Genomic DNA, 72,089 nt, shown 5'->3' with positions numbered 1-72,089 from the left:
TTTCCTTTCTCCTTGAGCTTTCCACACTCATTAACTTGCAAAAGCATAATCATCCTATGTACATATTATTTATAAACATGTTATACCATTAACCATTCACCACATATGTTTCAACCACATCAACCAACTAACTCAATCAGAATCACTTTCATGATATTATCATTTCATAGACATATACCTCATATATGTCATTCAATCATTTCCATTATACGCTCCAAGCCTTATATACCTATTATACACACATTCAAAACAAGTATTATAAAAATGGACCATTTTACCAACCTTCAAAATCAATACTTAACTATATTGAAACCTATTTACATGCCACAAAATCGAGCTTTAAACGATAGAAAGACTATTGGAAAAAAAATAACAGGATAGTGTGAGCTCCATAATGATCCACCAAACATGTTCTGTAAGTCGATAATATATTGGAAAAGGGAAAAAAATGAACTAAGTATTACAAATGCTTAGTACGTTCACATGTATAAAACCAAGTAACTTACATTAAGTTATAAATATACTCTACATGTTACTTAGATTGGTAAAGTTTGCCTATCATGGCAAATCAAATATAAAAAAGGTGAGTTCAACATTTATCATACCATATAGTAACTCAATCATATACTATTTCAATTCATTTAATTCAACATTTCATTATCATTCACAAAACAAATAACCATTTTATCAATTTAATATCTTAATCATATCCTACAATCAATTTACCCACCATACATACCATGTCAAATTAATGCCAACCATTATTTTCATTTCCTAATTTCAATTCTCAATAAAATTCATATTAAATCATATAAATTCCATTTTCATTTTGTATCATTTTATCTTTATACCAAATACATATCAATTTCTAATTTAATGTCAAATATATACCAATTTCGATTCACATTCATCGATTTATCATGTCAAATATATATAAATTCTCAGTGAGTGTCACTTCCTCGGTGATCTTCGCCTTATCAACCAGTGCAGCAAAATCTCGCTCCCTCTGTGGAGCTATCAGAACTCTCAGATTATCCATGAAGCCGTCCTCGAAGTGAACACATCGCTCGTACTCAGTCGCCACCATACCACGCGCATAACGACTCAATCATAAAAACTCGACCTCATACTAGGCCACTGATCTGTCCTCTTGAGTCAAATTTAAGAACTCTCTCCTACGGGAATTCACATAGTTGGTCCCCACATATTTCCCCTGGAAAGCGGTCCTAAAGAACTCCCAGGTCAATCGATCGGGCTGAGTGCCCTTCTTAACCGTTAGCCACCACTGATAACCCTCATCATGCAGCAGCGATACAGCACCCTTCAACTTCTGCTCAAGGGTGCAATCTAGGTCGTTCATAATCCTCTCTGTGGCCTCAATCCAGTATTCTACCACATTAGGTGCAACTCTACAATACCCCTGAAAAGATCAGCTCCATTAGACCAAAGTCGTTTCGTAACCGACTCGCGGCCACCAGCTCCCGTATTGGGTCCATCGACCCTCTCTATAATCCATAACATGGCTTAAGACAGTGCGTCATCTCCAGCCGCACAATAATAAGACCTAGTCTCGGTTACAGGTGAAGCCGGTGTCTCACTTGTATCCAAATTAGGCAAGTTGCCAGAAAATGATGACCCACCTCGAGCACCTCTACGGACTCTACCACGGCCTCTTGTACCCCGTCCGCGAGTACCTCTTGTGCTCATTGTCTATTCGTGTTAATCTGTATTTACATTTTTACGAATCAGTTTACAGTTCTAATGTTTATTAACAAACATTTTATGAAACAAGTATCAGAAGTGTAACGTTTGTTTTCGTACAACGCAGTGTCTATCAGTTTTACTACAGTATTAGTATACAATAACTTGAGTGTTTTCAGTACAGTCCATCTATAGTAGTCTCAGTATATACTACCTATAGTAGTTTCAGGATATACTATCAAAAATAGTTTCAGAAAACTTACTAGATTAGCGCCGGAGACTCGGTGTACCACAGTTTCAGTAAAAACATTTAAAAATCAGTTATCAAAAATCATGTCGTCAAAACCCATCTCCACAGTCGAGTTTTGCAACCTGGCTCTGATACTACTAAATGTAACACCCCAAACCCGGCCTGGACGTTATGGCCGAATCTGGCGATGTCACATGATAGTGTGTTTGAAAATTGATGCTCGTGTTAAAAAATTGTAACTTTGCTTAAAATATTTTTCGTTTAGATCTCGTCGTTATCTTTTATTAATCCTAAAATAGTGATTTTTATTCATTCGTTAGTTTGAAAAAATATTATACCTTACGAAAGCTTTTTAAAACAGTTTGTGTCATTGTGGGTATTTTGCTAAAACACATGCATTTCTTTTAAAAACCCGTGTTTTATCTACCTCTAGCAAATATAAAACATAAAAGGGGTTTAAAAATTTAAATTTTAAGCAAAAACTCATAGCTGCCATTATTACAAAAAAACTACCCCAAATAAAGCTTTAAACAAAACTTAATTAAATACGAAACAGTAAAAGGAGTCGTGTGGCCATAGCTGAGTCCTCCGCCGCTCCGATCCACCTAAGTCTAGGGATTACCTGAACAGATGAATCAGAAGGGTGAGTTTACGAAAACTCAGTGTATAATCCCTACATAAACAAACAGACAGTATGGAATTATAGTTTGGGCCTAAGCCCATTTCGGTAACAGTTTCAGTTTCAGTTAAGGTCTTAGCCCATTACAATACAGAAGCAGTCATGCATTTGGGTGTCGGCCCATTATAGTATCAATACTCAGTTTAGTAACATATATGCAGTATCAAATCCTACCCAGCCAGCCTCTACACTCCAACTCTGTCCAACCCTACACTCCATGTGAGGATATAATCAACCCACCCATCCCTACACTCCAAATAGTACCAATATAACCCTAACCCAATGCATTGCATCATACAGTCATGTCATGGTATCATGTATAATCAGTAAAGTGTATATAACATGCTCAACATACAGACATACATATCTATCTCATATAGGCATATAACAATCTTTCAATCGTTTTAGTCAATTAGGGGTCTAGGTAACCTTACCAACCCTACAGTAGGTTCACAGTCGACTTGGATGACCCGCGCAACCTTAGCATTCAAACAGTGAAAATGGGCCCACAGGCCCATGTTACATACCCATGTAGGCCCACACGCTTGTGTGGCTCATACGGCCCAAAATGGTCTTGGCCATGTAGATCACACGACATAACCCCAATATTTTTACACGCTTATGTGGTTCTCCCGTGTGGGGCCCACACACCTGTGTGGCCCACACGGCCCAATTCGGCTCGGCCCATGAATCGCATATGGCCAGCCTTGTCGATCACACACTCATGTTCAATCACACGGCCTACCACACGACTCATGTGGCATTGTCAGTCCTATTTTTTGGCTTTTTCGCCAACTAGCGTTTTCAGTGATGTGATTACACACCTGGTACGGTTTTTGGTACGCACACGCTACCTAGACAAAAAACACCTAATCAATGACAATTTCATGTCCAAAATCAATCGCGCTTAAAACTAATACCATTAAAACAACAATAATCAAACTTCAATTATGTTGCTTACCCCTACCGTTCCAAAAGATGTAGCCTACAATTCCAAAAGTAGATCAAGTTCGTTGCGATTTGTTGCTGCCAAAACACAATTCAACACCAGAGAGTGTTAGGAACTTAACAATATTAGCAAATAAAACTTCTTCAAAACATCTGAGGCATAACTTCTCCCTCTTACCAAAAGTCTTACCAATCGAATGCAGCCCACGTTGAACCGGAATATCAACTTAAGGGAGAAGTTGACAGAAAAAAGAGAATGAGGGGGAGTCAAGTATTCGGTAAAGGGAAAACAGAGAAGAACCAACACCAATTTTCCCTTCTCAGAGAGAAAGCAAAAATTAAGAGTAAAGAAAGAACAATAATTTGGCAAAGGTTTTAGGGGAAAGAGAGAAACTGAGGCGAGTAAACCAACGAAAGAAACCGAATCAGTAGGGACAGGAAATAGAAAATCGGCAGCATAAGGGTGGTGTTTGGAAAAGCAACTAGCAGCAAAGGGAGGAGTTTGGGGAGCAAATAATTAAGTAGAAAAAAATAAGACTAAGAAAAAATGGAGAGAGTCAATCCGAATCTGAAATTTTGAGAGAAGTGAGGAAAAAAAAGGTATTCAAATTCGACACCAACTCCTATTATATTCTTAAAATTTTTCCTCAAAATCCTCACTACTAACCCACCATAATTCTCTAACACCCGAAACCAACCCTCATTCAAACACTTCAAAATTTCAACTGGATCGAAATACCTACCCGACACAAGCAATAAAATAAAATACTCCCTTGCACACACCAAGACTCAAACTTAAGACCTCCAGTACTTTGCCACTCCACTTAACCACCAGACCAACAAGTTCATTCTGTCATATTTTACCCATTTTTAATCAAAAGCCTACTAAACAAGAGCAAGGCTATATTTAAATAAAAGCACTAAATTCTGCTCAAGTCAAGGCTTGAACCCAAGACTTCTCAAACACACCCAAGGCACTTAACCACTAAAGTAGACAGTCAGTTGTGTCACAAACATACGAAAAATAAGAGATTGTTGGGGCGTTACAACTCTACCCCCTAAGAGAAAATTTTGGCCTCGAAATTTTACCTGATCAGAACAAATGAGGATATTGCAAATGCATTGCATTCTTAGACTCTCACGTGGCCTCCTTAGTGCCATGTTTATGCCAAAGAACCTTAACCAGTGGGATAAATTTTCTTCTTAGAACCTTTATATCTCGCTCCAATATCTAAACTGGCTTCTTCTCAAAGGTCAGATCTGGCCTAACTTCGATTTTCTCAACAAGAACAATATGCGTAGGATCAGAGTAATAGCGCCTCAACATAGAGACATGGAACACGTCATGAATCCGATCTAACTCTAGAGGTAACTCCAAAAAGTAGGCAACCGGTCCCACACGTTTCAGTATGCGGTAAGGCCTAATAAACCTAGGGCTCAACTTGCCCTTACGACCAAACCTCAATACCTTCTTCCATGGCGACACCTTGAGAAAAATAAAGTTTCTCATAGAATACTCAATCTCTCGATGCTTCAGGTCAGCCTAGGACTTCTGCATATCAGATGCCGCTTTCAGTCGGTCTCAAATCAGTCTAACTTTATTCTTGGTATCATAAATTAGTTCAGGGCCCAGAACAGGCCACTCGCCCAACTCAGTCTAACATGAAGGTGCGTGACACCTACGACCATATAATGCCTCGTAGGGTGCCGTCTGAATGCTAGACTGATAACTGTTGTTATAAGTAAATTCTGCTAGCGGCAAGTAATCCTCCCAACTACCTCGGAAGTCAATCACACAACTTCTTAACATATCATCCAGTATCTGAATCACCCTTTCTAACTGATCGTCATTCTAAGGATGGAACGTAGTACTAAAGTCCAATCTTGTACCCAGAGCTTCATATAGCTTGTTCTAGAATCAAGACGTGAAGCGATGATCCCTATTAGATATTATCGAAATCGGTACCCCATGCAGTTTCACTATCTCAGACACATACAGTTTCGCTAGATTCTGTAGAGAGTAGTTGGTACGAACCAGTATGAAGTAGGCAGACTTGATCAATCGATCCACGATGACTCATATAGAATCTTTCTTAGCAGGTGTGAGGGGCAACCTATTAACGAAGTCCATAGTCACTCTCTCCCACTTCCAAAGCGGAATCTTGATTGGCTGCATCAAACCCGAAGGTAACTGATGCTTAGCCTTAACCTGTTGGCAAGTTAGACACTCAGCCATAAATTCGGCAATTTCTCACTTAAGACCTAGCCACCAATATAACTCACGAAGGTCGCGGTACATCTTATTTCCGCCAAGATGCATAGCATAAGGGGCTACTATGCGCCTCTCGCAGTATAGACTGCCTCAATTCAGTATCATTCAGTACGTAGATTCCCCAAAAAAAATAGAGCACCCCTTCGCTATTCAATCCAAAATCCTCGGTATTCCCACTCTCAACCTGTCAGAAACGAAGACCCAACGACTCATCCTCTATCTGTTTACCCTTAATCTGCTCTATCCATGTTGGTTTAACTTGAAGTTCGGCCAACACACTACCATCATCAAATAAACTGAGGCGAGCAAACATCGCCCTCAGGTCAGTCATAGCTCTACGGCTCAGTGCGTCGACCACCACATTAGCCTTACCAGGGTGGTATTTAATAGTACAGTCGTAGTCCTTAAGCAGCTCAATCCATCTATGCTACCTAAAATTCATCCCCTTCTGAGTGAGGAGGTACTTGAGACTTTTGTGATCGGTGTAAATGATACACTTCTCACCATACAGATAATGCCTTCAGATTTTCAGTACGAACACCACTATAGCCAACTCCATGTCATGCGTTGGATAATTTGCCTCATGAGTCTTAAGTTGACGAGACGCATACGCTACCACCTTACCCTTTTACATCAATACACATCCGAAACCGACATGTGATACATCGCTGTATACAGTAAACTCCTTTCTAGAATTTGGCTGTATTAGAACAGAGGCCTCCGTCAGTGCGGTCTTAAGCTTCTCAAAGCTCTCTTACTGACATCAGTCCAGTTAAATGGCACACCCTTACGTAGCAGCTTAGTCAAGGGTACGACAATCAGAGAAAACCCCTCCATAAATCGTCGATAATACCCTACCAATCCTAGAAAACTGTGGATCTCAGATACAGTCTTAGGTTGCTTCCAATCTAAAACAACCTCAATCTTTCGAGGATCGACTCTAATCCCCTCAGCAGAAATCACATGTCCCGAAAACGTTACTTCATGTAACCAAAACTCACATTTACTAAACTTGGCGTACAATTGTTTCTCTCGTAGAATCTGTAGAACCAATCTGAAGTGTTCATCGTGTTCATCCTCAGTTTTCGAATACACTAATATATCATCAATAAATACCACTACGAGTCGATCCAGATAGGGCTCGAACACTCGGTTCATCAGATCCATAAAAGTTACTGGTGCATTCGTCAGCCCAAATGGCATTACTAGGAACTCATAATGACCGTATCGAGTCCTAAATGTTGTCTTGAATACATCAATCTCCTTAACCCTCAAATGATAATATCCTAATCGGAGATCAATCTTGGAGAAATTTGAAACCCCTCGAACTAGTCAAACAAATTATTTATCCTCGGTAGGGGGTACATATTCTTGATGGTCAGCTTGTTCAGTTGACAGCAGTCAATACACATACGCATGGATCCATTATTTTTCTTCACAAACAGTATTGGTGCTCCCCATGGAGACACACTAGGACGGATGAACCCACGATCCAGTAACTCTTTAATCTGTGGCTTAAGCTCCACAAGCTCTTTCGGTGCCATTCTATAAGGGGCGATGAACACCAGAGTTGTACTAGAAATGAGCTCAATTCCAAACTCTACTTTACAATTCAGAGGTAACCCAAGTAGCTCTTTAGAAAATGCATCTGGAAACTCCTTAACCGTCCTGATATCCTTAACCGAAGAATCTCTAGAATCTGAAACACTGATGTAAGCCAAATACGTCTTACATTCCTTACAAACTAACTTTTCGGCCCACAATGCAGAAATCACATTCGATAAGTAGTTTTGGCACTCCCCAATTACGACTACCTTACTGTCTTTCGCAATTCTCAGTACAACCCTTTTCGTGGCACAATCTAAGCTCACTTGGTGTTTAACCAACCAGTCCATTCCGAGTATCAGATCAAATTCCTCAAAAGGTAGTTCCATCAGATTAGCCAAAAAGATAGCTCCTTGAACCTCTAGAGGAACATCTCTAAATAGTTTGTTAACCCTTATTGACTGCCCTAACGGACTCAGTACAGTGACCTCACTCATAGTGCCTTCAACCAGTATACCCAAGTTTTCAAATACGATACAAGCCATATATGAGTGAGTGGATCCTATATCTATCAGTGCAATATATGATACATTATAAATAAAAAAACATACACGTAATGATGTCCAGACTATCTCCATCCTCTCTGCAATGAGCTACATAAACTAGAGTCAGCTGCCTCGCCTCAGTATGTCCAACACCTCTACTCGGTGCTTTCTGACCACGGCCATAACCATTACTACCTTTGGTCTGACCACAGCCTTTCGGTGGCTACTGAACTACTCTCGGTGGTGGTGCAATACCACTGCCCAGAACTTGCATCTGGTCGGACCTCTGTAGACATTCTCTAATACGGTGCTCTAGAGAACCGTACCTCAAACATGCCCCAGTTCTTTTCCAACACTCGCCCTGATGGCGTCTACCACAGTCACTACACAGTGGCTGTCCAGTAGCAGTAGTAGGAGCCCCAACTCCGATCAGCCCACCAACCCTGGCCTTTTTCTTAGGCCTATGAACAGAGCTCGAGGGCTATGAATCCCTCTTATTCCTACTTTTTTCTATGTCACAATTTTGATGCTCAGTGCGCTTCACTTCCTCAACGATCTTCACCTCATCAACCAGTGCAACAAAATCTCACTCCCTCTGTGGAGCTATAAGAACCCTCAAATTATCCATGAGGCTATCATCGAAGCAAACACATCGCTCGTACTCAGTCGCCACCATACCATGCGCATAGCGGCTCAGTCGTAAAAATTCGACCTCATACTCGGCCACTGATCTGCCCCCCTAAGTCAAATTTAAGAACTCTCTCTTACGGGAATCTACATAGCTGGCCCCCACATATTTCCCCTGGAAACGGTCCTAAAAAACTCCCAGGTCAGTCGATCGGGATGAGTGCCCTCATTAACTGTGAGCCACCACTGATAAGCCTCATCACGCAGTAGCGATACAGCACCCTTCAACTTCTACTAAAGGGTGCAATCTAGGTCGTCAATCCTCTTTGAGGCCTCAATTTAGTATTCTGCCATATTAAGGGCAACTCCAGCAATACCCCTTAAAAGCTCAGCTCCGTTAGATCGGAGTCGTTCCGTAATCGACTCGCAGCCTCCAGCTCTCGTATTGGGTCCAGCGACCCTCTCTGAAATCCTTAACATGGCTTAGGACAATACGTTGTCCCTAGCCGCATGATCATGAGACCCAGTCTCGATCATGGGTGAAGCTGATGTCTCATTTGTATCCAAATTAGGCAAGTTGCCAGAATATGAGTACCCAGCTCGAGCACCTCTATGGCATCTACCACGGCCTCTTGTACCCCGTCCGCGAGTACCTCTTGTGCTCATTGTCTATTCGTGTTAATCTGTATTTACATTTTTATGCATTAGTTTACAGTTCCAGTGTTTATTAATTGATATTTTATGAAAATAGTATCAGAAGTGTAACGTTTTTTTTCGCACAACGCAGTGTCTATTAACATCTATCAGTTTTACTACAGTATCAGTATACACTGACTTGAGTGTTTTCAGTATGGTCTATCTATAGCAGTCTCAGTATATACTACCTATAGTAGTTTCAGGATATATTATCAAAAACAGTTTTAGAAAACTTACTGGACCAGAGCTGGAGACTCGGTGTACCATACTTTCTATAAAAATATTTAAAAATCAGTTCTCAAAAGTCACATATTAAAAACCCATATACATAGTCGAGTTTTGTGACCTGGTTCTGATACCACTAAATGCAACACCCGAAACTCAGCCTAGACGTTATGGCCAAATCTGGTGATATCACATGATAGTGTGTTTGAAAATCGATGCTCGTGTTGAAAAACCGTAACTTTGCTTAAAATATTTTTCATTTAGATCTCATCATTATCTTTTATTAATCTTAAAATAGTGATTTTTATTCAGTCGTTAGTTTGTAAAATATTATACATTGTGGAAGCTTTTTTAAAATAGTTTGTGTCATTGTGGGTACTTTGCTAAAAGACATGCATTTCTTTTAAAAACCCGTGTTTTATCTACCTCTAGCAGATATAAAACATAAAGGAGTATAAAAATTTAAATTTTAAGCAAAAACGCATAGCGGCCATTATTACAAAAAATACCCTAATAAAGCTTTAAAAACACTTAATTAAATACGAAACAGTAAAAAGAGTCGTGTGGCAACAATTGAGTCCTCCGCTGTTTGATCTGCCTAAGTTTAGGGATTACCTGAACAAATGAATCAGAAGGGTGAGTTTACAAAAACCCAGTGTGTCATCCCCACGTAAACAAGCAGACAGTATGCAATCATATTCTGGGGCTAAGCCCATTTGGGTAACAGTTTTAATTTCAGTTAGGGCCTTAGCCCATTACAATACAGAAGCAGTCATGCATTTGGGCCTTGGCCGATTACAGTATCAATACTCAATACAGTAACATATATGTAGTATCAAATCCTACCCAGCCAGCCTCTACACTCCAACTCTGTCCAACCCCACACTCCATGTGAGGATATAATCAACCCACCCATCCCTACACTCTAAATAGTACCAAATGCGGTACTAAACAGTAGTTGCAACTGAGCTGCTAGTAAGTTAAGCTTGAAGCCTTTCAGTACACTTCCTTCAATCAATATAACCTCAACCCAATGCAATGCATCATACATTCATGTCATGGTATCATGTATAATCAGTAAAGTGTAGATAGCATGCTTAACATACAAATATACATATTTATCTCATATAAGCATAAAACAATCTTTCAATCGTTTCAGTCAATTAGGGGTCTAGGTAACCTTGCCGACCCTACAGTAGGTTCACAGTCGACTTGGGCGACCTGTGCAACCTTAGCATTCAAACAATGAAAATGGGCCCACAGGCCCATGTTGTATGCCTATGTAGGCCCACACGCTCGTGTGGCCCACACGGCCCAAAATGGCCTTGGCCATTTGGATCATACGGCCTAGCCCCAATATTTCCACACGCTCGTGTGGTTCTCTATGTGGGGCCCATATACCCTTGTGGCCCACACAGTCTAATTCGGTCTGACCCATGAATCACACATGGCCAGCCTCGTCAATCACACACCCATGTTCAATCAAATGGCCTACCACACGAGCAGTCCCACTCTCATCATATCCCAAGCTAAAATTTTGAGAGAAGAAGAAAAAAAACGTATTCAAATTCGGCCCTAACTCTCATCATATCCCTAAAACTTCTCCTCAAAATCCTCACTATTAACCCACCATGATTCCCTCAACAACCGAAACCAACCCTCATTCAAATACTTCAGAATTTTGACTGGACCAAAATACCTACCCGACACAAGCAATAAAATAAAACACTCTCTTACACACACTAGGACTCGAACTCAAGACCTCCAGTACTTTGTCACTCCACTTAACCACCAGACTAACATGCCCATTCTATCATATTTTACCCACTTTTAATTAAAAGCATACTAAACAAAAGCAATGCTATATTTAAATAAAAGCACAAAATTCTGCTCAAGTCAAGGCTTGAACCTAAGACTTCTCAGACACACTCAAGGCACTTAACCACTAAACTAGACAATCAGTTGTGTCACAAACATACGAAAATAAATATAAGGGATTTTTGGGGCGTTACAATCTTGCTCTCTTAGAAGCTGAGAATGTTATGAGAGAAATTCATGGGGAAATATGCGATAATCACCTAGGTGAGAGATTGCTAGCACAAAAAGTCCTTAGGCAGGGGTATTACTGGCTAACTATCTAGACGGACGCATACTATATGGTTCGCACTTGTGATTCTTGCCAAAAATATGCTCAAGTACAATAGTCACCAGAAGAGCCTCTGCAAATAATATTTAGCACTTGGCAGTTTGCAACTTGGGGAATAGATATTTTGGGCTCATTTCCAATAGCTACAACTCATAAGAAATTCATAGTAGTTATTGTAAACTATTTCGCTAAATGGATAGAAGCTGAAGCTTTAGCTACAATCACAAATAGACAAATGGAGTTTTTTATCTGGAAATCCATTTTTTGTAAGTTTGACATCCTATGCCTGATTATAATAGATAATGGAACCTAATTTCAAGGAAAATTCAAAAAAAAAATTTGTAAGGATCTACAGATTGCTCTCGCTCAAAGTTTTGTAAAGATTCCCCAAACAAATGGTCAAGTAGAAACAATGAATACAAAGGTTCTAATAGTTCTGAAGAAAAATATTGATGAGGCCAAAGGTGCTTCGTTAAAATAATTTCTAGGAATTATTTGGGCCTTTTGAACTTCACCTCACACAACAACTAGAAAGATTACATTCTCACTTGTATGTGGAGTAGAGGCAGTAATCCTTGCTGAAATAGGTATGTGATCTCATAGAACAATTCATTTTGATGAGGGTGCTAATTAAAAGGCTATTCGACTCAACTTAGGTCTTATCGATGAATTTAGAGAGAGAACGGAGATTACGAATATTTCACAAGCCCAACAAGTTACTCGATACTATAATTCCAAAGTCAAGAACAAGTAGTTCAAGTAGGTGATCATGTTTTAAGAAATACCGAGGTCAGTTTTCCAGCATTATAATAAGGAAAAATGGCCCCAAATTGGATGGTAGAAAATATAGGTTATGGAGCTTACAGAATAACAAAAATGGAAGGTCTTGTACTACCACATACGTAATGTGTGCTACCACGTACGTGGAATGCACGCCATTTAAAGAAATATTATGTATGAACGATCTATCCTTTTTTCAATAAAGATACATTATTTGTAAATGTTGTCTATTTTATCTATCATGAACAATTTTATTTAAGATAACTGATTTAAGATCACAACTCCGAATAGCTCGCTGATTTAATATCGTAGTTGATACTATTAATGTTAGCTTATTTAAGATCGCAACCTAAGTTCATTTGATTTAATATCATCAACAATTTTATTTGAGTTAGCTGATTTAATATCGTAACTTCGAACAACTCACTGATTTAAGATCGCATATGATGTTATTAACATTAGCTAATTTAATATCACAACCTAAATTCATTTGATTTAAGATCATGGAGAATTTTATTTAAGTTAGTTGATTTAAGATTACAACTCCGAACAACTCATTGATTTAATATTGCAGCTGATATTATTAACATTAGCTTATTAAGATCACAACCTAAGTTCATTTGATTTAGATCATGAACAATTTTATTTGAGTTAGCTGATTTAAGATCGCAACTCTGAACAGCTCGCTGATTTAAGATCGTAGCTGGTATTATTAAGGTTAGCTGATTTAATATTGTAACCTATGTTCATTTGATTTAATATCATGATTAATTTTATTTTAGCTAGTTGATTTAAGATTGTAACTTCTAATAGCTTGTTGATTTAATATCATAGCTGATATTATTAAGGTTCATTGGTTTAAGATCGCAACCTATGTTCATTTGATTTAAGATCATGAACAATTTCTCTCGTGTTATTTTATTTTGCAATCTTTATTCCTTAGCTCATTTATGCTAACAACTTGATTATGCAGTTTACTTAAATAAGTTTGTAGTCAAACACAACACCATTTTAATACAAAACAAAAAATTTTCATTCATATTCAAAAGAAACAAGTACAATAAAAATAAGGAAATTAAGAATTAGTGCTGGTATATTGGGGATTGGTGTGCTTTAACATCCCAGTTCTGGCGAATCTAAAGTTTGGGTGTATATCAGTAAATTGCCTATTTGGCGTGGTGTTATCCACCCAAATAACTATTTTGACGTATACATGTGGGCATATAGTAACTGCCACTTGAGTTGGTAAGAATTTAATTTCATGATATTCTATTATATTAAGGAGACATTCGTGTTAAGGGATAAAAGTGAAATATGGGATGAGTATTCACCAAATGCATAGTACACTTGGTTTGTATAGAATACCATACTAGTTAGACTTTAAGTAATCTGGTTAGGAACCAACTATACAGTTCAGCCTGATAAGTTTGATGAAGGGAGCTTAATAATAATTTTTTTCAAAAATTGTAGGCCAATAAGAAAGCAAGTTCCAATATGTATGACACTTGTTAAATTCTATTAAGAAAGATGAGTCATATTTATGTGTCAGAATGTGTTCTGAAAAGGATTATTCTTTCTCTTACCTAAGTGGTATTTATTGAAACCTTCCTTCAATCTGAATGTATCCTACCTCGATGATCTAGAGGCTAAGGTTATTTTATAATCAGTAGTTACTTCGCATCAGGGTAAGTATTTTAGCTCTATATGTTAAGTTCTGAATGAGTAAATCTGTATTTGGTAACTGAAAAGTGAGACTATAAGTATAAGGTTTCTGTATGGGATTTACATCGCTTGAAATGATAAGCAACTTGTACGTATATGGTAGTACTAATGTTCCTATGTTTTGTAAGCAGTGGTTGTTGCAGTTTCATGATAGAAGTTTGAATATAGAGTTCAAGCTGCTGTACGTGGGTGTTAGATGAGTTTTTACTCTAACTCTTACATGTATACTGTTCATACTGAAGTAGGTTGGTGAGAAAGTGATCAAACTATGTATCTGAAACCATGGAATGTATGGTATGAATATGATATGTGTGTGACTATATGAATGGTTGTTGATGTTATTATGTATACTTGGAATAGATTCTGATAAGTTCAAGTATGTGTTGAGTGGGGCATGAGTACTATGGTGTGAAATATGTATTTTTCTAAAATATAAGCTATGAGATACGTGTGTTCTAATTGGGTGTAAGTAAAGTAAAAGTTCGAATGTAGATTGTGTCATTGCATGAAGAGTCTATGTCTATTCACCACGGTAGTGTTTAATGGAGCACGTCGAGACTGAAAACATAGATTCTGATATGAACTCTAAAAGAAATTCCATGGCTATGGCACCCTCTAAGAAAGAACTAAGGAATGGTAATTACTCAATGGGGTTCTCTACGTGTCCCAAGACGATGATGGGCAAACCTCAATTAATGTGAGTTTAGCCAAATCAATATCATAAACATGACATAAATGAAAAGAATAGCCTTTATGGCGAACTCTGAAAAGAATAGCCTTTATGGCGAACTTTGAAAGGGATGCCTTTATGGAAAAATCTGAATGGATCACCTTAGTGGTGTGTTCTATTTGATTGATTGTATAGTGTATTGTGCTAAGTCTACTTGGTGTGAACTGTCAATAATATTTGGTAAGCTATGAATCTGAATATCTATCTCTATGGTAAGATATGAGTAAGTTCTAGTAGTTCTGAAATAAGTATGACCAAGATAAGGTATTGATATGCTTTGGAATAAGAGTTGAATAAAGTCCTAAGGGTTTTTGATGAAAAAAATATGTGTATCAGTTTGTCAAGAAGGGTATATATTGTGATGATCTGTAAGTGTGAAAAGTAAGGGGGTATTACATCTTCTTTTAAATTATTTTGAATATGTGTTAATGCTGTTTTGAATTATGAGATTTTGATATAATATGATATGGAGTTCATTTGGATGTTACACACTATGAATATTTAGTATGGATACGTGTACATAACTAGATTAATGTATGTCTGAGTGTGAACTAGTGGTATGAAACATTGTGCAAGTATTTGCCATATTTATGTATCTGCCCAAGATAATGTCAGTGAGCAATTGTTTGAAATAAGAGCATGGATTATGGTGGGGAGTGTTGGAAGTAGTTTCTAAAGGTATGTTTTGTTAGATAAGTACTATGGAATAAGAGATTCATGAATTGACTGGAAGGATTCCTCAGTTAACAAGATATGGAGGAATAAGTATGATTAGGGCATGATAACTAACATATAAAAGAATGATAAAACAGTGATGGTACCAGCCGAAGTAAAGGGTGTGAAATATGGTTGGCTCATAGAAATTCATACAAGATTGTAGAGTATTCATAAAGGTATGTTTATATTGGGGTTCACTAAGTACTCTTGTACTTACAAGATTTTTTATTAATTTTCGAGGTTGTTGTTGAAGAGGCTTCACTTGGAGAGACCACGCTAGTAGTACGCCAAAATGGTGGTAGAGTGGGCTATTATGCATACAGAGGGTTTGTGGTGCAGTCTTGGATACACCATTCTACGTTGTCTTAGAAAAAATTTATAACTTGTAAATATCTGTATCAATCTGATGTAATAAATTATTTATCATATATTTTATTTTAAATTCCAAATGTTAATTTTTTTCCTTTTGAAATTCAAATAACAAGATTAAAATAAGTGAGAAAATTTAAACTAATTTTGTTAAATGTTCTGTATTGTTTAGTAACACCCAAGATCTGGACCCGGTGAATCGAGTCAAGTTGAGGGCGTTACACAAGCACTTTATCTTCTTCTTTGTTTTCTCCTTCATTTCCATCACCTTTACATCCAGTTGTGGGAGCCACACTAGTCTCAGTAGGATCTTCAGCAAAGTAAATCCTGTTGGAATTCTTCTATTTTTCTATGAATTCTTCCCAAGCTGCTCTAGAAGGGAAGTAAACATCGAAATCCAATTGAGCACCAGTGAGATCACTAATAGTATCAAAATTTACCCTACGAGCATCGAAGGGATCCCCAACTACTTGAGCGTGCAATAAGAAGTTAGATTTTAAATCAAGTAAGTAGTCTTGGAAGTTTTGCATAGTTTCACTTTTGTACTTCTCTAAAGCTTCTTCTTGGCTCTTCACCAAATTACTCATATCAACTCTATGTTGTTCATCCATACTTTTTATGATTGCTTCTAATACATATTTATTAGCTCGCTCACCTGCAATCTCCCCATGTAACTTTTCAACTTCTTTTTCAACAAGGGTGAGACTCTCCTATAGTCTGTTATTCTGCTCCAACAATTTCTTGTTCTTTTCATCCAAGTTCGTATGTAATTCGCGAGCCCTTTTTAGTGCCTCATAGTAGACTAATAAATAATTTTAGTTTCTTTCTTTTTCAATTCTGCTTTACCAATACCCTCAGCAAGCCCAACATTGACCATGCCAACTTTAGCTAAAACTACTTGGAGAGAAAGGTCAAGATTTTGCAATGAAGGTTTTCTTGTATAGCTGGACAATCCAAAAGGACAGATATACTCTTTCGCCTCTTTAAACATGGAATTTTTCCATTTTTTGCTCACCTCATTAGGATTGTAAGGAAAATTCTACATGCTAAGATGTTCACGCCATTGAAATAATGTTTACGTCTCACCACCAGAAGTAGTGAATTTCAGGGAGCCATTAGAAGGGACATAATCAACAATTACTCTAAATGCATCATCAGCTGTTGGTTTTGGTGGTGGTTGAGGATCAACAGAAGAGTTGGGAGGAGATGGAATTGTAGCAAGAACTGTAGTAATAAGGGCTATGTTGTCAGATTTTCCAACATGATCTTTCCTTTTCTTTCGACGAAGCTCCCTTACTGGACTACCCTCATCTTCACTACTTAGTATGATGTTAGCAGTTCTTGCAGTAGTCTTTTGCTTTTTTTTCCCAACAGTAGTACTAGTGGGACCACCTCGCACATTCTGCATTAAAGATCGTACATCCATGTATTCATCGATCTCTCTGGATAAGCTAGTGGATTCTTCTGAACTTTCTTCAACACTGCGAACTATGTCTGCATTACAAGCAAGTGTAATATCAACACCAATAGTTAGCATAAAAGGGGTTCACACCACTTTCTACATTCCTTGAAGATTTCGAAGGACGAGACATTAATTTACAAAAGCTATAAAAATAAATTCTAGGTTCCTCTTTTCTCTCCAACAGTATAAGCCTCAACTCATCAGTAGCTCCATGTGGCCAGGCAAACTATGTGGGTAGTAATACAAGTGTGTCCACGCCATTATCAACATCAACTTGCCTTCAGCCATTGGGATTTAAATTTAAGAGGCAGAGTTGAAACACATTCCTAACAATTAGCACTTCCTTCAAATCTAGTACACAACTTTTGCTAAGTCTATAGTATTGTCCCCAACCTACTTCTGTCATAATTTCTAACTTCCTTAGACACATACCTTTACCAAGTATTGACCACTCAATTAGAAAGTCAAAGCCACTATTAAGCTTGTACTTAACCCGTATGTACCTGCAGCGATTTAGGTGAAGGTTCGAAGACCAGTTCATAATGATGGATTCCACATCTTCGCGAGGTGAAAAATGAAATAAACCCACCAAACCCCCTCGATTGCAGGCTTTTCAGTTGGTACAAATTCTAGAAAATGCCGATCAATGGCACTTCCTCTTGTCGACTACACTTAATGAAGTATGCTATTACGAGCCACCATGAAAAACTAGATAACTGCCCCAAAGCTATCCTGTATTCATCGAGAAGATGGTAGAAGAAAGGGTGGAGTGGTTAAATGGAAACCTGCCTCTATCATGTGCAGTGGAAGTAAAAAATGACCATCACTGATGTCGCTCAATTGATTTAATCGTTCGGGAATTGATAAGTCGTAAGTGAAGTTTGATATTTGAATGCCCCGAGAAGCCAAAATGTGATTCATTTTTTTCTATTTTTGTAGTGCAAACATAAGCCTTAGCCTCCACTGAAGTAGTCACTTCACAACGTCGCGAAGGGATGTTCTAAATAATGCGGCCGCTTCCTTTAGTCCTAGCCATGGTTTTCTAATAAAACTAGAAAAAAATAAAAAAATGATGGAAATTTTAGGGAAATTACCTCTGAAATTATTCTTCTCAACAATGGCTTCTTCTCCAAAATCTCGGATTCAAACAATGTAATTTTTAGGGCTTAGGTAACTTCCTTTTAAAAGGGTTTTTTTTTGCACTTTAATGATTCATATTTTCGAGAATAATGCCATAATAAACTGCGTATAGTTGTACTCCTTTTTTACACATGGCGAAATGTATGTTGAAAGTTAAGGTATAAAGTGTATTTAATAAGCTTCTCCTTATGTTACCTTGCATCTCATAGAATCAAGTTCCAACAAGAGTCATTTTATAACTTTTCTTCGAACTAGGTAGGGAACAAATTGTTATGATACTCACTATTACCGACCCGTAACCCGATTGGGTCTAGGTCGTGTTCTACACTGTTCATACTTCAAGTTTGCATGACATTATGAGTTCATGTGTAAGGCACTCGCACCCTTTTATGAGACCGCATGATATGGGTTTGCACGCCCACACGATGTGGGTTCGCACGCCATCACATAGGCAAATCCACATTGTATAAACATGTGTTAAACCTAGAGTAGGGTACGTGTCGACATACATGGAACCTACCTACGATATCACATCTATGAACAATAACCATATCAAATAAATACACAGCTACACCTATCTAAAAGACACATAAAAACACATAACAATACTACCATATGACAAATCATCTTTAATATGTTAGAACCAAAAATAACATTAAATGGAGAAGTACATGATACATAAAATAAGCTTTAATTCTTGAATTTATATTTCATTATTTCAAATTATCTAATAATTAAAAACAAAATAACTATTCTATCTATTTTTATTAAAATTACAAATTATTTTAAAAAGATGTCAAATATATTTTTTATCATCATTTTATTATAATATAGAGACAATGATAGGAGTGAGCGTTTGATTGAATCGAGCAAAAAAAATTCAAGTTAATCAAGTTCACGAGTCCTATTTTATCATCCTAACTCAATTTGAATTTTTTTCAAATCGAGTCGAGTCAAATCGAGTAAAATTATTCGAGTCAAATTTAAAAGAATTAAACATGTCAAATAAAAATATTGTTATAGTATTCCATGTTAGAGCACATAAAATTTGAGACCATATATATTTGAATTTTTTAAAGAAAATAATAATAATAAGATACTTGAGTATGATAAAATTGAATCATTAATTATGTCTCTAAAATTATTATTTTAGAAAATTTTAAAATTTTAACTTTTTATATATATTTTAGATTTTTTAGATTTTTTAAGAATTTATTTTAAAATTTAAAATTTGAAATTTTATAAATATTTTAAATTTTAAAATTATTTTAAAAATTTTAAAATTATTGTGAAATTTTGTAATATTTGTTAAGAGAGACCAATTTGTTTATTTTCAAAGTTGACAAGAACTAAAGTGTATTTACACCAATTTTTTATTTGAATTATTTGAGTTATTAGAATTGTGAAATTCAACTCGACTCGAACTCGAAACTCGAATCGAGTTATTTGAGTTTACTCGAATACTTTAAATAACTAGATTTGGTTAACTTTTATTTAATTTTTTTCAAGTTTTTCGTATCGAAACAAATTCTGCTCACCCCTGAACAACAACAATATTTTAGATCTAGCTATGAAATTTCTTTACTCTACTAACAACAATCTCGATAAAAATAATATTATATTTAGCTTTAAATATTTTTAATAAAGTAATATATATATTTAAAACAATTTATATGCATTCAACCCAATATTTGGTCCATTGATAATTGGTGTTTTAGTGAGATTTATTGGTTTGCTTCAGTTGAGTTATCATAATTTGGTTTAATTTGGTTCTTGATTTTTTATATTAATTTATGAATTTGAAATTTTAAACTTACTTTCACAAAATGAAATTTATGAAATTTGTTTTATGATTTTAAATTTTATTTAATAAAGTTTTAAAGTTTTTATATACATTACTAAAATATAGTAATTTTCAAATAAATAAAAATAATCAATAATTTTATATGATATTTAAAAAATAATTTTAATATAAAAATTTTAAGTTATCTTCATTATTTTAATATAAAATATTTATTTTATATTATAAAAAATATAATTAATTATAAATTAAATAAAAGGTAAAAGGCCTCTCTAATTCTTCTCAATTTTGAAATTGAGCAAATTAGTCCTCTAAAAAATTGAAACAATTTAATCATTGTCAATTTTGAAAATGAGGAACTAAAGATAATTAATCACGATGTTAATGGCTTCCATCAATTGTACATAAATTTGATCAGTATAATACAAATTTAGCTTTCAATGTTTATAAACTTTGTCATTTTGGCCTTAATTCTAAAAAATCAACAAATTTAGCCTCAACATTTACATATTTACACAATGTTGAGGATAAATTTGTTAAATGAGACCAAGTTGATAGAATGTGTAAACTTTGAGGGCTAGATTTGTTATTATACCAATCAAAATAATGTATAATTGAAGGAAAACACTAACATCGTGATTAATTATTCTTAATTACTCACTTTTAAAATTAACATAGATTAAATTGCTCTGATTTATTCAATTTCAAAATTGAAATGGACTAAAGAAATTTTTACCAATAAAATATAAAATTTAATTCAATTTTGGATAATCACAATTTTTTTAAGTTAGATTTCATAAATCATATTCATCTTCATGGGATTGAATGCATAAATTATTAATGGTGTATGTGGCAGTGATTTTCCCTCCTTTCTTTTCTTAAAAAATTAGTTAATTTACAGAAAATACATATTTTTATTTTTATTTTACTAAAATGAAGAAAATTTCTGGAAACTAGTTAACTACAACACCTCACAAAGTAAAATTACCCAATTCCCTTTCTTCATAAATCAAAATAAGCAATAATTTTGGCCTGCACTTTGCTGACAAAATCCATCTCCGCTTCTGTAATAAAACCCTTGCCTATGAACTAACCGTAATTTTAATTTTTCTTTTTTTAATGTTTTAAGGGGTGGGTATTTCAATGCATTCCTTTTCCTCTCATCCATTACCAACAAGATTTTATATTCTTTAAAAAGATTACCCTTGTTTATCTTAAAATACAGGGTAGGGTTTGTTTTCTCTTTTTTGATTTTTTCCTCTTCCATATTTGCTTACTCCAAATGGATGTTTCGCTTCGATAGCCAATAGTAGCAAATATGCTCTATTTAAGGTCAGTTTTTTCCCCTATTGTTTGTTTATTTCGATGTTATCTCTGGGTTTTCTGCTACGTAGCTTGTTTTGTGCTTCAATTACATTTTTTTTTGGCTAAGTTGCATTCGTTAATATTATGCTTCGTATGCGTTGATTGCTAATTTTCTGTTGTTGTCATTTAATTGCTACTTTATACTTTGCTCTGCTTCTGTTTTAATATTGGGTTTTCGAGATTTTCTTTTAGTGTTTTTTCAATAGTTTGTTGATAAATTAGTCCTTTTTTTTCCTTTTTTGTTTTCCTTGTTGCATATAGGGATCTTTGGAGAAGGCATAGGAGGAAGGTTTTGGTTACAGCAGGTGTTTTAGGAAGTGGGTATTTGTTGTATAAACTATATGATGCTCACAAACGTAGGCTTATTGATTTGGAAAGGCAACTGGCAAACGAACGGGAAAACGATGAATTCATTAAAGCTCAGTAAGACTGATCAAAACTGTTACGATCTTTTATGGAAAAATTCTCTGTTTTTGTTCTTATAGTTTCTGGTTTTCATTACGTTGATAGAATTCAACTCCATTTTGAGAACATTCAAAGAATTGCTGATACAACAACATTACCTCATGCAATGCCCTATTTAAGTTGCCGGATAGCTGAAGATTTGAACCTTTCACATCTTATGGAGAGACTAGTGAAAGGGAAGGATCAGCCCAACAGTTTGTCTTCTTCAGAGAAACTTGAGTTATGGGACAGGCTCAAAATTTTGAGTATGAAAGTTGTTGCCTTTTGTTTTCTCTGGATTTATAAATTGCAAGTTCTTATGGCATGCTGCTGAATCTAATCTTTCATAATTGATACTGTTTGTTTTTTCAGGTTTTACAAGATTGGTGGTGTCAATATGGGCAGTAACCATTCTTAGCTTATATATTAGAGTTCAAGTCAACATTCTAGGAAGACATTTATATATTGATACTGCACGTGGTCTTGGAAGCTCTTATTTACTTGTAAGCGCTCTACATTTTTATCTGTAATGCCTGATAAATATGTCCAATTCATCTGTTGTTAATTAGAATTGATTGTGGAACCATGTCAACTTAGCTTACCTCTCCATATGGTGAAATTTCTGAAGAGTATTATTTTAGTCTAAATTTCTCTCTTCTAGTGACAGTTGGCGGCATATCCACCAGATTCCATTTTAGTTGCCTCTATTGTCAATAACAGAGGACCTTTATAATGATTTTTCTTTTTCATTCAGCTGGTTTATTGAGGTAGAATAATACATGAATTTGGCTTATAGTATGAAGGTTTTAGTTGATGCAAAATAATTGTGGGATATGCAATCATGTAGTCAAATGTTGCCTGTATTTAGAAAGAAAAAGGGGGGGTGGGTTCAGGGCTTTGGAAGAACAAAAGTAAATTTAGGTGCCTTTTTAACCTAACTGATACCCATCAGGTGTTAAAAGTGGTTTGCATGCATTGTACGCATCACTTAAACTATTCACTATTTGGGACTTGACTTTAAAGATGTGTTTCCATGCCTGTATTTTCAGGTGGCTTGCCTTCACTTCCCTTCCCTTCTATGCTTTGAACTTCAAATTTTGGTCTAAGAAAAGAGTCCCTTTGAGTGATATATAGAAAACTAGCTGCTTACTGGCACAAAATCAGTGATAACAGTTTTGATGCCATATATATTACTACCTGGATGCTTGAACCCTTCATATCACTCCTATAAAGTTTGATATTGGTACACTTTTGCTATAGAAGGCCATACACCATGTTGCTTGGACTCTTCAATTTTCTTGAAGTTTCAGAGCTTTCAAAGAACATAAGTAAATTTGGGTGCTTTTTGAACCTAATTTGTACCTTTCAGATGTAGAAAGTGGTTTGCTTGCGTCTACATGTCACTTGAACTATCCATTATTTGGTACATGGCTTTAAAGATGTGTTTTTGTGTCCGTACATGAATTTTCAGGTGGCTTTACTTCCCTTCTACACTTTGAACAGTGACATAGAGAAAATCAGCTGTTCACAGATACAAAATCTGTGATAATAGTTTTGATTGCATATATATTACTACCTGGATGCTTTGAACCCTTAATATAACTCTTGTGAAGTTTATATCAGGGAACTTTTGCTATAGAAGGCTATTTTACACTATGTTGCTCAGACTCTTCCTTTTTTTTCAAGTATCTTTGTCCGACACTTATGTTCGACACTCACAGTCAAATTGAAGCAACATATATATTACATGACCTTAACTATTATTGTTTTTCACCTTGTATATTTGCTTCTTAAGCCTAAAACACTAAAACTGATCCATAAAGGTTGAATGATACAACCATCACCTAAGAAAATGATACATCAAAAGGGATCAAGATGGTGCACTTCAATATATCTAATTATTCGATAACACCTCAGAAAGAAAGTTTTTAGTAAGAATTTAGTACTTGTAATATTCTTTACTCAATTGAGTTTGATGGTTATTTGGGTGCTAAATGAGAACTTAATTTTTGTATAATCCTGGATCTAAGCCAGTTGGAAGTGTTTGTTGAAATATTAAGATAGTTAGGAGACTTCAATTGATACTTAAGCACTGAGTTTTCTAGCTATAGTGTCAACCATATAAATAACTAGTAATTGATTTGTAATGTGATAACTGAGAGATGCAGAGATTGTTGTAGATTAAACTGCTCATTGTTGCAGTTGACTTGTCCCTCTTGGCTTCATTACAATTTTTTCCCTTTTGCTATGTGATTTTGGGTGCTCATTATTTTTCTATTGTTTAAGCCATCATCTTATTGGTAGGTAATATCACTGAATAGTGTCATTGTCGATAACTCTCATTAGAGCAGTTATCTTTTGGCCCCATGATTCTTATTTATCCTCTTTCAGCCATCTTTATTTGTATTATTCTCTAAACACGCTATTCATTCCTTTCATGCAGGAGGAAGCTGATCTCATTGACAGGGATGACCAGCAAAAATTCCTGGCAAGTGCTGACTTTCTTGCCAATCATGGCTTGCCAAAATTGATTTCTAGTATGCAGACAGCTGCAACAGAAGTTTTGAAGGCGTAAGTGGGTTCTATTCATTATCTTTTCATTTTGGTTTATTATTCTTGGAATCAGCATTTTTATAGTTAGCAAAAATACAAGTTAAAATAATAAGCTGGAGTAGGATTAGATTTGTAAATAATTTACTAAAGAATATAGCCATAGATGAGTAAAATAAAGGAAAATAATTTATATAGCCAACTCAAATTGGTTTTCATGTTAGGGCTTGATTGAGGTGAGCATTTTCAATCATCCATCTTCAAATTAGGTATGATCTGTTGATTTGATCTTTCAGTTTCTGGAGTAATCCTTTGACATTTCTTCTATTAATCAAGAAAGAATACTCTACCGTAAAATAATCTGTAACATATAAAAGTACAAATGTGGAAAATCTTTTGAATTGAGAAAAATGGACGTGAGTGATCATTATATTTCTAAATTGACATGAACACCTAATGTCCTTGAAAGACTGATTTCTGATATTGTTAAACACTCTTCGGATTGTGTAGTCTTGCCTGAGTTTTGACCTTATTCCCCTTTTCCCCAAGGGGCAATTAGACATGTCTTCTAAATATTTAGATCTTTTGGAGAAAACATTTCACAATAGTTGGGGGGAAAGACTTTAAAGTGAAATATGCATCAGTATAGTCCTTTGTCCAAACCTCCTTAATTTTACGGTATTCTTTGCTAACATACAAGCTGCCTATGCTTTTACTTCAAGATTCAGAACTACGAAATTTCATTGTTTTCTATCCTGAAATCAACATACTAAAATACTTAATGATTATTATCTTAGATTATCAAGAACTTTGAGTGAATATTAAGGTCTCCTTGTGTGGCTTGGAATTTTGTACTTTCTTGCAGAAAGCAGTTGAGAGACTTCTTCAATACTGCAATACTTCATGAAACTATCATGCAGATACTTGACATGTTCCTTAGCATGGGAAGTCCTCATCACTGGGTGGACTGCTTGATGCCTGAGGACCCAAGGTTGTACAAGCTTGCCAAAACATCCAGCGATGAAACAAATCCTCCTGAATTTACAAAATTTGATCAACTTATGGTTGAGACACGAGAAGTACTTTCAAGGTATCATTAGTGCATTGGCCCCAGAAAATATTGTTTTATTCTGCTTTCTGTTTAGCAATTTACAAGTCTAGAAGAAGTGAACAAGGGGTGGTTGGTCCATTCCAAAGCTCCATTCTGTCTCAGCAAAACCTTTAACACCAACCTTTTCTTATCTAATAATTACATTGTAAAGCATTTCTTGGGGAAAGAAAGAACATAAAAAAATGGTGATGCTCGAGTCTTAGATTCTAGCTTGGGGATGTATAGTGATTTAGGGGTTCCCTTGGAGTAATGATTGATTATGTGAGTGAAGGGCCACCTACATTGTGGAACTTTGAAGAGAGTAGAGGGCCTTGTGGGGTTAGCTCTACAAATGGTAGAACTTTGTTCCTTCTTGCTTGTAGCATGTTGAATAGTTGTGATTTAGACTTGAAAAAGCAAATTTTAACCATGGATGTAATCTTAATCTTGTGTGTGGCTTTTGCATTGCAGTGCTGAATTCAGTAATGTTGTTGAATTATCATTAAAAGCAGTGGCGAAAGCACTGGTGGAGGAGAAGGGTTTTCAATCTGGAGGAGGCAATCTAACAAATGGGATGCCTCTAGCTAGACTTTTGCCTCGAATTGCACAGATATGTCCGACTTTGGTTGAGGAACCAAGCAAAAACCAGTTTATCCAAATCATACAAAGTGTTCCAGAAGTTGGTCTCTTCTTCACTCTCCTCTATTCCAATATGTCAGCCTCATAGTGAACAATGTTTGTACCTTTATTATTATTATTATTCACATTTAATTTACAAAAGGCACCAGCACCAATGGGGCTGGATACCTTGGAAGTTGCTCTAGGAATAATAGAACCGAAGGCTAGAGATTATTCCTTTAGTTTGTAATTTTTTGTATGATGTTAAATCTCCCTTTGATTGAAAATGGTGCTAAAATAAAGCCTGAGCTGAGGTTGAGAGCCTCGGGGCTTTAGATTTTCATTTATTTTCTACTTTGAAACTATAGAATTTTCAAATCATATCAGCAAAGGTTGACTTGGTACCATACCATGTTCACGTTTGAGACAAGAGGTTGTCCAAGGTTTCAACACTTCACTAATGATTTATTCTTCCATGTTTCTTCTATGAACCCCAGAATCAAGTTCCTTCAGACAAAACCTGTAATCTTTTCACTTTTTTAAGTTAAACCATTGGTAAAGCAGTGGATATAATGATTTATTTTGGGCTAATTCTAATATTCTATTCCACTCATTCTTTAAAGTTAGCTCACTTGCCCGATTGTACTGACGATATAATCCAAGCTTCCTTTCTTAGTCGATTTGAAACGATCGAAGTTGATGATTGGGTTTATTTTTCACACTTGAATTCAACTCAAATGGAACGGGGTAAACGTTGTTTAAGCAGTTTGATAATATTCAATATAATACAATATATTTAATTTTATTTTAAAATAATAAGTTGATTTTGTTATACCTACAACTTGTAGGCGAGCTTGCGATCCTACAATCAACTCCTATGATTAAGGAGACACCTTGTGAGCTAGGACACTCACAAGCTTAATTCAATGGCATTACACGCTTGATATTGACAAGTATATCTATCATTCACATGCCCCACACATCCATTTCCTAAATATGACATCTCATACCTACGATGACAAGACATCATTTTAGGCAGTCCAGAATCAATATATGGATGACATATGGCACCTTGGAAACTATCAGAAATAACCCTTTAAATGACTTACGTCAGGAAAAGGACTAATGCATTCTTTCCTCTAGCACTCTGAACTATCCCTTCTCCTTTCTAATCCTTTCCTGACCTCTACAGTTCGATCACTTCAATCCTCCTATAGCTTTCCACCCACCAGGTGAATCGTAAAAAACTTCCACAACTTCCTCATTGTATCTATCCACTGATAGAAATGGCTTATCCTAACAACCAAAACTCCCTCAACAATCAGAACTTCTTGAACTTCCCTAGTAATAAAGATTTCCCCAACTACCAAAACCAAGTTGGTCAGAGCAGCCAAGTCCCATTTGGGAAATGGAAACTTTGGCCAATAATACCATGATCCTTACAATCCATTTAGTTAGCAACAATATCATTGATCGCTCCTCGATGTGTGTGCACTGAGGTAGATAAATAATGCAACTAAATATGGAGAAATGTGGTGTATTGCAAGTAAAGTCAAATTGTAATATAATTTAAATTACAACAAAATACCAAATTCTTCTGAAAATCATACCTAAGAGATTGCCATAATTGGTAAATGTTGTTACTAAATTAATTATTCAAAAACAAGTATTAATCTAATCGAGTTACGGATTAGTAGTGTGAATCCAGAATCCAATTGAAATAAAACTAATCCTAATTTACTAACTACTAAAGAAATTCCTATTTCTCAATTAAACAACGCAAAAATAATCAATAAATTAATTACTAGTTAAGTTAAAATCCTAACTTGATTGAATTGTTAACTACGCTTACCTAGGAATACCCTCTCGATCTTTTTCTACTTAAGGATCACCACCTAAGATACCCTCTTGGTCTTACTTAGTTGTATATCTACCAAATCGATACCTGAAAAAATCTCCTTTCAGTTTCATTTCTATAGATATTCTACTAGAGGTGTCAATTATAGTATTCTAGCAATTTAACAAAAACACATAAAAACTCAATCAAATTGGAAATAATACTCAACTAATAATCAATTAAATAATTAATTTATACACAAATATTCATGAAAGCCCAAATATCGAGGTGCCAATTATAGTATTCTAGAAATTTAACAAAAACACATAAAAACTCAATCAAATCGAAATAATACTCAACTAATAATCAATTAAATAATAAATTTATACACAAATATTCATGAAAGCCCAAATATCAATCTCATTAGCATACAAATATTTGATCAATTAAATGAAAAAGCACAATTGTAAAAGAGACTGAGTGGATAAAGTTCTCATTGATAAGATCCAGTTGATTGTGAAGTCTTGAATCGTCTCCGAATACAGAGTTTAATTGAGAACAAAAAAATTCAATGTAAAAACAAAAACAAATCAAAATATAAAAAGAAAAAGAAAATAATACAAAATGACAATAATAATATTTTTCTAAGAGAAAACCTAACCTAAAATTAATCTACTGACTAACTACTAACCTGCCTCATTATTTTAAATAAAAATGTTGGTTGTATAGTGACTTAATCTAGGGCTTTATATTTATCGCCTCATCACGATGTCAAGGCCTTACTCAGCACAACAACGTATTTAAATTCCAAGTTCCAAAGCAGGCATGTCGCAACTTCATTAGCGATGTCACGACTTCAAGGTATCTTGTCGTGACGCCAAGACTTACCTCATCGTGACATAACTTACTGCTTGGTTTTCTTGGTGTTGCACATCACGACATCGAGTCGCATAGTCGTGACTTCAAGCTTTCATGTCTCAACCACAATGCTTCCCATGTCGTGACGCCACTCACTAACTTGGTCTCCCCTAGGCGTTACATTTTCCACGTTGCGACTTCAAGGTTCCCATGCTGCGATGTCAAGCCCAATTTTTGAAAATTTTAACTCTTTCATTTCTTCACTCCACAATATCAACACCTGTCGTGGAAAATAAATAAAAACAATTAAATTAACATTTTAAAATATATAAAATTAAACGAAGAAATAAGAAAAATTGAAAACGCAAATTAAAAAAAATTAAAAAAAATCATAGAAGTTTAAAAATTAGGAAGATCCGTATTGCCACCGTAGAAATACGTCTAGCTGGTTCTTGATACTTTGATGCTCCGCTTGATCTCTAGTCAAGAAATATAAACCAACATCCTCGGTCGAATCCACTAATAATGTCTTATCTTCAATTGACGTGACATCCACATCACAATCCATTTAATCCCAAAGTCGAGCCAACCCCACATTTCATTTCAGGATATTATTACCTTGTGCATCATCACCTCAATGTCGTGTGAGGCTGTGATTGTTTGACTTTGACTTTCCTCAATGAATGAGAATGAATTGAACTCATTGATTCCTTTGGTTGACGTTTCTCCAACTATAGCTAGAAAGTATGTAGACTTTTCCACACCTTCATCTAATTTCTGTTTAAGCTCACTGCCAGCATCTAGTTTTAAATCTACTACTACTCCTACTACTACATCAATTGGATTGGAGACAATTCCTTCCTTTCTCACATCTTCATTACAACCTCCAATTCGAACCTTTTGTTGAACATTTCCGTTCAACTCAATATGATTAACAATGGTATAGTGGGCCTCATTGTTAGAGTTAGGAGCATCATGCACAACTTATTAGATTCGATTGGGCACTTAAGATTAGCTTTGGAGGAATTTCAATGCTTGTCCTAGCTGGTTGGACATGGAAGACATGATGGCTTTGAATGAAGACAACCTATCCTCCACAACACTGAGACGAGCATCAAATGATGGGACCTCTACATATCCGCTATGATCTTCACCCCAATCTGAACAGTAATACCGGGATTGTGGATCATAAGTCAGATAGCTGGTGGACCATTCTCGGTTATAACTATCTCTCTCAGTCGTATATCCATATGAATCATAAGAAGGTTTGTATGAATACCCGTGCCTTCCATATTCTCTATCATAACTCCACTGGTTCGTCAAGGCTTTTTTCGACCAACTCGATCTCTTATTGTATCCGTATTGTTCATCTTGCCACCTATATGCATCGTTATACATAATTGAGTTAAATTTTAAACAAGGCAAATAAAAATAATAATAAAAGCGATTAAAGAACTATTAACTTGTTTATATTTCAAATAATATTGCTTTTCTAAAAAACAACCAATTTAATAACAAATTTACACCGTTACAATCCCCAAAAATAATGCCAACAACTTGACTGCTCCTTGATGTGCGTGCATTGAGGTAGATGAATAATGCAACTAAATATCGAGAAATGAGGTGTATTGCAAGTATACAGGTGAAATTGTAATATAGTTTAAATTACAACGAAATACTGGTAAATGTTGTTACTAAATTAATTATTCAAAAATAAGTATTAATCTAATTGAGTTAAGAATTAGTAGTGCAAATCCATAATCAAATTCAAATAAAACTAATCCTAATTTCCTAAATACTAAAAAATTCCTATCTCTCAATTAAACAACACAAAAATCAATCAATAAATTAATTACTAGTTAATCCAAAATCCTAATCCGATTGAATTATTAACTACCCTTACATAGGAATATTGGAAAAATCCCGGTTTGAAAATAATTTTCTTGCACAACGGAAAATTAAAATTTTGAAAACCGACCTGATTTGTGATATTTATAGCAATAAACCTTAACCGAATTCATACATGTGTTTTCAACTTAGCAGATGTTCGTTGTTCTTGAATTTCAACCAAATGGTCTTCTTCGCTATTCTTGTACCACAAACTACTTTGAGTGTGGGCTCGAACCAATTGAATCGAAATACAGAACTAGAAAAAGTTTTCTCTCTTTTTGGGGTGAAAACAAAAACTCTCTTTTTTTAATAGAAATTGGTAGAATTGTCATTCTGGAAAAATCTATGTAATAGTTGAGAATAAATTCTCTTTATTTTTCAGAAGAATAACAATCTCTCAAAGTTGTGTTAATAGCTCTACCGATGCCATCTATTTATAGGAAGAGAATATAGAACTCTTGTTGAGTTGTAGTGGTTTATTTCAAATAGAAAAACATCTTACTTAGAATAGGACTAGGGTGGATGAAACACCCTAGTATTCCTACAAGGTTTGTCACCCCCTTCATGTCCATGAGGGGTTTTTGAGCCTCTTTCACATCGAGTCCAATTACGAGTACTTTCTGGGTCTTTTTGAGCAATACTCTGTAATGTGGTCCAACCCAATTTAGCCTTTTTTTTATTTCCAAAAATAAACTTCAATATTTATATATAAAACAATTTTCTCATCCCTATTTTACATTAGCAAAATTTTGACGATTTTACCCATGATAAAATTTTAACGATTTTGCCTCTGATAAGATTTCAAGAAAATATGTTCAATATTTCGCAAATAAACATGTTCACTATGACTGAATGATTTATTTTCATTTTTTGATTTCAAAATAGTCCAAAAACATAAACTCATTCTTCCGGTCATTTTTAAGTAATCCATATAGAGGATTGCAAATGGATCATTTCCATTTCCATTAGGATTATTCCCATCGTATCATCTTTATTAGGGTAATTAGGCCACATACTACTGTACGTGAACCCAATATCTTTATCCTTAAGCTTCATCTTCAAGTCCTCGTCTTTATAACCATTGGGCATTTTTCCTTCCAAGCAATGCACATAAACACTTCTTAAGGAAATCATCTTCTCCACCTCTAAAGGGCTACCTTAGAGCAAATTTCGAAACTACCTTGTCACAAACTCATCAATAAGAGGCGACCTAAGCTCCAAGTATTGTTGTCAAGAAGTTGCAACCTCACGGGAAAAAATGGAGCTCTTTAGTGAAATGATGGCGAATCAAAACATACTTCCCCTTGTCTAGGCTAATATTGGTTACATGGCTATTTAAGATATTTGGTCACTTGTTCGTTTGTACCCTACCGCTTCATGAAATACAACATCCTTTGCATACCTCGATTCTTCCCTTGATCTGTAAGTGTAAGTTTGAAAAGGTTTTGGAAAGAAGACAAGAACCAGGGGCTTCCTATGAGCACAACAATCTATGAAGATAGCCATCAAATTCCATCAAGACAGGCCTATGAATTGTTTAAAAGCTATGCGATATGATTGAAGCACCTTGCAAAAAGGAATGTACAGAGGCAGGTGAAATCCGCCTTAAATTCATGAAACAATTTAAAGATGTTTGGACTCCTATTAGGATTGGAAGGTAGGTCTCCAAATGACATATACCTCAAGGACGAATAAACTCAAACTTGTAGTTATTGAAATGTATACTTCAACATCGGAATAACCTCTCTAACTCTATTTGCTCGGTACTACACCACACTATTAGATTAGTTACTACAACATGTTTTTATCTTTTCTACTTAGAACCTCAAAAATTCATAGTTGATAAGCTTGCACTTCTCTTTCCACTAGTACTGTTTCCTTTACTAGTCATTGTTGTTGATAAACGTCACACCACAATAAAGGAAAAGAAAAGATAAAGAAATGTGAAACTTACCAAAAATTTGAAAACATCGTCATCCAAACTTTTCCTTAACCAACTCTTCACCCTCGATAAATTTATAACTCAAAACATTGAATGCGAGAAGAAAGTGTAAGGAAAATAGAAAGATATAGATGAAAGCAAAAAAACTATTGAAGTATGGAAATCCAACTCCAACAACCTTTTTTTTATAAGGTTTAGGGAGTAAAATGTGCTCTAGAAGATTTGAAATTGTGTTGTAATACCTTAATATATGGTAAAACACTCCAAAAAAAGCCAACTCTCAAACTAGTAAAATAGTAACACATAACCACCACTCAATAATAGTCCCTTCTCCCACTAGCTATGCTAACTATAGGGCATATATCACCTTAAACCACGTTCTCATCAAATCAATATTTATTTTAAAATTTTCAAAATTTAGAGCTTTTGAAATGTTCTCAAAATTTTTCTAAGTCTAGATACCTACACTCCTCTCTGAAGATACACCTTGCACTAGCAAGTACCTCACAGAAATACAAGTTACTTCGTTAGACTCAAAGAAATCCTCATCGCCCTAGTTGACAAGTTGCAAAAGTCTTAACATATCAAGGAATGTCACTTAATAACCTCCCCTTCAATTGGGGAGGGGTAATTATTACACCTAGACCTTGCGAGCCCATGACTCTTCAAATCAACACCTTTGGCTAAGGACACAACTTTCGAGCTAAGATGCCTATGAGCTCAAGATCTTGTAAGCACAAGACCTAGCGAGCCCAAATCGATAGGACCACACACCTAACACAAACATGATATTTGCCTTTCACACATCACACATGTTCTTTCCTCATACATGACGACCTATTCTTATGGTGACAAGACATCAATAGGTTAGTTAAATTGACGTTAGTTAAATTCTAGGGAGTCTAAAACCAATATATGAATGATACGTGAGACCTTGGGTACTATAAAAGAAATCTTTAAAAGGGCTTACTAGACTAGAAAACGGATCGAGACACTCTTTTCTCTAGCACTCTCAACTCTCTTCTCTCAAATCCTTTCCCAACTCTCAAATGTTGATCACCTCAATCCTCCCATAGCTCTCTGGCCTCCGAGTAAACTGTCACAAACCTCCACAACCTACTTCATGTATCAACAAAATTCATCAATTTCTTCCATCAAATATTAGAATATATAAACTTGACTTTGAATAATGATTTTATGATTGTTACTTTACCATCAGCAACCCAAGTTCAATTTGCTTAAGAACATAATGAATTAGGGTTTTTCTTCATATTCCCAATTATGTATTCTGACCGTAAAACACCTTTCGACTCATCTCATCAGTGATTTTCTGTCCATTGACAAATTAAGAATCTATTGTTTGTGCATCAACAATTTCGAATTCTAAAATTTAGAACGTAAATTTTATTTTCTCAATTTCATTTTTGTTTCTAGTTTTGAATTGCAGCAATTTTGGTCTTCAATGTTGTTTTCTTCTTTCATTTTAACTTAGAAAGATGGATTTTTTATTATTAAACACCCAATTACTTTTAGACATGTTTATTTTCAATTTTTTCCACGAGCATTTATATAAGAAAAACATTAAAACTATTCAAAAGTTACTTGTTTGCTTCAAAACGAATTATATAAGGACTCAGTTGCTCATTTTTAGATTAGAGGACCCAATTTGCTCTTGAATTTCTAATAGTTTAACCAACAAAAATCTTACAAAACCAAACAAAAAACCTCTCCAACTAAATTGCACACATAACTTGTTTAGCAAGGTTCATTTTGTCTAAAGATTGAACAGACTTGGATTAACAATTTATATAGATAAAATGTACTCATATTGTAATCGACTTGGAAAAATATGAATGGTGGTCATGCCATACATAAACTTGACCCAACCCTTACTCAACTCATGACCTCCGCATCAAGCACCCAAGAAACAGAGTAAAAATAGAATATTATGGCAGAATTAAGAAACAAAATGCATCTTATTGTGATACAAGAAAAGGTCAAGTAAAATCAAAATACATGTACTTCGAAAAGAAAAGCAAAAAACTGGTAATTATGATAGAGATAGGTTATTTCAAATTTATTGAAAACAACCTAAGCAAGGGATAAAAGCTGCAAATCTAGACCTTAGCAAAAGTACAGCTTACATTTAACTCTTGGTTGATGCACGGCTTTGCTTCTCCTCTATACCCGATTGAGAGAATCTACGCCGAAGAACTTCTAGAACATTTTCTATCTTTACATCTTTGTGCCTTAGCAAAACCATAGCATGGTAGATCACATCTGCCATTTCTGAGGCAGTACATGAACTGTCCTCTTTCTCCTCCAGCGGTCGGCACAATTCATCTGCTTCTGCCCTGCAATAGTAAACTGATCACTTAATTTGTTTATATAAAATTCAACATGCAAATACTATACACATACTCTTAGACATGCTAAAGAGTAAAGACTTCAAAACATGGGGCATATACCATATACACACTTCTAGACATGTTCATTAGTGGTTTAACACTACTTTCTTTGTTTTTGAATTTTTTGCAGTTCTTTATGGGACACATACTACTATTGTAGCTTAAGGTAATATAACTTTACCGGATTTTTGCGCACAACAAATTTTCATCAAGTAAGAGCCGTTTAGTCCACGAAGGCTTTCCATGTTTCCCTGCTAACTCTAATTCTCTTTTGGAAATTGTAGACTCTAATGAGTATAAAGTTGTCAATGCCAAGTTAGTTTCTTCAACCTACAAATACAGACCAAGTTAAATAAGAACTTGCAAATAATACCGTATAAGGTAGTGTAGCAGTAGAACTAAAAGATTGTGACAGCACTTTTGTTAAAGATGAGAGCTGCTTACTTCTTGCTCCTTCACCAAATCACCTATTGATGTGAAATAGCATGTCTCTAACCCTGTGTGACAGGTAGGGACATCAGGCTTCCCAAGGTAAATTATCTAAAGGAGAAGTTTCAGTTATGTCAAACTTCATAAATTAAGCAATCAATAAGATGTCAACAAATATGTCATAAATGTTGATGAAATTGTTGGAAGTTTCTCCTTTTGTCCACAATGTTGCCCCTGATCGACTGAAGAACGTTGCCTTCCTAGAAGTGATAGTTGTAGCTAGTGCATCCCTATTGACAAAGCCTTGCATTAATATGGCTCCTGTGTCAACATTTTGAGCTATAGCCACTGCCAAACCTTTGTCATCCCATTTGATACTGTCCAACAATGTATCAACCTAAAATTAAAACTTTTAGGTATTTAGGTCCTTATAGATGTGGGGGGTTTTTGAAAATATACAGAAGTCTAAGGGAATATATATACAAAATCAATGAGATACCATACAAGAATAACAACTTCACTATAACCATGCGTCTACATAGTGTAAAGAACTACCATATTGTATTTTCACTAGTAATAAAACAAATTTCCACAATCAATATAATTTAAACAAATTAGAGATTTGATTTTTAAGAATAAAGAACTGAAATCAGAAAACCATAGAGACAGAGGACAAGAGGTTCGAAAGCAAAGGGGTTTTACCAATCACCACCAAGCACTCAATGGCTTAGAACCTCAACTCATAGTACCAGGCAACATTTGAATCCTTCCAGAGATGTTTACCATCAATCCTATATTTTATTTTTCCAGATATGTAACAATTCATACCATAATGGATAAGATTGGGACCTCCCATATTCCAGTTAATTCCTAGGCACTAGTCAAAACACATAGATGAAAATAGGGTTAGAGGAATACTAATAACATTATTAGCTGTTTCAGGACTATTTTATCTTGGCCTGCAAATGCCGAGATAACTTACCAGTAATAATATCGGCATCAAATAGGCATGAGTTGTGGCAAAGAAGCCTGGATTCATGGCTAAGGCAAAGTAAGTTATTAGTGCAAGACTGCTTAAATAAATTCGAAGTTCGATAATCCTTTTCTTCTATCTGACACCTCCATTTGTTAGTAGCTAATCAATCTACTTGTCCTTATGTCCTCATTTGGGAAAGATACTTTATTAGATAGTATTTTAACACTTCTTCTTCAAGGATAAGGGGTAAAGTCGTATAAAATCCATACTTGCAAACTATTTAATCAGCCAATGCCTTGATGGAGTAAAAGACAAGCAGATAATTACTAAAAACAGTTGGCTGCTTCATCAAGCAAATGCACATTAAAGAAAAAGTACCTTGGATTCAATGTTGACATCGTTGGAAATTTTCCTCAACGAAGAAAAAACAACAGCATTTATCCTTTTCTTATTGTTGAATCCACCACAAACACCAGCAGGAAAGAAGCTACAAGCTTTGAAAGGAACTCTTACAGGTTGAACACAAGGGAGAGATGAAATCGCCATTGAAGCTTCAAATGTAAATCTCGGCTATAATTGCAGTAATGTCAAGCTGAAAATAAAAATGGTAAAACAATATTACTAACAAACTAAAAAAACCAGAAGAATGTCATTAGTTTTAGTGAAAACGATGGTGAACCTCTTTAAAAAGATAAAACTTGATTTTTCATATATAGTTGCTCCCTTTTTTGAACCACAACAAGAAGGGAAACCTAGCTAAGGTTGAGATTGAATATAAAGCCACACAGTTTATAGTTTCTATTGCTTCAAGGGACGAGTCATACGGGAATGAATCAAAATTCACATTTTTTTCAGAGAAAAGAATGGGATGTAAAATGTTAGCAAATAAAAAACCTTTCTTGTAGAAGGATGTCAGGCAATGGAGAAGCAAGGACACGGATCTTCCCCTCTCGTACTGGTGTCGTACGGAACACAATCTGTCAAGACACTGATGTCCAAAAATGGACACGAATGACTAGCGACCGGCGAGCGGATGAAGAAGAAGAAGCAGTCTGCTGGTGAGTGATGAAGAAGAAGTAGTTGTGGCGGCTGAAAGGAAGGAGAAGTTATGGAATTACTCTAAGGTTATATTTTTTGTTGTATTAAACTCACCGTTTCTTTTTTTTGATGGAAATTAACCTCACCGTTTCATTAAACTGTTTGGGGGGATTTTTTACTCGTGGGGTTTTTTTCCTCGTATTTTTTTTTGGTAAACTACACTTAAGGTCCGCCAATTATTAGTAAGTTTACAGTTTGGTCACTCAACTTCAAAAAGTTATAAAAGCGTCACTGAATTATTCGAAAATTTTCATTTAAGTCACTAAATTACTTGAAACTTTTTTATTTAAGTAACTAGAATGTTAAGTTTTTTTTAAAGTCCTACTATCGAGCTCCATCGACGATTCAATAATTAGTACGATGGATTAGCACCCATTAACAAGTAGAAGAACATACATTAAATTCAAATCAATCTAACGGTCAATGTTGAAGATTAGAGAAGAAATCTATTTTGATTTTTGATTCGCAAATTTGTGACGTTTAAAATTATTTCATAAAAAAACTGAACTATAAAAGAGAAGAGGAATGAGAGATTTCAATTGGTGCAAACAATGTAAAAAGAAAAAGGTCATACAATATCGATTTTAACAATCCTATGACTTAAAAGAAAACTTTCGAATAGTTCAGCGACCATTTTTTACCTTTTTGAAGTTGAGTGATCAAAACGTAAACTTACTAATAATGTAGACCTTGAGTGTAATTTGCCTTTTTTTTAAAAAAAATCAAGCTTTGGTTATTAATTAGGTTAAAATATGGTAGTCCTTGTATTTAAAAAATTAAAAAAAAATCAATCTTTTGACCTTTTCAATTTAAAAATCTTACTCTGTATTTTTCGTTAAAAATTGTCAAGATGTTTATTTTTCATCAATTATATGTCGCATCACATAAGAGTAGCCTAATCAACATGACAATTTGAAAAATTTCATGAAAATACCTACAATTTTAACGATTTGAATAAAATTTCAAATCAAAAGGTAAAATGACTTAACTTTTAACCTTTTAATTATAAGGGTTAAATTTTAAATTTTGTCAAAGTACAATAACTAATAGTATATTTTAACCTATTAATTATAAGATATTAAGGTTATTCGGCTCAAGCTATACGTTGGGTTTTAGAAACTATTACAAATAACAATTAATTTATAAAAAAATTAGTTTAATATATTTTAATTAATTAAGATTAAATTGAATTATCAAATGCTTTCTATTACTGAAACCCTTATTTGAGTTGATGTCACATGTTCATGTCTAGGGACTAAACCCGTATTTAATGAATTTATAAATAAATTATTTATCACTACACCAATGATAATTATTGTGTAAATTTTTTAAAAAAACTTAAAATAATTCCTCTCACCAAATTTGTTTATCTATATTTACTATTAATAAAATTCCTAATTGAGTTTGTGTAATGGGTAATCGAGTCTCAACTCGATTAGAGAAATTACTTTAATATCCTCACATTTAAAATGATTTATATTATTTGAGGATACTTTAATCTTTTTATTTAAAAAACCTATAAAAATAAAAATATTCATATGGTAGGATTTGAGCCCACATTAATTGGGTTGGAAGATTAAGTTTATCAATCAACCAAAACTTAATTTTAGTGTGTTTTTATTCATTTTATTTTAACATGTACAATTTATTATCTCCATGAGTTGCATATTTATATTTTATATATGCTTTATATAAAGTTTCGACTAAATTGACGTCACCCATAATTAGGTCTCAACTTAGTTATTATATTACCAAAAGGTCATTATTTTAAAAATTAATAAATATTAAATTAAGCATACTTTTTCTTTTAATATAAAAATCTAGAAAAAAATTCATGCTTACATGGGATTTGAACCTAAAACACTAAACATATACTCTTTCAATTTTACTATTTCAACTAAACTAACATTTATATGACTTCATAATAAATATATTATATAAATTTTCACCTATCGTGGATATGCCATAATATTATTGATAATATTTTCGATCGAGTTAGTATCATAAGTTAACTCGAGACCAACTCAAGAAAAATGGCAATGGTCTCTCCTACCTTAACCAGTGGTAAAGTGTTTGCTCCTTGCCATAGGTATGAAGTTGCTTTAAAACTCGTGGCCAACATATTGGAAAAAAGTTTAGTTTGAAAACAATTTTCTTGCAAATCAGAAAAGAAAAAATTTTGAAAATCGACCCTGTTTATGATATTTATAGCAATAAACCCTAAACCAAAATCATACCTATGTTTTCGAATAAACGGATCATTGTCATTCCCAACATTCAACCAAATGATCTTCCCCTCTATTCTCGTACCACTAATTGCTTCGAGTGTGGGCTCAATCAAATTGAATCAAAACACAGAACTAGAAATAGTTTTCTTTTTTTTTGGGTGAAAACGAAAATTCTCTTCTTAAAATAGAAATCAGCATAATTGTTATTCCGATAAAATATATTTAATAGTTGAGAATAAATTCTCTATATTTTTCTACAAAGTAACAATATCTTAAAGTAGTGTAAATAGCTCTACCAGGACCATCTATTTATAGGAAAAGAAGACAGAATCCTTGTTAAAATGTATAAGTTTATTTCAACTAGAAAAATGTAATCCTAGTTCAACTAGTATGTAGGGGGCGACAACCCTAATTAATAATATAAGGGTTTGCCATCCCAGTTTATAACATAAAAGACTTTTGGGCCTCTTTCATATCGGGTCCAATTACAATTGCTCTCCTGGCTTTTAATCAAATACTTTATAATTTGATCCAACCTATTTTTTTTCCCAAAAAATAAAGTTCATTATATTTTCAATTAAATAATTTCTCAACCCAATTCTAATTTCGTTCAAATCATAATGACTTTACCTTAAAAGAATCTATGAGAAAATATATTTAATATTTCCACATTCAACGGTTCACTATGACCAAATGATTTATTTCCATTTTGAACTTTATTAATTGAAAAATATTAATTCATTTTTTAGGTCATTTTCATTTTTCATTTTCATTTTGGAAAAAACCACATTCATTTCCAAATGATTCCATTTCTCCATTTTCATTTTGGAGAAAAAACCATATCTAAATTTTTCCTATTTATCCATTTCACCATTTTTATTCATTTATGTTCATTTAATTCAACATGCAATTCATTTCCGGTTTCAATGAGCTAGCGGAGGGACCAATTGGACATATACAATTAAGGCTCAAATGATTAATAATTAAGTTCCAACATTTCACCTATTAATTATAAATTCATCTAGTCATGAAGTCATTCCACTATAGTATCGTGATTGAGCTCTCCCCAACGACATACTATTACGAAGGCATCCCGATTAGTGCTCGTCCAATGACCTTGTCATAAATGTATTACCCTCATAGGATATTCTTAATCTCTTTGGGATAATATTCATTCTCCCAATATGATTATTATTTATCTCATGGTAACTATTACATCTTCCTTCATGAAAAGTCAATTACTATCAAATAGTAATCAAGTCATTCATCACAAAGACGAACGAACCGTGACCACGTTTACTTTTCATCAAGCATGTAATGCCAATAAGAGAATATCATTTACTCGTGTCTCAGGTTATGAATTTCACTGTTGTGCATGACACTACATACTGCATAAGTAGTACGCCTAACGCACCAGCTTTTGGTTCCTTATCTATTTGAACTCAAGCTTTTACTTACATCAAAATGTACGAGTCATGCATACATAGTCTGTCATCCACTCAGGATTTAGGTATGTCACACTATGAACACCACAAGTGAATAAATCCATAAACGGATTTAAGATTTATTCTTCTTGGTCCTAGTTCAATCTACTGCCAGTCCTGTCAGTCACATCCATATCTCTATCTTCTAGGAGTCATCCGCTCCAATGCCCAAGACAAAACATCTCCCTAATTGTACTTAATAGACAACATATTAGTCTTTCAATCAGTTTGCTCATTTTTTTTATTAAACTAAGGACATGTTTAAGTTCATCTACTAATATAAGTTGTCTTTCTGTATTATGATATGACCACGTAATACTGCTTAGTATTAGTTTAAACATTAGACAACTAATGAGAAACATTTGCTTCCATTTTTTCATGCAAAAACAATATGAGGACAATCATATAAAGTATATTAATGTAATCAATGAATTTGTTTTATTAACTAATCTATTCCAAAAAAAAATACAAGTTTACAAATGAATATACTACATTCAATGCACCAAATCCAGCACAATATCTACCCCTATAGAACGATTAGTCTCTAGGCTCGCTCCGGTGGATATCTTGGGAATCCCCCCCCAAAAAAAGATTTCCTTTTACCCACAATTTAAACTATTTTTTATTTTAGTTTTTATTTTAGTTTCGTAAATATTATACATGTGTTATTATTATTAGTTTCAAATATTACATTTCATTATTTATGTTATGTTATTTATAAATACAACTATGCAATCTAAATATGTGGTTTTCACATGCATACGCATGTGATAGAATTTCTAGTATTAATAATGTATTTGATTGAGTTGGTGCCACAAGTTAACTCGGCACCAGCTCAAGATTGACGACAGTACTATGATTAACAGTTTAATCAAAATTTTTCATTTTAATATTTTACATATTTCATGTGTTATTATTTATTAGTTTCAAACCATATATTTCATTAGTTATTTTATGTTATTTTTAAACACACATTTGCGTTCCAAATTTGTGGTTTCCATATGCATGTGATAGAATTTCTAGAATTAACAATGTATTTGATTGAGTTGGTGTCACAAGTTAACTCAGCACCGACTCAAGATTGATGACAACACCATGATAAACAATTAAATTAATTTTTTTCATTTTAATATCATACATATTTCGTGTGTTATTATTAATTAGTTTCAAACCATAGTTTCATTATTTATTTGATGTTATTTTTAAACATACATTTGTGTTCTAAATTTGTGTTTTCCACGTGTGTAATAAAATTTCTAGTTTTAATAATATGGTTGTAAATAAATGAAGTATTTTAACATAAAAAATATATAAATTTTTTTATTGTTGTCTCCTATTGTACTTGTATCATCATTTTCTAAACATTATCGTGTCGTTGTGTTCATATTTTATTGTGCCTGTATTGCATGCTTGTGTCCATGATTCGTTGTGTCCATGCTTATGTTCATATTTTTTTTAAGTATATTTGCTCACCGTAGGTATACTATTAATTGATAAGTGAACTTGCCTTAATCAGATTTTTAGTTGGTTTACGACTGCATCAAGCTTCACAAATAAACATAAGCAGGTTCGCATGCCTCATAACAACATACTTAAGAGTTCGCAGCACAACTTAGACTTCTCACACGAAAAAAAAGTTCACATAACTAGAAAATATATGAGTTCGTAGTTCAGTTTAAGGCATAGGCTCACATACTTATCAGACTTCGCATGAAATCACATAATATAAGAGTTCGCTTAGCAACAATCAGGATAAGTTCGCAAAGCACACATGATATCATAGGATTACAATCAAAGGAATGGGTTGGCTAAATATGAACAATTCACAGATATATCATGCTTATGCAAATAGATAGACTTTGCAATCAAAAAGAACATGCATGCAATGGTTATTGTAATTCAATAGGGTTCACGTATAATCATAGGCTCGCATACCTTACCAGTGGTTCACCTGTAATAAAATAATTATAACAGGGGTATGCATGTAAATATGGCACGCAACATGCAATAAACCTTAATCAGAAATCTAACTTGCATGTAAATAAAAAACAATACTCTTATGCATGGATAACATCAACTTTATTTATGAAATAACAAGTACTTTAAACATGATTCGTAAATTAATGTAATGAGAATTTAAATGTAACTAAATATTCTAAACTTTAAATAATATTGTTATATTCATAAAGTTAGAAATATAACATTTAACTCTAAACCCATCACGATAATCCTATCGCCTTTAACCCAAGTTCACCAACATCTGCTCAATAGTGCACCTCGCCACATCAACAACCTCGCCAATGCTAATCTACGACGTACTTACTAAGAATAAGTAAGAGAGGATGGGTGAGTTCATTGTGAACTCAATGAAAAAAAAAACATTAGGGTATATTTCAAAGCTAGAGTTTAAAAAAAAAACTTAATTCTTGAAAACATTTCGCATTGTATGTGAGGTTTCAAGACCCAGTTCACACATTCTGTTAGAAAACATAACTTTGGAAATAGTTTTGAAAACTCATTAGCCTTTTTTTAAACATACTTGGCAGGGCTTGCCTTAAAATCGTGAGGCCTATTTCGTTTATCAAAAACCTTTTAAAACCGTGTCTGGGTTCACCCTAAAATCACGAAGCCAGCTCACACTTTTTAGAAAAAAACCTTTTCTTTGAACAATGTCTACTTAGCTCACAAGACATTCACACTTACGAGTAGAGTCTACCTTAGGTCGCAAGATTGGCTCATGAATTTGTCTCGTTGGATACAATCCAACTAAACTCGTAGAGGAGCATGCACTTTGAGATATATCACACTAGCTTGCTTAGAGCTGAGCTCACTAATGAGCATCATCCCTTAAGCTCGCATGGGGAGCTTCGCTGATACATAGCTTGTCACTTAAGCTCACGTGGGGAGCTTCGTTGACACATAAGTTATCAATTAAACTCACATAGGGAGTGTCGTTGATACACAACCTATCACTTAAGCTCATGTAGAGAGCTTCCCTGATACACAACTTCTCCCTTAAGCTCACGTTAGGAGCTTCACTGATACATAACTTGTAAAACCATTTCTAAAAATATTCTTTAAAACCTTAGCACGCATAGGAGCTTGCAAAAAATTGTGCTTTAAGAATCATAATTTCAAATCGTATTTGAAAACAAAGGTTCGTAGCTTTAAAACATATCTTTTCAGAAAACTTACCTTTGAAAATTGTTTCGAAAGCATAATTCTTAAAAAAACCATATCAATATAAACTGAACAACTTAATAGTTAACTGATCCCCTCCGAACGTACTAACGTCTAGAGTAGAAATCCAATATATTAAAAAGGCAGTATCTGCAAGTATACGGGTTAGGTTGTAATATAGTTATAATGGAGTAGATGAGTACTTCGAGGATCGTACCCAAGGGAAGTGAGTACAAATTTAATTCTAACCTAAACACAAATAGATCTAATAAGTACTTTAGATTGATTATATTAAAATGAAAGGAAGGTTTTAGGGATTTTTAATCATAATAATGAGAAAAGTAATAAATAAATAATGAGAAATCAAATAGTAGAATCTATAAAATCTGAACATGGGTAATTAGCTCGTTTCGGTAATCATAACCAACTGCCGCTTTGGGTTTTCTTGTTCAATCAGATCTTCTGATCTCCCACTAGTATAATGACTCAACAAGAGCTATTTATCTCTCGACCTTACAGTCTAGACCAGTTCGAGGTTAATGTGTTCACGGATAGACCATTCCAATTTTGGGTTAATCCCTACCTTATTGACTTCCTAGGATCATCAAGCTTAGGGTTTAAGTTCCTCCTTTCTCCAACAGCTGATCCGCTAAGAGAACCTTACAAAATAGTTAATTAATCATACCTCTACTCACTAATCCCCATATGAGGATTAGTTCCCCATGGATCTCATAAACAATATAGACTTGATATATAGAATAGACATGAATAATAATTCAACAATATAAAGTTTAGAAGAAGCTTGATTTGTATTGAATAGAATGTCGAATCCTCACAGAGTTTTATCAAGTTCACAAATTTGATCTCTTCTGCAAAAGCAAAGAACAAAAATGAAATAAACCTAAAGCCTACGAAAAGAGAAAAACGAAAGACTAAAACTAGGAAAAAAATTATACAATATGAAAAGTTATCCATAACATGTGTTAAATGAGCCTATTTATAGACTTAGAGCGGTCATCGTCTTAACCCTAGGTTAGCTGCCATCCTTGTGCTTTAATGTTTGATTGTGCAGACCAAAATTCCACTAGCTTGAAATTCTTTCCCATAAAAAGGTGATGTCACGACATACCAAGTCCTGTGTCGCAACATCGAAGACAGTTTGCTTCATCTTTAGGATATTTTCAAGAGTGTGTTGCCACATCCTCAAGCTGTGTCGCGACGCCGAAGGCAATCTCAATATTTTTCTATTCCGCTCCCTATGTTGTGACATCCAACTCTCCGTGTTGTAACACAAAGACCAGTATTGAGTTAACATACATTCTAATGGTCTCCTGCGCGGTCATAAAGCATATTAGCTTACCCTTAGGCCTCATTCGACCCCTAAGGTTAATCAAAGACTCAAATTACATATTTTATTTAACGTAAATAGAATTACGAAAACCTAACTAAAACTTAACCAAAGTGCTTATATTCAAGCTCCTAGAGTGCGAAAACTATTTCAATCTGCTACATCGAATTACGAAAGATCAAACTCCTCCACACTAAAGTCATTACTTATCCTCAAGCAAAGTAAACAAAAATAGTAAATGAAAAAACGACATTTGAGCAAATATGGTACAAATGTCAGCTTTGGAGAACATGAATAAACATTTCATACTTATACATAATCTCAGTATGATATATAGCTTACTTACCTCTTTCGATATCAAACACCTAAGTTCAGTATATTACAAAGAATACAAGCATTAAGGGTCCCAAATGTAAGGATCCATAAATAAATTATACAAGTACTTTGATTATCGTAGCAGAATACAAAAAGTCATAAATATAACTATTCAATATGATGTCAAATTGCAAATAAGTCTACCTAGATCATATAGGGCTTTTTAGCCTGTAACGTTCTGAGGCTTGGGACAGGTATGAAATTTAAGAACAGTAAGCATCAAATTGTTTCAAACACGAAAATAGTTTGACACATCATATTGTCCCTTATTCTCCCATTTAGTGATCCTTTTCCACCCAACGCTTTATTTCTCCTTCTCTCACATTCCTTATTTCTCCTTACAGAAAATCTTAGCATCATATAACAACTATGGTTAGCTCATAATTTTTTGTGCACTAATGAACAAGTTTTTTTTTCTATTTTGAGACTTTGTCACTTTTCTTTCTTTTTCATGATACCTCATTCACAAATGCTTTTACTTTTCACGTCATTTTTCTACTCATTTACTTTTTTTTTTCGTTTTGCACTTTTAAGCTAAGCTAACCTATAATCACCATACTACACTTATTTTTCTATCACTCTGTTTTTACAAAACCACCGTAATGTATCTACTTAACACTCAATATGTATGGCCAAACTTCTATAATCATGCAATTCAGGATCAAATAAAAAGGTAAGCACAAATTATTGTTTTTGGCTCGGGTTTTTGTATAGAGGTCTATCAAGAAATATTTTTCGACTCAAATAGGTACTAAGGATGAACAAACAAGGGTTAGCTTTTTGGCTCTGAGCGTATACCAAACAATGCCTTAGGTCATCCCAAAGTATCTCAATATTCACAAATCTAGTCAAGCAAAAAACCACAAATTCAATCATATATTTTTCATACTAGCTTGTACGTTTCCTTGTATTCTCTATATCATTTGGTACATTCAATTGCTTAATGCCTATTTACAGTGTAATATATAGAACTTAATAATCTAATAATAAAAATTTTAAAATCACCTATCATCATGCCTATTTTACCGTAAATATAATCAACCTATATACATGCTCTTAACCTATCACTTGTATTTCTACAAGTTCAAGCACACAAACGATAAGAAAAATCAAATATAAGCGTAAAAATTAAACAAATTTTCTATGTTACCCCACACACTTTAGATAACACATTCTCCTCAATGCGTAGCCCTAAAAATATAAGGAAAGAAGTTACCCGATTGGTCATGATAGCTCCGTAGGTAATTGGTGGGTGTTTCCTTCTTTGATCGTTGAAAACTCAAAAATTGTTTTGCCTCTTCCATGTGAGGTTCCTAAATAGAAAATTAAAACAAAATACATAACAAATAATAATATATTATTACTCCTACTTATAACAATGTAAATAAAAAAATCATCCCAAATTTAATACAATCTTTAAAAATTAATGCTTCAATCATCCTCCTCAAAATCCATCTCGTCATTTTCCTCTCCTTCCTAATATCCTTCTTCCCCTTTGCTCTCATGCTCATCTTCTTCCTGCTCTAGATGCATTGGCCCAAACATATCTGGCGTGTAATTAGGTACCCTAATATTGTTCTACCGTGTAAACTCCTAAAAAATTAGACCTGACTCCTACATCCAGTCTATCACTCAATCCATCTTTGGATGGCTACTTTCGCCAATTTCTTGTCGAGTGGTCGATTTTGCTTTCTTTGAGACGAAGCCAGAGCGGCCGTCATCTCTTGCTGGCGTTTGTTCAACTCCTTTATTTGTTTTTACCGAAGCTCAGTGTACTTTGTATACAAGGTATCATCAATTATGCTTCGAGATGGCTTCATTGATTGCTCCATGAATGCCATTGGAACACCTACTCTTTTGCATAAAGTCGTCACTAAGTGAGGAAAGAAGACTCCCACTTTTTGATTGTTAACGCATCGCTTCATATTTTGATATATCCATCTTTCGATGCATATCTCTTTCTTCTGCAAAATAGTATAAAAAAAATCTCTCAAAATGTATTGACATTAGACACATTTAAGGTAGGGGCTTTTCAAGTGCACAAAAAATTAATCCATATTTTTGCCTCAGGAAACATTATTGCTTGATTAAATGAGGTTGGGATATCAGTACTTGCGCAACATTTCCATTTACCCCTTATTTATGTTAGGAAGTTTATAATGTTACCCATGTTTATATCTTAAAAATATTCTAAATTCATTTCTTCTATAAAATCTTTTTCATAAAATGGAGCATTATAAATTTCACACATAACCCGATGGGTAACACATATTTCCTTCCCTCGCGTTGGTACAATTTCCCATGTATAGAATTCTTGCACTATAGGGACCACAGCAGAGTCTTTAAGATCGTACAAAAATGTTCTCATCTAAGATATCTAACCAAAGGCCATATCACCTGATAGAGAACCATCAATGGTTGAAATCCACTTTCTTAAATAAATGTTTTCCCCTGAATTTCTACAAAATATTTCTCCACATTTGGATTCGAGAAATTAGAGGGATTCAAAACCGCTGATAGTTTCGATTCATTAGTTCTTCTAACCTTCCTTGAAGGCATATTGAATACTATTGTATGCTTAAAAACTAATTAAGTATCAAGCAAAAATTTCAATTAAACAATAAAATTAAGTTAAAAACCCTTAACCTTGAGGGAAGATTCGTTAGATTCCTTGAGAGTGCTTGTTGTATCGTCTCTAGCCTATCATGCCAATCTTGCACCAAAGAAAATTACATGGAGAAGAAGAGCTGCACAAGGAATACGAAAAGACAAAGAAAACTTGGGGTTTTAAGATTTTTAGGTTTTAAGAGATTTAAGGGTTTTGGAGAAGAGTAGAAGTTAAAAAAGTTTTAAATGATAATTAACTGTGTTTTAATGTGAAAAATAAGGATTTTAAGGTTTAAAAACTAGTTAAAATAAGGGTTAGGCATTTGGGTTGCATGATCGGGTTGGGTCAACCCTATAGAAAATTGTAGCAATGCCATGACATAGGGGTTTCGTGTCGCGACACTCTCTAAAATTTTAGAATTCTAGGTATACTATCTTTGGTTTCGAGAAATAAGGAGTTCATGTCACAACATCGAGTCAGTTTTCTTAATTCCTTCAATTCTAGCTTTGGTGTTGCGACACAGGGCTGCTGTGTTACAACACAAGCTCTGTTTTTTCCTAAAATTCTAATTTCTAGAGTGTCATGGTTCTTAAAAAAACGTAAATTTAATATAAATTAGAATCTATATTAAACAATTAGTTAGATATATAATAATTTAAATAAAATTAAATATCAATTTAATTTGTCAAGTTTTATTGCCGTATTCATCTGACTGCTCCATTAATGTACTTGAGGATGTGTTTTTTTTCTTTCACTGGTAGTTTATCGCCCTTCGTGCCACTCCACCTTTTTCTGCTTGTTACTTTCTTTAAATTTGTTTATTCAACCTGCACTAATTATGGAAAATATTTCCCTTGCTTTGGGGTAATCAGATTTATAAATAGATATTGCATACAATAATGTTGTAGCTTTTCCCAATTTTCCCCACTCTGTTGGTGACCACATTTAAAATTTTATGTTTCGCCATTAATCTTTATGATTAATTTATTTTTCTTCTAGATCAATGGTAGACCTTGATGTAGCTAGAAAAGGTTTGCCTAACAGAATGGGTATCTCTCGATCTTTTTCAAAGTTTAAGACTGCAAAATCTGTAGAAATGATAAAGCTACTTACTTTGACTAACACATATTCCAATTGTCCTTTCAGATGCACCGAGGATCTGTCAACCAACTGTAGTGTAATTTGCGTGCTCTTGAGGTCCCCTAACCCAAGTTTTTCACATATAGATAAATGCATTAAATTGATGCTAACTTCAAAATCACATAGGGTCCTATTAAAATGGATGTTCCCTATTTTTAAGGAGATTGTAAAATTTCCTGGGTTTTTTAGCTTTTGGGGAACCTGTCTAGATATAATAGCACTACAGGAAGCGCTCATATTAACTTGTTCACCTGCCTTAATTTTCCTATGCTTAGACATGATTTATTTTAAAATTTTGGCGTATTTAGGGACTTTCTTAGTTAGTTCAATCAAGGGCAACTTAACATTTAACATTTTAAACAAGTTCAAAAAGTTTACAAACTTGTCTGCATCTAGTTTTTGTCTCTCTTTCAACCTTGAAAAGAATGGTACCTGTGTGATAGCAGATTCCTTGGTCGAATCTTTCTCCGACTTAGCTACCGGTTCAGTTGCCTCCTCTAGTTCTGGTTCTTTGATAGTCTCCCGAGGTCCTCTTAAAGATCTTCTACATCCTCTCTTATCTCCTATTGTGTCAAAGTTTCTGGGCTACTCAAGATTTTTCCCAAACAAAGCACAATTGCTTTCACTAACTCATTCCCTTCCTTTTGAGGATTATTTTTAGTATTACTAAGAATGTCGATGCCAAATTATTTTTTGATATCTCCCATAATACTTATCAATTGGCTCATCTGATCTTCCAGATTAGTCAGTGTTTTTGTCAAATTAGTGTACTTAGATTGCACTTGTTTCACACCTATCCTCATTGACTGCATTTCTCCCTCTATTTGATCCAAGCATTGATTGCATATAGTATGGTCATTTGGGGTAGCCCTTTTCTAAGGTTTCTGTAAATAAGAATGTTGATAAGTAGCGTTTTTGACTTTATTCGAAGCATTACCTCCTCTTTGACTTCGTCCCTATCTTAGGTTTGGATGATCTCTCCATCCAAGATTGTAAGTATTCGAATAAGAGTTTCCGCCTCGATTCCCTATGTAATTCACATCTTCGATTGGATTGTTAATATAATGAAAGAGTGGTTTGTCCCCTCAATATATGGATGGTGCACTATTCTCAGACTTTATGCGGTTGATTCTATGCACTAGCTACTAATATCTATCATCTTCTTGGAAAACCTTTACCGTAGATAGTCTCTGGCCATATGTATATTGTTCAGTTGGCCATATTTTCTATTAATTCGTACGCATCCTCGTACATTCGGTTCATTAAGGCTCCTCCTGCGGCTCCATCCAATCATAACCTTACGTATACGTCCAACCCATTATAAAATATTTGCAATCGTAACCATTGGGGCAATTCGTGATGTGGACATTTCTTAATCAGCGTATTAAAATGCTCTTGAGCTTCATGAAAACTCTCTCCCTCTAACTGTTTGAACAAAGTAATCTCTCTTCTTAGCTAGTCTATCTTGCCAATGGGGAATAACTTTTGTAGGAATTTTCCTACAAGTTCCTCCTATGTTGTGATGGACCTTGGTGCCTGCAAATCTAACCAAGAGAAGGCATTATCTATTAATGAGAAGGGGGACAATCAAAGATGAATAGTGTCATTTGTGACCCTGTTATATTTAAAATTGTCACAAAGCTGGAGGAACTGTTTAAAATGCTAAATCGTATCTTCTATCATCGTTCCTCGAAACTATAATTTTTTTTGGATCATCTAGATTATAGCTGGCTTGATCCCAAAATTATTGGCCATGATGGCTGGTCTCGTTATACTCCCTTGAACCATATCAAGATTTGACAATGCATATTCCCTCAGAGTTCTTTTGTTATGTGCCACATTTGCGGGTAGTTGTGGTAGTGGTGATATATCTTTTGAGTTGTTATTGTTAACCTCGTCGAACATCGTATTATCTCGTAGTGGTAAATTACTTGCAGTAGGTGGTTGGTTCTGCATTTGTTGTTGCTACTATTGTTGTTACTATTGACGATTCTTACGAATTATTCTTTCTGGATTTACGAATGGCTCTATAGGTGTTCCCCTACAACGAGTCATATAAAGAGAAGATATTAGTAAACATAAGAAAATAAAATCGTAGCTATAATCTAAAAGTTTCCTAATTATTCTAGTCAAATGCAAAAATTAAAATCAATTTAGAGGCGTTGCCTCCATGGCAACGACGCCAACAACTTGACCACCTCTGGACGTACCAACGTCCAGAGTAGAAATCTTGCACAAAATATATTAAAAAGGTGATATCTGTAAGTATACGGGTTAGGTCGTAATATAGTTACAATGGAGTAGATGAGTACTTCAAGGATCATACCTAAGGAAGGCGAGCACTAAGTTAATTCTAACCTAAACAGAAATAGATCTAATTAGTAGATTATATTACAATGAAAGATAAAGAAATGTTTTTTGGGGATTTTTAATAATAATAATAAGAAAAATAAATAACGAGAAATCAAATAGTAGAATCTGTCAAATCTAAACATGGGTAATTAGCTCACTTCCGTAATCATAACCAACTACCACTTTGGGTTTTCTTGTCCAATCAGATCTTCCGATCTCCCACTAGTATAACGACTCAACAAGAACTACTTATCTCCCGACCTCACAGTCCAGGCCGGTTCGGGGTTACGGTGTTCAGGGATAGGCCATATCAATTTTGGGTTAATTCCCATCTTAATGACTTCCTAGTGTCGTCAAGCCTAGGATTTGAATTGTTTCTTTCTCAAACAGCTGTTCCGCTAAGAGAACCCTACCAAATAGTTAATTAATCATACATCCACTTGCTAATTCCCCACAAAAGGATTAGTTCCTCCTGGATCTCAAAAACAATATAGACTTGATATATAGAATAGGCATGAATAACAATTAAAGAATATAAAGTTTTGAAGAAGCCTGATTTGTATTGAATAGAATGCTGAATCCTCATAGAGTTTTACCAAGTTCAAAAATCTGATATCTTCTGCTAAAGTAAAGAACAAAAATTAAATAAACCTAAAGCCTACGAAAAGAGAAAAATTTCCGACTAAAATTAGGAAGAAAATTATACAATATGAAAAGTTGTCCATAACATGTGTTAAATGAATCAAATTCAAGTTTGCATAGGTAGATAAAATGGGTTTTACACTTTTTTATTGTGAAGTAGTTTTCATGTATAAATGGAGATGTATAAATAATAAATGTAAGACAATAAAAAACTGGGCTGAGTTAGAAAAAGAAAGACTTTTTTGTATTTTTTTATTTCATCAATTCGTTTCAGCCTATTTATAAGCTTAGAGTGGCTGTCGTCCTTAATCCTAGGTCAGCTATCATCCTCCTGCTTTAATACTTGATTGTGCGAGCCCAAACGCCCCTAGCTTTATCGATGGTAGTATGCTTCATCTTCAGGGGTGTGTCGCGACATTCTCAAGTTGTGTCGCAACACCGAAGGCAGTCTTAATATTCTTCTGTTCTACACCTTATGTTGCGACATCCAACACTCTGTGTTGCAACACAATGATCATTATTGAGTTTACACACCTTTTAATGGTCTCTAGCACACTCACAAAGCATATTAGCTCACCCTAACACCTCATTCAGCCCCTAATGTCAACAAAGGAATCAAATTACACATTTTATTGAATGTAAAGAAAATTACGAAAACTTAACTAAAACTTAACCAAAGTGTTTGTATTCAAGCTCCTTAAGTGCGAAGACTAGTTGAATTTGCTACACCAAATTGTGGTAGATCATTAACATGCTCCAAATAATTCCAGACCACTCACCAAAAAATGGAGAAACTTAAACAAGTTTAGCTTTACCTTTATCCTTGCTGGTAGACGGTCTGGTTGTTTTGCAACAAACATAAACACATATTGAACAAGACATACAGAATTCATGCAATGCGAACCTAGAAAATTACACCCAACAAGACAGATGCTTACCTTGATAGCTACAAACTAAACTTAGAATAGAGACTTTGAACACAAAAAATTTAGTGAAGAATTTATAGAATTAAGGGTCGTATTTATAGACGTAAGAGTTCTAATAATATTTGGATGCCCTACATGGCTTAGGAAGGTTATTACTTGTACGTAAAGTATTCCTAGATACACTACATATTTATTTCCTAATTCGAATTTGACAGTATCTTTGACTGGCGAACCCTAGTTCGCAACAAAACTGACGATCCCTTATTCGTAGTAAGACTAGTGAACACCAGCTCACCATCACTTTAGCGGACCTACCTCGTTAAGAAACTGACGAACCCAACTTGGTAATGGATCTGGTGAACCCCTTACCACATTTTTAGGCATATACTATGAACCCCTTCCTGATACTTTTTTGGCGAACACCCAGCTCGCCTAAACCTTGGCAAACACCCAGTTTGTCGGAACACTAGCGAAACCTTACTTGCGAGGCCAAAGCTTCCAAGATCTTCTATGATGTGTTATATAATAGTTATTTACAATTTACAATTTGACCCATTTAGACTTAGCCAACTTTAACCCTGAGGTGTGGCCTCTGTTGGTGCTCCTCTATATACATGAATAGCTACCATGCACCACGTAACTCTGTCAGAGTCTGGCTTGGTCTTTCTTGGTTTTTTTGAGTTTTTATCTACCTTGCACGCAAGCAGCAATTTTATAAGTTCATGAGAACTTAGTGAGGTTTGTAAATAAGTGCGTGTAAGATTTCATAAATTTTAAGAAATTGAGATTTTTGGCTCAAAATTAAACTCCCTAGATTTTATAGAAGATTTCACAAACTTAGTTGGCAAGGCTCATGCCCTATACATTCTGGTCCCAACCATGTCCTCTCATGGGTTTCACCCCCTCCTCATCTCTCATTAGTCTGTATCCCTGATACTCATATTCATTATTTCTGACCGGCGACGCTTGGAGACTACCCAAGTAATTGTCATATATGTGGTCTTTACCATAATACAATATCCTCACTACCTTGGAGAACTAGTACCCACAATGAAGCACCATAGTACCCGCCTTTTCAACCTATTCCTTTAAGATGCTCCATTAGACATGTGGTACCTGTTAGAGTATGCCCAAAGATCAATCATGAGATGGTTGTAATAACATACTTGATTTATCATGTTTATTAATATAAGACGTTACTATTATTATTTTAGTTTATTTTCTGTGTGTATAAATAAACGATTTTATAATAATGTCTTGAGAATAATATGATTATTCTTAAAAAGTCCTTAGTCAAGTATTATTGTTGGCTAGGACAACAATAATGCATTAAGACTAACATGTAGTTGATTGATGATAAAGAGTTGTCATTGATATGGAATGTCAAAATCGATGCATGAATATGTGTGTTAGAGAACAACATATTGGACTGACCCGTTATGAGTATGTTTCTTGGATTATTATGTAATTGTCACAACATTACTCATAGTGATTAATATGTATATGATCCACAGACTTGATATTATCATAATCCCAACATCGTGAGTTGTATATTTTGATACAGTCAAACATACACCGTAACTGGTTGTTCTATAAAGACTGATGTTGGATATACCACGATCTGTGTAGAGGGATATGGTTGATCGATATAGGATAAGTCCCTCATACATAATGGGAGTAATATCTTAGGTCATTTGATTGAGTGAAACTAGAAATGCATGGCCATGCTCAAATAAGCTGATATGAGATGTCATACTTTTTTGTATATCATAGTCTACTTAAGATATCAAGGAACATGGAGTGGACTATGCAAGTGTGACTATTCCATGACTTGTGTCCAGTCCAGAGATAAAGGACTTAAGGATTATTGTATGAAAGGTTAATCATAAAAAGGTTATGTCGAATCATGATTTCTTGTGACTTAGGTAGTAATGATGCATTGCTAGGTGTCGCTCATTGTTTGCAACATTGGAATCGTTCTAGTATTACTGTTAACGTTACAAGAACCTACAGGGTCACACCTTATAGTTGAAATGAACGGAATAAAACATAATTGGTATTGTGTTTGGTTGTCGCTTGAATTAAATTAATTATAGAATTAATTTAATTGGGTAATCAAATATCGAATACATTATATGTACAAGGTTTTTACGCATAATGAGAACATGAATTTGGTTCGTATATAAATTCAAATAAATATATAGTTTATCGAAATCATTATTATAATTAATGTAATTATAATTGTCGGTTAAAAAACATTGTTATATTTATTTAATTTCTTGAAACCCTAAAAATAGATATAAAATCCTATCTTTTCTTTGCTTGGTGGGTCTAGCAGCCGTCAAAGCGAAGTCTTTTCAAAACCAGTTTTGGGGATTCCTTCTATTCATTGTCAACTAGATGGATTACGTAGAGGCCAGAGTCACGATAGATTACGGCTTGGTTCGATAGTAGATCAGATTACTCGTTGCTGAGGTGTCACTGTCTACTCAGAATAAAGATTCGGTAATTTCGAAACCTTTATTTCACCCCGGTTCATTCCTCACACATGGATCCATGGTTAGGATCACCAGATGTTATATTTTTTTGCTGCACCGTAGGGGTGCCGACGTTCCAACAGTACCGACATATTATTCCCTGCACAGATGTTTTGTGAAGGTTTTGATAAGACTTTCACATTGTTTCATAGTCTTGGTAGGCCTATGCTTTTCACTATTCTCTAACAGACTTTATTGAGCATTCAACCTTAAGTTGGCATTTTCTCTCATAAAGACTCTTATCGGGCTACCCAATCTTTCGGCTACCTCTTTATTACTTACAATTTAAGATTGCTCTTATTATAGCCTACTATGTATCTGCTTAAACAATATGGGGTTCGCGGCTTCCCTAGCGGACTCTTTTTGATGTATGTTACGTTTACCTCCTTATCTAAAGAGTCTCTTCATCCTTTCGCCTTAACCGGGTTAAGATACTATTGGAAAAATCTCAATTTAGAAATAGTTTTCTTGCACAACGGAAAATTAAAATTTTGAAAACTGACTCGATTTGTGATACTTAAAATAATAAACCTTAACCAATTTTGTACCTATGTTTTTTGCTTAGAGTACATTCATTGTTCTTGTGTTTCAAACAAACAATCATCTCCGCTATTCTCGTACCACAAATTGCTTCAAGTGTGGTTCCGAACCAATTAAATCGAAACGTAGAACTAGAAAAAAATTTCTCCTTTTAGGGTGAAAATAAAAATTCTCCCTTCTTAATAGAAACCAGTATAATTGTTATTTCGGAAAAATATATGTAAGAGTTGAGAATAAATTATTTCTATTTTTTAGTAGAATAACAATATCTCAAATTTGTGTTATTAGCTCTACCGGTGCCATCTATTTATAGGAAGAGAAGGTAGAATCCTTTTTGAGTTGTAATGGTTTATTTCAAATAGAAAAACAACATCCTACTTAGAATAGGACAATAGTGGATGACACACCCTATTATTCCTACTAGGGTTACTGCCCCCTTCATGTCCATAAAAGGTTTTTGGGCCTCTCTCACATCGGGTACAATTACGAGTACTTCCTCACCCTTTTTGACCTAGTACTTCGTAATGTGATTCAACCTGATTCAGTTTTTCTATTTTCCAAAATAAACTTTAATATTTTTATATAAAATATATAAAACAACTTTCTTATCCCTATTTTACCCTTAGCAAAATTTTGACAATTTTACCCTTAATAAAATTTTAACGATTTTAACCCTGGTAAAATTTTGAGAAAATATATTCAATATTTCATGACTCAACATATTCATTATGACTGAATAATTTATTTTCATTCCCAGCCTTCAAAGTAGTTCAAAAACATAAATTCATTCTTCTGATCATTTTTTAAGTAAGCCATATAGGATTGCAAACGGATCATTTCCATTTCTATTTCCATTTCCATTTTTGGAAACCTACATTCATTTCCAAATAATTCCATTTCTCCATTTTGAGGAAAATCATGCTTTTTCTTACATCAAAGTGTACGAGTCACGCATACATAGTCTACCATCCACTTAGGATTTAGGTATGTCACACTATGATTGTCACAAGTGAATAAATCCATAAACGGGTTCAAGATCTATTCTGCTTGGATCCTATCCACTTTACTGTCATTCCAGTCAGTCACAACTATGTCTCTATCTTCTGGGAGTCATCCGCTCCAATGCCCAAGATAAGACATCTCCCCAATTGGACTTGATAGACGACATATTGTTCATTTGATCGGTTTGCTCATTTTTTATTTTCAATTAGACTAAGTACATGTTTAGGTTCGTCTACTAATACAAGTTTTTTTTCGTACTATAATCTGATCATGTAATACCACTTAGTATTGGTTAAACATTTAGACAATTAATGAGCAACATTTGCTTCCATTTTGCTTTGCGTGCAAAAACCATGTAAGGATAATTATACAAAGTATTAACTTATATTATGAAAAATTTTATTAACCAATCTATTCAAAAAAAAATTACAAGTGTTCTTAAATGAAAATACTACACTTAGGGCAACAGATCCAACAAATACTTTCTTGGCTCTACCCATATTCGCCTTTGGTAAATTCTCTCATTATATTGATGGTCTATGTTCCCCAGATGCAACAAGTTCCTTCGTTTTTGTGACTTAGCACACCCGTCACACCGTGAACTCTACTTTATACCTTGCTGTGTCTCTTGGTATGCCGTTCTGTGAATTTTACACGAGTAACCCCATGTTTTGCGTCCTGGTAGACTTTCTCGTGTTTATTGTCCTGACGGGTTCTCTATCTTACCATGGTCAAGCTATGGTATTACACATTATTCCCTATGTTTAATGTCCTAGAAGACTCCATTGGTTGTCATAGTTGAGCTATGGTCTTACACTTTAAACCTCTTTGAAGTGTTGTCTTGAAGGACCTTACCGTTATCGCGATGTCACCCTATAGAGCCTGTTGACCGCTATTGTAGTGTTAATATCATTCTTCTTAACATTTAAACTTGATGGTCGAACACCACAGTATCCCCTTTGCAAGGCTTGGAGCTTCGCATATCACAGTTTACATCCAGCAACAACATATGGTGGAATCTTAACGGAATTCCATTTCCCTATTCATCCTTCCATACCTCTATTTCACCATTTCTAATCTTGATGCTCAAACACCACAATGTCCCCTTCACAAGGCTTAGAGCTTCGCAAATCACGGTTTGTACCTAACAACACCATATGCCGATACAAAGAAACACTATTTCCAAAATCCTAACTCCATCTAACACGTCAATAATTTCCCCTCCGCACTGTGCATGCATTACTCAAGCATATCATACAATTTATAATTATACATGCATCACACCATTTTACCTGTCATCCACTATCTACCATGAAACAACCAACAGGCTACTGGCAAGAGCTCGCACAGTATTGTGCACAAACAAAGCCCACTCTTTATTCAACACACATACACACACATACACACACACACACTTATATACTATAAACTTGGGTAACCTCAATACATAATCAATGTGACACATGCAAGGCAGATGACATCATCTATAATCTACAAGGTAAGCTACAAAGACACACCTAGATTCCTTTATCCTCATCAACTTAGCTTGTCCAAACACCAAGGCGACCTTTGTCCTGACAGCTAAGCATAGCAATCATTTATCGGTTAAACTAAATGTGTTCAACCCTTAACCACCTAGAATCCATAATTATTCAAAAGCTTTTAAGAGTTCTTGCTCTACTTTTTTCTTCAATCCACAAGTACAGAGAGGTAAGGAATCTTACCAGTTCCTCAATTTCTCTACTACCAGACTTCAATTCACACAATTGTTGAGACATGTGGAGCTTCCTTTGGCTATATCCTCTTCTTCTTCAAAGAGACTAAAGAAGATGATACTATGGAGAGACAAATTTGTGAACAGAATTGAGAAAATTCTGTCTCCACACACATACATATATATACACACCTATAGTACGATCTTCACTAACCATCTCTACCATCCATCCTTAATCATTTTGTTTCCCACTGTGGAACTAGTTGATTCCATCCTAATTAAACCAGAATTGGAATCCAACTAATCACAATTTGACTATTAAAATTTCTGAATTTCCAAGTGAAGTTCAACAATTTGCTAATCCTTTCAATTTAATCCTAGCTTTCCTTAAATTTCAGGCAATAAAGATAATCGGGTGTTTCACATGGGCTCAGCCCAAAAACTAGGCTTAATTTTTTTCCTAATCCCCACACAGATAAAAATGCTAAAACCTAGGCCCGAACTAACCTCCCATATTAAATTTATTTTATTTTATTTTTATATAAAAAGTTAAAAATATAATACATCAAAAACACTAAAAGCAATAAAATAGATGCTTCCCAATAAATTGAAAATAAATTTAAAAAAACTCTTTATACTTAAATAACACTGAGATAAGTGTAACCTAACAAGAAAGTGCCTCTAAAATAGTAGCAAAATTAACAATAAAATAATAGTTATATGGTTGGAAAGATCAGTTTCTGAATTCTATTAGTAGGAATCAGTGCTCTCATTTATAGAGGGCACTTTCTAAGATAAGTCGCTTTTTCGTGAGAACTTAGTTGGTCCATTGGAGATGGTGCCAGTGCTCGATGTTGGAAAGATCCTCGAATTCCAGGTATGAGTTATTTAATCTCAAAAATTCCTTCTTCTGTTAACCTTTATTTGGATTGTTGTGTTAGGAAGATGGTCAATTTAGATGGAAGTTGGAACTTGGAGCTGTTTCGTGTCTGGGTGACTGAAGATGTGATCAATAGGATTACTAGTATTCCCCCTCCACACCCAGATTCCGATTCGGATAAAGTGATATGGGCCCGCTCAATGTCAGGAGTCTTCTCAGTTCGCAATACTTATTGGTCTTTGAAAGAGGATTTTTGGAACTCTCAAGATGAGCATAGGAAGATTAACTGGAAATATCCGGGTCCTCAGAGAGTAAGAGTCTTTCTTTGGTTAGCTTTCAAGCAAAGACTTCTTACTAATTCGGAACGTGCTAGATGAGAAATTAGTCACAACAACTCTTGTACCTTATGTGGACATGACTTTGAGGATTTGGCGCATGTTCTTCGAGATTGTCCTTTCGTGAAAGATGTGTGGATGCTTGTGGTTCTAGAGTAGCTAAAACAAAGGTTTTTCTCTATCTTTTTTTAGGATTGGCTTATTCTTAACCTTTGTTTTCATGAAAGATTGCAGGATAGTATTCTTACTTGGTCATGTCTGTTTGGATTAATCTCTTGGCGCATCTGGAAGAATAGAAATTTATTTATCTTCCAACGCATTTCATGGACAACATTTGAAGTGGTGAAGGTCTCTAGTTGTTGGGCTCGCCAATACGAATCACATCTTGGTGATCACAATAGTAATAATCAAAGTTCAAATTCCACGAATAATTTAGATGACACTTGGGAGTACTTATCCACTGGTGGGGTTGTGGCCAGAGAATCTGGATATGCTGCAACAGGAGGTGTGGCTCATGATCATGATGGTAATTGGATAGTGAGATTCACTCGATTCTTAGGTGTATGCTCTCCGTTTGAGGCTGAAGTTTGGGGCATTCTGAATGGGATCCTTATTGTGCTAAATAAGGGTTATAGATGGATCATTATCATGACTGATAACCTTCCAGAATTTGACTGATGTGGATTTGGAGGACTCAGGGATTACTGTGCTTCGAAGAACTCAGCTCATCATGCAGTCGGAAAGGGAGTTGAAGATTAAGCATATCCCAAGAAATTAGAATTTGGTAGCGGATCGTCTTGCTAAACTCAGTTTGAGCAGGAAATCAAGCTTACAAGTCATTGATGAGGTTCCTAAGGAAATTTTAGATTTACTTCAAGTTGATAAAATTAATGGTTATTTTTATGTAGTTGATGTATTTCAATATTTCATTTCACCCAAAAAAAAAAGAGTTATACAATATTCAAACAATAACAACAAAATAATAGAAACATAATGGTGAAATGACAGCAAAACAGTGGAAAAACAACAACAAATAGTGGGAAAATAGCATTTTTTTCTGCAAATCTGGGTCAAGTCAAGCAAAAAAAAAACCTTACTTGAGGCCCGGCTCGTTTTCTAAAGGGTCTTTTTTTTTGTCCAAGCCTATTTTTCAGGATTATATTTTTTTCCAACCCCTCCCACTTTTCAGGTGACCCGACCCGATCCATGGACAAGTCTAAAAGAAAGTTAGAATTTTAAGTTTTTTTTAAATAATAATTTTGGGACCTAAATAAGTTAATTAATGATTCAAGTTTAAGTTAATTAATGATTCAAGTTTATCATATTAAAATATCTTATTTTTTTCTTATTTTGCTTTGAAAAAAATTTCAAATATATATGGTTTCAAATTTATGTGCTCTAACATGAAATCAATTATACGGTAACAAGATTTTAATTTGACATGTTTAATTTTTAAATTTAACTCGAATAGTTTTAGTTGATTCGATTCGACTTGACTTGAATCTCATTTCACTCGACTTGATTCAAAAATATTTCAAATTGAATTAAGATGATAAAATATGACTCATCAACTCGAAAAAAATTCACTTGATTCGACCGAATGGTCACCCCTACTTCTTAGCTATTCACAAATCTAAATCTTGTGAAGTAGCTCAACTTGAACTCCCAACAAATTCTAACTTTAAATTAACAAATGAGGATTTTCAATTATGAGATTTAAAATATAACCTACACGTACTTAACTAAAATCCTTGTTTAGTTTGGAGGGAGAAGTTTACTCGATTCCAACTTTATCAATGAAATTACAATTTTTTTTTTGTAAAAACTCATTTAAGAGTTCTAATGTTTATTAGATTTTAGAGTGCAGTGACCATATTGGTGAAGAAAATAACTTTCTAAAAGTATAAGTTTTTAATGCATGATAACAATTTTTTTGTGGAGATCTCTTATTTATCCGAAACTTTATTAGGATACTTTAAAACTTGTTTTTCAAGCTTACTTGGTAGGGATTAAGATGGTAATTAACCCATATGTTAGAAAGTCCAAAAACATTCATAAATGGGAGACTTGCATAGGTGATTTGTATTGAGAATTTTAGCATTTAAACTATTCATTAGATTTGTATTGAGAATTTGAGCATTTAATCTATTCATTAGGAATCTGTTTTACAGAGTACATTTTGTACATAAAGCGAGTGAGTCACTTGATTTTTCAAACTAAGTTCTTAGGGAGGAAACGGAGAGAGATCTAGATCTTAGGTACAAGTATAGGGATGCTACACTAGTGAGTGGTAAGACTTAAACCATTCTTTGTATGTGATTGAAGATAATGAATTGCCTTTTTGGGCAAGGCCTCATAGACATAGGTGGTTACCAAACTACTTAACCAATTGTTATGTGTTTTGTTTTTCGATTGTTACACTCATCAATTATAATTGCTTAGATTGTTCTTGCAAAAATTATTTTATTATTATTTATATTAGAGCCTAACACTTGATAAATTGAATGGTGTTCCTTGTGTCAATTCTTGTTTGAAATGGAAGGTTTATCTGTCTTAAGTCCTCTAATGTTGGATGGCTCCAACTATGCGTACTGAAAGGATAGGTAAAGGCCTTTATAAAGTGTATAGATGAGAAAGCCTGACATGTTATTCTTACTGGCGAAAAGGCCCTGCAATTGAAACCTTTGGAGTGAAGACACCAAAATTAAAGCTTACATGGACCATTAAGGAGGAGAAGTTAACAAATGCAAACTTGAAGGCACTGTATTCAATTTTTTTTGGAGTTGATGGCTAAGAGTTCAAGAGGATTTTCAAATTTACTACAACAAAAGAGGCTTGGGATATCCTTGACACTACATGTAACGACCCGTTTTTTGCTGGTGTTGAAAAATTTGATTTTGGGTTGGATTTATTAAGCCAAGTCATTTTGACAAGCTAAACCAATAAGTTTTCAGAGATGGGTATAATAGAGGATTAGGGTGCCATTAGTGTGTAATTAGGCATTTATTAGAATTATTATAAGGTTAGGTAGGAGAGTTTAGTAATTAAGGCTTATGGATTAAAGTGTGAAGTTAACAAAATTAGAAAGATCAATGTGTGAATACTATGAAATATGATCTAGAGAGTTTGAGGTCATTATGCTATTATTAACCTAATCCCATTTTAACAATATTTCCTTTTTAAAAGAATTGGTTAGAGGGAATGGTTAACCATTCCCATTTTCACGAAAACTTCACCAAAACATCTCTAAAATTCTCTCAATTTCTTCTCATCTCTTCTCAACAAACAACGAAAAAAAAAAGATTTTTCACTCAATATTTCAGAATTGGTAAATCATTTTCATTAAACCTTATCATTTTAACAAAGATTCATGATCATGATTTCAACATTTTTCTCACTTTTTTTTGCTAGTTCATGTTGATTTTTGCAGGAGTGGAAAAGTTGAACTTTTCTTTGATTTCTTTACTTCATTTTAATTTCTACATTAAGGTAAAATGTTTTCTAACATCAATTTTTGAATTTTGATCCTTGAAACTTGATTTTTCATTTTTATTTTCACTTTCTCCATTTTTGAGCATTTTTTCAAGCTAGTGAAAGAAGCCTTTGATCTAAGTTTTTTATGATGTTTTTGAGCTATATTGGTGTTAGGAATGAAGTTTAGAATAAAGTGCTATAGTTGAAACTTAAGTTAGATTGAAGTTTGGTTAATGATTTCTTAAGATGCCATTGTGAGTGCTTAAGAGGATTTAGTGAAAGGAAGAGTTTTAGATGGTGTTGTTGGTGACTATTAGAAGCTTTAATGAAATTTTTAAGGTTACATTTTAGGTTTGGTTGGGCTAGAGAAGAGTTCTTGAGTTTTAAGTAAAAACGAGAAAGTATATTGTCGTATTGAATTACACTACATTAATAGTTTAGGTGTTTTAATGCTTGAATATGGTTTTTCTAACCTTGTTTCATTGTTTCAATTGGTTGTTGTAGCTAAGGAGGTAGCGAGTCCTTCAAGGTTAAGGGAAAGGAAAAAAGTTGTTAAGAATAGATTGTTTGAGTTCGTGCTAGCTTTTTTCCGATTACTTAATATAAGTTTAAGATATTACTATTAATGATATATTGATATATGTTGAATTTCATAAATGTGTTACTTTCATATTTGGTGGATATATGTTTAGAAGTTATGTGAAGGCATGAGCTAGTTTGAGCTAGAATTGATGCTTTGATTTAAACTATCAAATGATTAAAGATAATAAGTCAAATCAACAAGTGTTGGATTAGATGTAGTGGTAGGGCCCGTTGCACTCTCAAGGAATGAATGCATGATCAAAATAATAAAAAATAATAAAAAAAGAATATCGAAAATGAACATAAAGACAACATGAAAAATAATAAAAAAGAATATACTTAGCTTTAGAGGTGTTGATGGGTTTGGCCAAGTTAGGTCTGAGCAAGCTATCTAGACCAATTTTTTAAGCTTTACTCGAAAAATGTGCTTAATTTTTTTTGCACAAACTTAACCTTAAGAAAGATAAACCTGGGCCCGACCTATCCCGTCCATATTTGATTTTTTATATTAGTTTTTGTTTAAAAGTAACTTTAAAAAAAATACAATACACTAAATGCATTAAAAAAATACTAAAATAAAAATTTCCTAACACATTAAATAATATTTATATTAAAAAACACTACTATAAATATCATAAATATTTTATTATATTAAAAACATAAATAATATAATAAATATTTAATTGTATTAAATATAATTTTAAAATTTTATAGTTTGGATTGGGTTACTTATTTGGGTAAGTTTTATTTTAGGTTTTGAATAATGAGAATAATTGTTATTAAGTTAATAGTTTAATATAAATATAATATATATACGTATAGAATTATTATTTAACATATATAATTAATATAATTATTTTTATAACACAATATATTTGAGTTGAACCTATCGAATTCGAGCCAAAAAAATCTTATTGAAGTCCTAGATCATATAAAAAATTGACCAAAAAGTTTACTCAAACCCTTTTTTTTTTTGCATATTATATTTTTGTACGGATTTTTTTTAATACTTTTCGAGTGGTTCTTTCAACCTGGACGAGTAATCTAGCTAGGGGTGAGCAGAACTCGATTCGACTCGAAAAAATCGAAAAAAATTCGAATTTCGAGTTAAACGAATCGAGTTATTCGAGTTAATCGAGTTATTCGAATCAACTCGAATTTTTTTTTCGAATTTCGAGTTCGAATCGAGTTGAGTTTTCGAATTCGAATAACTCGAATAATTCGAATAATTCAAATAATTCAAATATCAAACTATAATATTTTACATTTTTACCCCAAACTCCCAAACCTTTTTACTTTTCCCTCAAAACTTTTACTCCTTCCCACTTTCCCCCCAAAACTTTTACTCCTCCTTCCCAACCCCCAATCTACCCAAAATCCATTTCCACCAAAATTTTACTCTCCCATTTATTTTTTCTCAAAATTTTACTCCCCAAAACCCTCAAAACCTTTTATTTTCCCCCAAAATTTTTACTCCCTCCCACTTTTCTCCTAAAACTTTTATTCCCTTCCCATCCCACCTCCCATCTATCCCAAACCCTCCCCTCCAATTTTTTTTAATATTTTCCCCCTAAAATTTTACTCCCCCTATTTACTTTCCCTCAAACTTTTATTCTCCAAAACTTTTTATTTTTCCCCTAAACTTTTACTTCTCACCCTTTACTCCCAAATAAAAAATCAAAATATCCAAAAAAAATTCACTAAACATAAATAGTAATAATTTTATTTATATCTACTATTTATATTATTAAATTAAATTTCACATTTTATATTATTTATATTATTGAATTGTTTAGTCATATTAAATATTTATATTAAAATTGAATTATTAATTATGTCATAAAATATTCGTGTTAAAATTTTATATTTGTATCAATTTCACATTTTATTTTTAAAATAACTTTTATTAAAAATCATATTTTTACATTTAATATATTTTTAATTCTAAAATACATAGTGACAAGAATCAAGATAATTGAAACAACTAAGCAAGCAAAGAAGCTAATCAGTATATAAAAAATTAATAAATAAATTATGAAGTGATGAAAGTTAATAAAAAATTTGATTAAGGTAGAAAAATTTTATTACGATGGGTGACAATGGTTACAAGGACCAAAATTATTTTTTAAAATTTAACTCGAACAAATATATTCGATTCGACTCGATTCGAATTCCATCTCACTCGACTCGATTCAAGAAAACTTCAAATAAAGTTAGGATGATAAAATAAGATTCGAAAACTCGATTACCTTAAAAATTTTCGATTCGATTCGATCGAATGCTCAGCCCTAAATCTAGCTATGAGCAGGCGTACCTAGTTTTAATGAGGAAGAATAAGGCCCAGAAACCTTTTTATCCGGCCCCAAGCGCGTCAACTGTGTACTAATAATTCTCCATTAACACACTCTACTCTGTTAAATTCTCTCGCCATTCGCCATGGCTTATTCTTCACCGAAAATTACATATATTTTTCATTTTTTTTGAGTATATATTAATATTGTCATCAAAATTTGATGTCTGGTTATTATTTAAATCTAAAATTTTCCTGCCACTTTTCGTTTTCAATTCTTTCTTTCTTTTCCTGATTTCCGATCATTTCCAATCGTATCTATTTTTTTCCTCTTTTTTTCTTCCGGAGCTCAGAGATCGAAAAAGTTTCTCACATTTTCCTTTTGCGTTTGAAGATTGGTAAATGGAAATTTGGAGAAAATAAGAGTAATTCGTTGTGAAAATTCTAATAAACAAAAGCAATTTTTTATTAAAAGAAAACAAGTAAAGAAAATAAAATAAAAATGACAGAAACGGAACCGTCGAAGAAAGTGGCGGATAGGTATTTGAAACGCGAGGTTCTTGGTGAAGGTACTTATGGTGTTGTCTACAAAGCCATCGATACGAAGGTAATCCTAACTTTCGAATTCTCCTTTTTCATTCTTTATGTTTTTTTTTTAAACCGTATAAAATCGAAGGCAGCAATAGATTAATTTGGTTTTTGATAGTATGAATAAAATGCATAATTATATTTGTTTTTCTTTCTTTCTCGGATACATTGTAGCATCAGATTTTGTTTCTTCACTATCTAATACTTTTTAATGTGTTTTTGGGCCCAATTGAATGGAGTAACTGCAGGAAGAATGCTAGACTGCCTTTGGCCTGAAAAAGTTCTAATTCGAGCATAATTGTTATGCATAAAAGTAAAATAATGCATTTTGTTCTCTAAGAAACAATTATAAGTTTTAATTATTCAAAAATGTTCCTTTGTGTCGCCCACAATTAAAATGTTATTAATTGTTATTGGTAGCCAAATGAGCTTTTCAGAAAGTAGCAAAAGCTACAATAACATTAGGCATATCCAGTTATGAAATTAATTGTTGATTCGACCTTTCTGAGACTAGTTGTTTGTTGGTCGATTGCAGACAGGACAGATTGTTGCAATTAAGAAAATTCGTCTTGGAAAGCAAAAGGAAGGGGTTAATTTTACCGCACTCAGAGAAATTAAACTTCTGAAGGAGCTTAAAGACCCCAATATAATTGAGTTAACAGATGCATTCCCACTCAAGGGTAACTTGCATCTTGTGTTTGAGTTCATGGAGACTGATCTTGAAGCTGTTATTCGAGACCGGAATATTTTTCTCTCACCAGCTGACATCAAATCATACATTCAGATGACTTTAAAAGGGCTTTCTTTTTGCCACCGGAAATGGGTTTTACATAGGTCTTATTTCTGTCTGCTCTAAGTCTACTTTTATTGGTTGCTGCATCTTAAATTGCTTGACTCATTATAGTGTTTTACAGGGATATGAAGCCAAATAATTTGCTGATAGGACCCAATGGTCAGCTTAAACTTGCTGACTTTGGATTAGCACGCATATTTGGGAGTCCAGATCGTAAGTTTACTCACCAGGTAAGCTTATTGCTGCCAATGGATGTCAAGTTAGTTTTGAGTAAAATCCTATTCTCCATAATTTCATAAATTCGACTTATGTCTTGAATTAGTATTTTCTACTAGGAATAAGCTGACCTAGTGGCTGTTCTAGCTTGCTAACCTTAAGCTTATAGAATTGACCATTGCATCCAACAATCGGTTGTTTTTCAGTAGCACTATTTTTGTATGGGAAAAGTATAGAAACTTAATACGTTTGTTGCTTCTGATTTTAACTTCGAGTTTTCTGTATTTTGGCTTTATTAGTTATGCTATCACTTGGTTTGTACACAGAACAAGCATGCTGTTTTCCTGGTAAATGTTTGCCGTATTCTGTGATATATCCTTAATTTAGTGTCATTAAATTTTGCCATTGATGTGTTATTGCAGCATATTAAAACAAACATGTAACTATAGTTGGTTTATGGAGAGACACTAACAACAGCAAGCAACAATGTGCTGTTCGATCAATTTTATGTTCTTTCTAATTTCTTTTGGTTGCACATTCCATGCGATTAGATTTTTTATTCAGAAATATACTTTCTTTGTAGTATTTCAACATCTAGTTTTTGAACAATTGATAGTTATGGCATTTATTTTGGATTGTTTTCTAACACCCTTTTGGCTTTAACATATAAACCCATGCAACTATGCATAGGTCTTTGCTCGATGGTATAGAGCTCCTGAATTACTTTTTGGAAGCAAGCAATATGGTTCTGGCGTGGATGTTTGGGCAGCTGCCTGTATATTTGCAGAACTTCTCCTACGGCGACCATTTCTACAGGTGAACCTAGCTGTCTTCAGTGTTTTTGATACTTGCATTTTTTTTGGTGAGTTAATTCTTGGTACATAGCTCTGTATCTATATGTTATCTGTTTAAAGTATCCTTCTTAGTATATTTTCTCATTTTCATTGGTTCAACATTTAACATTTTGTAGGGCACAAGTGACATTGATCAATTAGGAAAGATCTTTGCAGCTTTTGGGACCCCAACATCTTCTCAATGGCCAGATATGTTATACCTTCCTGATTATGTAGAATACCAATATGTTCCTGCACCACCTTTGCGCTCCTTGTTTCCAATGGCCAGTGACGATGCTTTAGATCTATTATTGAAAATGTTTACTTATGACCCAAAAGCTAGGATTTCAGTGAAGCAAGCATTAGAGCACAGGTAAATGAAATCTTCCAATTAGAAATATGAGGACAATGTTTGGTTCGTTTTTCTCATTTTATTTCCTGTTCAGGTATTTTTCATCTGCACCTCCACCTACCAATCCAGCTAAGCTCCCTAGGCCTGCTCCTAAAACGCAAGCATCAGATTTTAATCCCCAGGAAGGTCCCACTGTCCTTTCTCCCCCATGGAAGTCAAGGAGAGTAATGCCTGATCGTGAGAGGTTTGAAGGTAATTCCAACCAAAAGGAGAAGATCGATGAGCGTGTTGGTGAAGTTCGACAGGCAGTTGGTGAAATTGCAGGAAAGGTTGAACAGGTACCAATGTCTGTAGATTTTTCAATCTTTGGCTCAAAACCTATGAGTAGGCCTACAATTAACAGGTAAGAGCTATGGTGTGATCTTTTGATAATGGTTTTTCATCCTAGCATTTTAAGTGATTCAAATGTGCAACATCTAGTGGTTCAACTTGAGTGGATTTTTAAACCTTCTAACAACTTTTAAATGGATTAATTTTGGGAAGCTTGGGTTAAAGAAATTATATCAAGCATAGACTGTTAAATCTTCATCTAGGGTATCCTCTTCATCAAAATTCCTCACCTAGTTCTTAAGCAAGTCATGAAGTTGCAGAACACATCAAGCTCCTAGTCATGTGAATTTATAAAGTATCAAGCACTTTTCATTGCTCAGTAGTGATGGTGAATATTCTCAAAGTGGCTAGCGCTTTGTTGTGCCTTGCGCCTGGGCAATATAAGGGTTCCAGCACCTGAGGCAATATGCATATGTGAGTTTTTGTATGTGTATGTGTGCGTGTGTGTGTGTATGGTTAAATACTCGAATGTTAAGAAGCATAGAGTTGAATACTATCCTTTTTTACTGTGAAGGTATGTCTAATGAAAACAGTGAAAAATAAAAGAAATTAGAAAGAACTTCAGTTAGGTTGGTTTTATGCCTATTGCGTTATAAAAAGGCATGCCTAGGTGCACAAGACATGCACCTGATTAAATGCGCCTTGCCTGAAAGGTTTGAGGTGCTTTTGTTATCTGGTGCTAAAGCGCAGGTGCGCCTAGGCAAACACCTTGACTACACAGGATGTAAAGATCAGCTCAATGGAAGGGTTTGAAAGTTCTGCTACAAAATTTTTAGAAGAGAAAAGTCCTAATGAAGGTATTCATCTTTATATGGGAAGCATCTTGAAAAGAATTTCACCATCAATAATCTTTACAAGAGAACTTCCAAGTAGATTGTGGATAGAGCGCAATTGGTTCATCTTCCTGTAGGGTTTCTTCAGAAAAAAATTGATATCATGCAATGCTGGGTGTCTCGTTCAGGGTGGTGGGTCTGTGTAGAAATGGCTTTGTGAGCTTGGAAAGGGATGTAGTAAAAACCATTTTGCCTTTTTTGAGGGAATCTGTATTTTCATGCCCACGCTAGGTGCTAGAATGCTATATTGTCTCAGGGACAAGGCACCAAAAAAAAAAAAAAAAAAAAAAGAAAAAGCAAACCATTCTCTTGAGTGCACTAAGGTGCAATATGATTTTGCGCTTTTGCACGTCTCTGCATGCTTATGTATGTGTATATGTATAATAAGATGACTTATGGGTGAAATTTGATTGGATAATCCATTGAATCTAGAGAATGTGATTTTGTTTTAAAATGATTTTAGTTTATCTAGAATGATGTGTCCGAGGAGAATTTTGATTGATAGGTGTGTAGCTTGAAATTCTGATTGGTCAAATCATTTATATATAAATATAATTAAAAGAAGAACATGCAATTTGCATTAGACA

At 34.2% G+C, this 72,089-nt stretch overlaps 4 protein-coding genes and 1 non-coding gene across 10 annotated transcripts in view; 4 read left to right on the top strand and 1 right to left on the bottom strand.

Moving 5' to 3' along the window:
- The first annotated feature begins 21,339 nt into the window (after positions 1 to 21,339).
- Positions 21,340 to 26,769, top strand: LOC105798641 (peroxisome biogenesis protein 3-2). Its single transcript, XM_012628769.2, has 7 exons — positions 21,340 to 21,687; positions 21,982 to 22,143; positions 22,231 to 22,430; positions 22,537 to 22,667; positions 24,608 to 24,735; positions 25,580 to 25,804; positions 26,276 to 26,769. Exons 1-7 carry the CDS (start codon positions 21,674 to 21,676, stop codon positions 26,529 to 26,531), a joined length of 1,116 nt encoding a protein of 371 aa, XP_012484223.1. The 5' UTR covers positions 21,340 to 21,673; the 3' UTR covers positions 26,532 to 26,769.
- Positions 26,770 to 34,906: 8,137 nt separating this feature from the next.
- On the bottom strand, positions 34,907 to 37,906 carry LOC105798642 (histidine biosynthesis bifunctional protein hisIE, chloroplastic). 4 transcript variants are annotated; one of them, XM_052620483.1, is made up of 6 exons: positions 37,657 to 37,894; positions 37,141 to 37,354; positions 35,941 to 36,183; positions 35,802 to 35,897; positions 35,539 to 35,687; positions 34,907 to 35,303 (listed from the first exon to the last, which is right to left on the bottom strand). In XM_052620483.1, the coding sequence occupies exons 2-6, from the start codon at positions 37,306 to 37,308 to the stop codon at positions 35,096 to 35,098; spliced, it is 864 nt and encodes a 287-aa protein (XP_052476443.1). In that variant the 5' UTR covers positions 37,309 to 37,354; positions 37,657 to 37,894; the 3' UTR covers positions 34,907 to 35,095. The 4 variants fall into 4 exon arrangements, 1 of the variants encoding a protein (XP_052476443.1); XR_008188554.1 differs by lacking the exon at positions 34,907 to 35,303 and adding exons at positions 36,489 to 36,663; positions 36,769 to 36,827 and having other exon boundaries at positions 35,591 to 35,687; positions 35,802 to 36,183; positions 37,657 to 37,904; XR_008188552.1 differs by lacking the exon at positions 34,907 to 35,303 and adding an exon at positions 36,489 to 36,827 and having other exon boundaries at positions 35,591 to 35,687; positions 35,802 to 36,183; positions 37,657 to 37,906.
- A 13,668-nt stretch (positions 37,907 to 51,574) lies between these two features.
- Positions 51,575 to 51,680, top strand: LOC128032986 (small nucleolar RNA R71). The gene has a single exon (XR_008189323.1). It is a non-coding gene; the product is annotated as a small nucleolar RNA R71 (small nucleolar RNA).
- Positions 51,681 to 60,787: 9,107 nt separating this feature from the next.
- Positions 60,788 to 61,829, top strand: LOC105797534 (uncharacterized). The gene is made up of 3 exons (XM_052621194.1): positions 60,788 to 60,813; positions 60,878 to 61,127; positions 61,386 to 61,829. The coding sequence occupies exons 1-3, from the start codon at positions 60,788 to 60,790 to the stop codon at positions 61,827 to 61,829; spliced, it is 720 nt and encodes a 239-aa protein (XP_052477154.1).
- A 5,756-nt stretch (positions 61,830 to 67,585) lies between these two features.
- LOC105798645 (cyclin-dependent kinase D-3) overlaps positions 67,586 to 72,089 on the top strand; it is a 5,056-nt gene continuing 552 nt past the window's right edge. For 2 of the 3 annotated variants that reach the window (XR_001135254.2, XM_012628781.2), the window contains exons 1-6: positions 67,587 to 68,104; positions 68,621 to 68,919; positions 69,000 to 69,108; positions 69,785 to 69,910; positions 70,065 to 70,300; positions 70,374 to 70,682. Coding sequence is in view for 2 of the 3 variants with exons in the window: in XM_012628781.2 (XP_012484235.1) it covers positions 68,000 to 68,104; positions 68,621 to 68,919; positions 69,000 to 69,108; positions 69,785 to 69,910; positions 70,065 to 70,300; positions 70,374 to 70,682 (1,184 nt within the window). In the remaining variant the exon portion in view is untranslated. Of the gene's footprint in view, positions 68,105 to 68,620; positions 68,920 to 68,999; positions 69,109 to 69,784; positions 69,911 to 70,064; positions 70,301 to 70,373; positions 70,683 to 72,089 lie in introns of all 3 variants that reach the window. The other variant, XM_012628782.2, reaches the window with a different exon arrangement.

This window comes from Gossypium raimondii, chromosome 9 (genome assembly GCF_025698545.1).
Source record: "Gossypium raimondii isolate GPD5lz chromosome 9, ASM2569854v1, whole genome shotgun sequence".
In the NCBI taxonomy this organism is placed as follows: Eukaryota; Viridiplantae; Streptophyta; class Magnoliopsida; order Malvales; family Malvaceae; genus Gossypium; species Gossypium raimondii.
This window is presented reverse-complemented; position numbering and strand designations above follow the sequence as displayed.

Excerpts from the sequence above, each read along its gene's own strand:
- LOC105798641 (XM_012628769.2), top strand. Across the intron at positions 22,668-24,607 it reads TTGGAAGCTCTTATTTACTT|GAGGAAGCTGATCTCATTGA; the intron begins GTAAGCGCTCTA and ends CCTTTCATGCAG. Across the intron at positions 25,805-26,275 it reads ACACGAGAAGTACTTTCAAG|TGCTGAATTCAGTAATGTTG; the intron begins GTATCATTAGTG and ends TTTGCATTGCAG.
- LOC105797534 (XM_052621194.1), top strand. The coding sequence starts at position 60,788 with ATGTTGGAAAGATCCTCGAATTCCAG. Across the intron at positions 60,814-60,877 it reads GAAAGATCCTCGAATTCCAG|GAAGATGGTCAATTTAGATG; the intron begins GTATGAGTTATT and ends TTGTTGTGTTAG. Across the intron at positions 61,128-61,385 it reads AATATCCGGGTCCTCAGAGA|GATAGTATTCTTACTTGGTC; the intron begins GTAAGAGTCTTT and ends GAAAGATTGCAG.
- LOC105798642 (XM_052620483.1), bottom strand. The coding sequence starts at position 37,308 with ATGGCGATTTCATCTCTCCCTTGTGTTCAACCTGTAAGAGTTCCTTTC. Across the intron at positions 36,184-37,140 it reads ATGTCAACATTGAATCCAAG|GTTGATACATTGTTGGACAG; the intron begins GTACTTTTTCTT and ends TTTTAATTTTAG. Across the intron at positions 35,688-35,801 it reads ATTTGGTGAAGGAGCAAGAA|GTTGAAGAAACTAACTTGGC; the intron begins GTAAGCAGCTCT and ends CTGTATTTGTAG.